The 72,089-nt window shown below is 41.4% G+C and overlaps 2 protein-coding genes across 2 annotated transcripts in view; one reads left to right on the top strand and one right to left on the bottom strand.

The window, feature by feature from the left end:
* prss12 (protease, serine 12) overlaps positions 1-9,931 on the top strand; it is a 19,260-nt gene extending 9,329 nt beyond the window's left edge. Inside the window, exons 9-13 of the mRNA XM_022758473.1 lie at positions 2,281-2,486; positions 3,156-3,234; positions 3,873-3,995; positions 7,150-7,445; positions 9,609-9,931. Coding sequence (XP_022614194.1) covers positions 2,281-2,486; positions 3,156-3,234; positions 3,873-3,995; positions 7,150-7,445; positions 9,609-9,931 — 1,027 coding nt within the window. The remainder of the gene's footprint in view (positions 1-2,280; positions 2,487-3,155; positions 3,235-3,872; positions 3,996-7,149; positions 7,446-9,608) is intronic.
* A 5,236-nt stretch (positions 9,932-15,167) lies between these two features.
* LOC111231419 (bifunctional heparan sulfate N-deacetylase/N-sulfotransferase 4-like) lies at positions 15,168-57,947 on the bottom strand. Its single transcript, XM_022758500.1, has 15 exons — positions 57,855-57,947; positions 54,690-55,985; positions 46,284-46,371; positions 44,546-44,700; positions 41,168-41,353; positions 35,974-36,102; positions 26,619-26,801; positions 25,196-25,292; positions 24,071-24,194; positions 23,318-23,492; positions 22,724-22,894; positions 21,774-21,883; positions 18,487-18,589; positions 17,320-17,430; positions 15,168-16,405 (listed from the first exon to the last, which is right to left on the bottom strand). Exons 2-15 carry the CDS (start codon positions 55,686-55,688, stop codon positions 16,376-16,378), a joined length of 2,661 nt encoding a protein of 886 aa, XP_022614221.1. The 5' UTR covers positions 55,689-55,985; positions 57,855-57,947; the 3' UTR covers positions 15,168-16,375.
* Positions 57,948-72,089: the final 14,142 nt, after the last annotated feature.

Below are 72,089 nucleotides of genomic sequence, written 5' to 3'. Positions count from 1 at the left end.
TCTATACATTATATTCACTTGAGTGAATCCAGACTGCCAACTCCATGTGCAAAATCAATCACCACTTCGACTTGGCATCCGTCTTACAATCCCCTCCGTCCTTCTCTGTCTGTCTTTCATCTGTCCATCTTTCAGTCCTTCTCTGTTTCCACTTTGCACTTCATCACACACGTCTTGAGTTTCGGGTTAATCTACAGTAAAATAGCAATGTTTCATTAATTAATCTTTAAAAATTGTTGAGCACAAGTTCTTGAGCACTTCTTATGAGCCTCTGGTGTACTGCCAACTACTTTTAATAGAGGGTTTAGCTGTGCCCTTTTCACAGAGCCAAGATAAACATCCAATTAAAGGGCAGGCCAATTGTGCAAAAGACACATTCACAGTGACAGACATGTCGAGGCGAAGCAAACTACCTCATCTCACCCTCTCTGTGTCCCATTATGTTTTCCCTCGGAGACATTGTCCCGTTTTCCAAAACAATGGCTATGAGATGGCGAGGGAAACTGTACCGTAACAAACTGCCTTCATTTTCTCGCTCATCACTCCTCGGCAAGGGATACTCATCCCATAGCCACCCAATTTCTCTGACACATCTGTTTGTAGATGAAAGCCACATCTGGAGCGCATAAGCGTGAGAGAGAGGCGAAGCGTGGTGGAGGCGTGTAAAAGCCATGTTAGGATCATCATTGTGTCTCGCACAGGGTGTGATGAGAGATCATTACATACACAGCAGGTCCCTAAGGGTTGGAGGTTGCTCTGGTGATGAGAAAATATATATACTGCATATATGTCTGCATACACACACACACACACTTTCACAGAAATTATATTCAGTGTCAGTGACAGTTAGACAGAAACAGAAGAACTCAAAACTCACACACAAACACGGACACACTCCTACACCTACACTGAGTGCAAAATATAACTGGGCAACAATTTAACGCTAATGGTCTCAATGAACATGTGAAGTGAAGGATGTACGACTATTTCATACTTCACCTCCAGGAAACCATTTATAATATCTTAAAAACAATAATAAGTCAAATTAAATTGAAGGTAGAGAGAACTTTTTTGTCCACCTCCAGTCGTTTGTTATGTTGTTTCCACAGTGCTGCACCATGAGCAAATGTATTCAGAACCTGTAATGTCAGCACACTTGTGTTCTCTGTTACAGAGCTGGCACAGCAAGACAGGGTTCTTAGCTCGAAGACATGTTGGAAATTCTTTTTTCCAAAAAGCACCTGTGCCTGCCCCTCTTCATTCAACCCCATTCACCTTGACTTTCCATTTCTCCGTTGCAATATTTAAAACTGATCCACCAACAAAAATATCTTCTGAAAAGTAGGTATCCAAAAAGTTACAGATTATTCACGGTAAATGGGCAGCACATGAAACATGATGCCTGCAAACATGCCTGGCTTAAATTTCTACCTGGAGCCGTTAGAATCCAAAGCAGACTGCTTTGCATTTGCACAAAGGTTGGAGGTTCACCCTCTGCATGCTAAGTACAGCTCAGGGAGCTATTGGAGACACAGATACAACACTAGATGTCTCAATAAGAGACATGAGATTCCCTATGGATGAGCGGGGATACAAGACCTGCTATCAACCAAACCTCAGGGACGCAACATGAGATCCTCGCTCTCTGTTATCTATCAATCTTAATTAAAATCACAGTTACAACATACACAACCAGCACCTACCGGCCTCTGTGTGTTAGCTGTGTGCTAATTAAAGTCAGAGGTGAGATGGTCATACAAATACGGTTGTTATCAGATGGTAACAGTGGTGTGACCTGGCTCGCGTCACAGCCTGAGAATGTCAAACCATAACATCTACACTCACATGTCATCACTGCCTATATGCTTGCGCACACACAAGATGAAACAGTCAAACATTCAACTCTTGAATATTTTTGGTTTGTGAAATGATTAAAGGCTATTTATCTCGCTTTCTAATACTTTATCATCAAAGTAGTTGAAAATTTAAGACAGAATGACACGTCGAAATCCAACAAAACAAAAAATATATAATTAAATCTGACCTACACATCCTACACATTCATAATCAGACTCTAAAAAAACAATGCACAGCGGGCAGATTACTCCACTCGGAAAATCTTGTTTTGAGAAGTGCTGTATCAAAAATAAATCGCAACACATACTTACATAATTACATGACCTTATTTTGAGACACTTCTTTTTCAGTTTAATGTCATTTAGAAGGCGATGGTAATAATGAAACGTCGGTGTCTGTCTCGTATCTGTCTGTCCTCTTCAGTGGCGCGGCGAAGGCCCGTGTGATGGCGTACTTCGGGGAAGGGACAGGACCCATCCATGTGGACAACGTGAAGTGCAGCGGTGAAGAGCGTTCGTTAGCTGACTGCATCAAACAGGCGCCCGGCACACATAACTGTCGCCACAGTGAGGATGCTGGGGTCATCTGTGACTATGGTGACTCACAGCCCAGCTACAAAGAGGTCAAAGGTCAGTCAGTTAGTCAGGACTGTTTTACTTCATGTTGCTTTCAAAACAAGTGGCGCTTCTGTGACTTATTGGGAGCATTAAGGTAATGTGTTTAGCAAACAGTTCCGATATGTCGTATACACAGAAGAAATAATGAGAAACAAATGACTAACTAAAAGTCAACAGGTGATATTCTGAAAGGAAAGCAAGGAGGACTTCAGTGAGTACGTGTGTGTGTGTGTATATATCCAGATGGTAAAATGGTAAGAGCTATGTTATTGCTTCACCCTGTCTGTCACACATCAGGGCAGACTCGCATGATGCTATCTGTTACCTGCACATGCACTATACTGTGGAAAGTCTACCCAGTGCAGGAAGGTGTTTTGCCTCTTCAGTGTGATAAATGACATCCTCTGAAAATGAACTTAAGCTATGTTTGTAGATTTTAACATACATACACACACATACACACACACACACACGCTATGCAAAATGATCTGTTTTCATTTTCTTTATTTCAGGTTCATATATAGTAGTAAAGGATGACTGTCAAACATTATTATGTTTTCAGTCAGTCTAAATATTTAATAAGAGCAACATCTGAGACTAAATGTATGGTTTAACAATCATCACCATCCCACATACTCACATATATACACATCCAAGTGGTTCCTCTTTTGTCTCTGTCAGATCCTGTCAACTCAATTTGCGGTCTGCGGCTCATACACACTCGCCAGCGCCGGATCATAGGAGGAGAAAACTCTCTGAGGTAAGCTGGAAGGGACAGGAGGGATTAATTACAGCACAGAGAAATCCTGCCAGAGACATATAGAGTAAAGAATTTTGGACACATTTTCCAGTCAACATGTCTTAGATAGAAAACAGCTGATCTGAAGCTATGAGCAAAGAAATGTCCAGCATGTCTGTACATGCTTGCAAATGTTTTTCATACTCGGTATTGTGTGTGTGTTTGTGTGTGTTTGTGTGTGTTTGTGTGTGTACAGTGTCTAGATGGCTTCCCATAAGTTTGCACTTCACATAACAGCAAGTAAACTAATTCTGCTAGATATGCTAATGATTAATGTCCTCTAAAAAATCTCATAAATCATATTCTGATAGAATATGCACATTGTTGCTATGTTGGCTGTTTAAGGCTCTTTTTTTTCCCAAATCAAGGTGCAATAACTACATGTGCTGACTTTACAGTTAAGTGTCATTCCTTTTTTAGCAATTTGCTCTTCTTAAAATGCTGTAGTGTGGATTCTATGTCTGTTTTTACATCTTAAGTTATTTGTGCCCTTTTCTAATTGCTTCTGTGTGTTTACGTGTGTGTGTGCGTGTGTGTGTGTGTGTGTGTGTGTGTGTGTGTGTGTGTATGCATGCTTGGCCGTATGTTCATGTCCATAGAGGTGGATGGCCATGGCAGGCCGCGATTCGTTTGCGAGGCTCTCGAGGAGATGGGAGATTGGTGTGTGGAGCGACTCTCATTGACTCCTGCTGGGTCCTTACCTCGGCACACTGCTTCAAGAGGTCAAACACACACACACACACACACACACATCCACTCACACTCATGCATATATATACAAGCACATCTGCTATTTAAATTGTGCGCTTGCGCTTATCTTTGTGGAAATGAGGTTGCGCGTATACATACCTTTGCAGACAGACTTAAAAATGTTGTTTGAACTCAACCCAAACTCAACTACACCCGCCACACAATTTCCTCATTTCCTCAATATATTCCTCAACAAAGTGAGCTGTAATCAATGGTGGTTTGGCTGTGTTTGTGGTGCAGGTGGTGGTGGTGGTGGTGGGGGGGGGGCAGAGTTACTTCATGTTCACTACATCTGGTCTGGGGGGCCTCCACATGGCGCCACAAACTTGAAATCCATCACCTAATGCATACAGCAGAGAGGGGCAGCGGAAAGACTGAAACAAGACAGAAAATGAATAGACCAGAGAGAGACTTCACACATTTGTGTAGGGCTGAGAAAGTTGAGGGTTGAGACGGCACTAACCATAGGGTCTGCATTTAATACTTTTACAGTACATGCAAGGTTGTCAGACTGAATTGTAAGGGCAATATCTTTTGGTTGTGTTACCAGGTTCCAGTGTTTGGGTTTGGTAGGAAAACCAGAACTCTGTGTTGGCCCCTACAGCTCCACCACTATAAATCCTGATGTTTCCACATTAAAGAGACAGACATTATTTGCAAAATCCTTTCCAGTTCCATTTCTTAAACCATTCCCAGGCCCAATTCCCTGTCAGAGTTCTACTCCTTATAAAGTTACCTCTACTCTGCCATGTCACTTTTCCATCCTCTACTTTAAAGTGGCACACACAGGAAGCACACAGCTGTGCTGCTGAAATCAAGACTTCTTGGCTTGATTAGTATAAACAGTTGACCACCAGTGTATTCACAGACTGAAATGATGATTTTGACTCTGACGATCTACGAACAGTGTCACTTAAAAATTGTACAGTATCAATCAATCAATCAATCAAACTTCATTTATATAGCACTTTCCATACAGTGCTTCACTGATGACTGATGCTCGGGATTATAGTTGCCAGAACTGTCTTTAACAGATAGACAAAAGAAAATAAATCATAGAGTAATATAAATAAAGTAATTATATGTTAGTGTGTTCTTGATGACAGAGGTGCATGCTCACCTACTGTCTCAGGCTGAAATCCTGATGATATGCCAGACAGTCCTACCATAGTAACACTCTGCTGTCTGCTGCACATTGGCACCGGACTTCTACCTAGTATAACAGTTACTTACTGTTGAACAAAAGTGCAAACCTAAAAACCACACATAGGAAACGACAGAACGTATTAAAGATATTTTTAGCTTTACTCTTGTTATCATAAACAGTGTAAGCTGACAAGAAAGGTCACACCCTACCAAGTACTTACCTCACCTGCATGATCACATATCCGTCCTCCGTGCTCCAAGATGTGAGCTTCAGCTATGGCAGCTTTGAAAAGTAATTTGCTGCATGCAAGTCAGAGACCAAGATAGGGACTTCCGACTTCACAGTGTCATTTTTCATGTATGGTAACGAAAATAGAGTGTGACACACGCACACACACATACACATACACATACACACGTACACACACAGTAAGAACAAACAAATACCCGTGCACGTATTGTATTATGCTAATACAATACACAAAAAATACATCAACCAGTCGGCTTCTGCACTACTGCCTGTACTAATTTGCATAGATAATTTTATAATGTCATGTCAAGGTACAATTACCAAATGTAACTAACACGGTCATATTACCTGATCCCTTACACTTCCATTACTGATTAGTGGGTTCATAAAAATTGACCTCAGGTCAGTGGTCACATGTCGTCAACATATTAAACCTATTTATACCTTGTAGCTGAACAGCTGGGGGCTTGCCAGCAGTAATATAACTCCACCACATTTTAACTGCTTTTAGCAACAACAATAATGTGTGAAAGGTAACTCAGGTGTCACATTCAAGATCTTTTCCATGGCTTAAGGACAGGATCAAGCCTGTTAGTTTTCTACCAATCCTCATTAGCTTTGTGTGGACATGGTGAGTTAGTGTAGATCAAAACGTGTGCCTGTGTGTGTGTGTGTGTGTGTGTGTGTACTGTACATAGATGGCTGGTCAGCACTGTCTCTGCTCTGCCAGGAACGCTGTGGCATTCCCACGTCAGGAGATCTTTCCGGAAACGCTCTACCAGTTGTAACTGGACACACAGACATGGCTCAGTGGCAGGGCCTCCCTCTCTCACTCTTCTCTTCTTCCTCCTATTCCATCCCTCCCTCTACCTTGCTCCTGTCTCTGTCCCTGCCTTACACTCCTCCATTTCATAAAGGCCAAACATCTCCAACGAGTAAACAGAAAGTGTAGAAAACACTTCATTATGTCAGCCTATGAGTCAGCTAAATGCATAAACACAGAGACAATGACAAATTTACTGTTATCATTCCTGCCTTCTCATTCTTGTGTCCAGGTTTTCATATGTTTAGCCCCTAGAAGTGTGAAATCCTTTCTTAGCTATAATTTATAGTGAATTGATAGAATGTAGAAAAGCATTAAAGAATGTTGTGGGGGGTGGATAGGAGGCACAGTGGAGAAAAAAAGACCACATGGCTGATCAGTTACTTGAGAAAAGCTTTCAGACTGACTAAGAACATAAAATATTCATAAGCATCAAGAGGAACACAGACACAAAAGGAAATACAAAATTGAGCAAAAATCAACAAGAAAACTCTGGATAAAATAGTCAAATGAAAATACCAACTGATTACCGAAGAAAGCCGGACGTAATAAGGCAACCCCATGAAACCCCTGCCCCATGCTGTGCTGTTTTCTAAGTAAGGGTTACGCTTCAAATATCAAAAATATTGCTGAGATAATAACACTATGAAGCCTTAAACATTTAGAAATAAAGTTTTTAATGTATTCTACTAATCATATGCATCTAGTGCAGATTTTATGTATGCTCAGCGTAACACACTTGCACTTTTTCCAGCTCTACATAATCTACTGCTGAGGTAACCACTGCCAGAGCTCGTAATTTTATTGTTCATGGTTTATGTATTAGCAGTGGGATTGCTTATATACACACACACACCCTCTTTCTCTAGAGGCCTCTCTCGATTCTTCCCTCCATTTCTCTCTGCAGGTATGGAAACAGCACCAAGCAATATAAAGTCAGAGTAGGTGACTACCACTCCCTCGTCCCTGAGGAATACGAAGAGGAGTATGGCGTTGATCAAATTGTGCTCCATCCAAGCTACCACTCCCATAGCAATGACTACGACCTGGCCCTGGTTCGTCTGTCACCGGGGGCAGTGGGCCAGGTGCCGGGAGAGTGTGTGTCATTCAGCCGTCATGTCCTTCCCGCCTGTCTGCCCATGAGGAAAGAGAGAGTGCTCAAACAAGCCAGCAACTGTCACATTACCGGCTGGGGTGACACAGGTGGGTGTGGGTGTGTGTGTGTGTGTGTGTGTGTGGAGAGAGGGGGGCTGTATACGGAGGCCCTGAGGTGTAAAACATAACATAATATCACAAAACAAAATGAATAAATGCAGAATGATTTTAACATGTCGGGCCTTCACACCTTTAAATTCCCTTAAATAAAGGGCAATACAGAAAAAAATGATGATTTAAAAGACAAATATATGATGATTTGTTGACTGGACTATTTACACCTTTTCCATCAGTTTAATGTTAATTAACAGTTTTTACCAATATGTTCCATGACCGGGGATATTTTTCATGATGTTCAATTTGTCCTGGGCCAGTCAGGCTTCGGTCAATGCAGACTGAATGAAGTCCATCAAATAAAATGAAAAATAAAGATTGTTTTTTAAAAATCATAATTATAATAAATAATGAGATAAAATCAGGTGTCTGAAAGTGTAAAAACACTTGACAATCAATAAACCTTGCAGTAGTGTAAATCAGTAGGGTAATGAAGTAAAAAAAAAAAAGTAAATAATACCACCCTGGGTCTATTTGTGGTGATGTTCACTGTACATTTTGACAGACAGTGAAACAGTCACATGCCATAACCACTATATAATTCCTGTCATATGTAACTCATTTTGTCGGTGAACTGAAAATCGCAGATAAAATAGAAGAGAATCCTCCACCCGTGATTACACTTGTTTGAGTTCATGCTCTGCATCTGTCCATAGACTCGCCTGCATTCACAGACACACATCTGTTAGTGATCTTTAAATTACATACTGATGTCATTAATCATAGCAACACAGTCACAAAGGGCTACGAAAGGTCACTGTACACACTTAATACAGAAACATGCGCTCCTTACTGAGGGCTAAGTGTGTCTTTTCCCCCGTAATATCAGTGGAATCCATGTGGGATGAAATCTGTTTTCGTGGGTGGGAGAGAGTGTTTTTATTAGTTTACTTAAGTGCGGTGACAACACAGACTGTTTACAGGGTCTGATGTTGGGTAAAGGCTGTTTGACTTGAGGATAAATGTCTGCTTTGCACAGCTGTTTGCACTTGGCTATCTGCCACTTTGATATCAAACACATGCACATGCAAGCAAATTTTACACATGCATGCCACTGCTAAGCTGCCATGGATAGTAAATAACACTGTGTGGTCATGGAGAGAGTCAGGGGAAGCAAAAAAAAAAAAAAAAAACACCACCGTGGAGGCTTGAGTTCAGTTTTCAGCAGCGGTTCTCTCCAGCTTGGTTGCGTGTTCCAGCAAACACAACTGGCAGTGCTCATGAGGGGAAAACCATGGAAGCATCATGTCCTTGTCACTACTGGTTAGTAGTTTGAATATTTTGGCCACAGGGTGAAGCTCCTTGCTTAAAAAAAGCAACCAGCTGCAGTGTGTATATCAGAGGACATAAACTGCTGTTTACAACCTCCTCAGGCCAAGTAAGCATACAGAGAAAGTATTTCTTTAAGAGACACAGAAAAAGATATGGAATGAGAAAATGATTTCTCTTATGCTCTGCCAGAAACCTTGAAATTGATTTATCTCTAAATTAGAGCCCATTAATGCCTGAAGAAAGTCAGAGAGCCTTTGGTAAGAATGTGATAAAAGAGCTCGAGTCAAGTGGAGTCTGCTGACCACTGGCAAGGCAGACTTTAGAACAAAACAGGTCATGCCCATGTGGAATGCTGCATGCTTCACATCCACTTATCTCACGACAATTTGAAAATGACATAAAAATTGAAACAAAATTTGGTGCCAGTTCAGGGAGTACTGTAGATGTCGAGATTTTTCACTGAATAATTGAACATTTTGATCAGATGGTGGCGCTATATGAAAAGTCAGAGGATCACTAAAATTATTACAATTTATGGACTCTAAATAGCTGCATAAAATTTTATTATGGCAATTCATCCAGCAGTTGTGGAGACATTTCAATCTGCTAGCATAGATAAAAGACAAATATTCAATGACTGAAAGGCAGCAGACACTATAAAGGTCAGCAGAAAAAAATAAGTTTTGAGGCTTCTGCCACTTGAACCATTGCCATTCCCTCTGGTCTTCACTTCCACTATCTGACCTTGACACTAATAAACACAGATGCTCACACACACTCTTCCAAACCTCTCACATTAAACTCTAACCTCTCCATTTCTCTCAGGTCGCTCATACTCCAAGACCCTTCAGCAGGCCCCCCTCTCCCTGCTGCCCCGCCGCCACTGCCAGCAGCATTTCCACGGCGCCTTCACGAGCCGCATGCTCTGCGCCGGCAGCATCCAGTCGGACAGGCGGGTGGACAGTTGCCGTGGTGACAGTGGAGGTCCGCTGGTGTGCGAGCGTCCGGGAGGGGGTTGGGTGGTTTATGGGGTCACGTCCTGGGGTCATGCCTGCAGGACACAACAGTCGCCTGGTGTCTACACCAAAGTCTCTGCCTTCAGCTCCTGGATACGCAAAGTGATCGGACATGATGAGAAAAAAAGGTGAAAGGAGAACATCAAACTGAAACAGCTGACCTCTCGATCAGAAAGAATGACTCTCGAGACTCACTCGATTGGTCAGGTGACAGCTGATACGACAATATCAGTCATGAATAATTGATGTCATGATGTTATGGCCTGATTATCCAGTGATGTAAGTTATAACTTGACTTTCAAATGGAGAGGACAAGAAGGCACCGCTGGGCTTTTTTTATTTTGGAGAGAGGAGGGCATATATTTTCTCTCATCTAAGTCATTAGCACTTATTTTAATGATTTAATATTCTCATGAGCTGCAAGATTTTGGATGGTATTAAATCTCAACTCAAGAATATGCCGTAACTTAAATATCTTTTTGTTATTACTTGCAACATTGCATACCACACTATAATGCTTTGTTCTGTTTTTTTCCCCCATGTTTTCTTTTCTTGCTTTTGTTACAAAGTTTTATTGTAATTTATGATATAAATTATGTGAGTAAAAATGTCGATAAGGGACCATGTACACACAATATACAAGCATGCCCTCATGCATACACAGTAAGTTATGGCATGGCATGAATTTGCAGACTTGCACGAAGAACACTCATTAGGTACTTAAAGCATGATATTCAGTGCTTTTGCGTTTAGCACACAAGTCATATTGGCCATATTTGCCAAAGTGAATTACGTCTTTAAACCTCACTTCCATCTTGATATTGTGCTCTTTGTTCTTCCTTTGTGTAAAAAGCAGATTTCAGGTCTTAGTAATGACTCGGGCATTTATCATTTGTATCCAATCAGTATTTGTCCTTGTCTCAGTGCTGCTTAATGTTTGCAGAGAAAGGAACAGACAAGTGTTTCTGAGTCAAAGCACAAAACAGTGTTTCTAAGCGTTGATGTGTTATATTGACAATTTCGTATTTCTTTTATCCTGGTGGGATAGTTGAGTGTTGTCATGGTTTTGACGACACTGACGGAAGACAATCTGGTACACTTGAAAAACAAAAACAGACACTACACTGCCTTCTCGTTTTGGGTGTTTACTGACTGTGTGTTATGTTTTAATGTACTGTAACATTTCTTCATAAACTAAGGTTTTGTAAAAAAAAAAAAAAAAAGAAAAGTCTGAGTGTATTGTGTGTTTAATCAGAAACTTTAAATACTTGAGTCACAGTGACAATAATCTGTTTAAGTCTGAGTGGTTGTGACAACGTTTTCTGTCATTCCCACGAACCCTGAAAGTTGAACATCAGTTGGAACAACAGAGTTCTTTCAGGGTTTTTTTTTTTTTTCTGACCGCAAACTGTCAAAGTGAGCACCACCATGTCAGACAATGTGTATGCACACACACCCACACACAGTGTCGCTGGTATGTCACACAGTGTCTACAGGAATGGCACCCATTTTCTGACTTGTCCTCATTTACAAGTTAAACACGTGTTGAGTTAATGTGCATTATTCAAGGACTGGGACCAACTGTTCCAGTGAGAAGCTGCATGGACTCTTGGCAACACAAATAAAAATATGTCCAGAACTTGGTACTTTTTGTTTGTTTTTAATCTTGAAGTGCTCCACAAATATGTTAAGTGGAATTATTAAATTTTTGAAATCTTATTTGTTATGTTATTGTGGTATAGTTTGGTTTCTCATAAGACAAATAGTCTTGTCAGTACATATATTGTGTTTTTGTATCTAACAGAAGAGCTGGTTTTCCCATGATGCAGGGCAGCTGGAGCCATCTCCAAATGTTCTTTTCCTTTGAATGATTATGATTAATTGTATTTACATCTACTTAAAAAGGTTAGGATTAAAAAAAAAACTTTTCTACTGAAATAATTTTTAAAGACACAATGAAAACAACTGTAAGTTCTTATTTGCTGTCAAATACATTTGAAAACTAAATCGCATTGTCCACAATATGTCAAGATTTAGTTTCAAAGGTTGCTGACATCCATCATATAAAAGAATGGAGTTGTCTGGCTCAGGACGCAGAGATTGATGTGATTCCTACCCTGGCTCTGCTTTTTAGAGGATCTTTTTCTCGATTTTTGAAATGTTTAATTTATGAGCAATTTATGGGACATGCTGAAAACAAAATGTCATCATACATTATCACTGAACCTGCCCTCTGCCTTTGCTAAAGCCTAATAGAGTTATACAATAGTTTTTGATCAATGATCTCATGTGTGTCAACCAGCCTCGACGGTTCCACAATGGTCGTTATGTAAAGGTATTTTGCACACAGATGAACACGGAGGCAGATAGTTTGTTGAAATAATGAGCCCAGAAGGCTCCACATGCTGCAGTTGGGTGTTTATGGGAGTAAATATGCAACACTATCATAATCTATTTTGTTTTACATTTGTTAAATGAAGAACTGCTCTCAGCTACAACATACTGTAGTTGTCCTTATTGTCTGAAAGCACCCCCCTGTGGTCATTATCACACATTACAAAACAGACATTGGAACTATTTTTTTCTATGGTAAATATAGAAAATCACAACTTTTCATATATTCAGTGTACAGACACTAAGCTAAAACATTATTAAACATTAAAAATGTTCACTAGTCATAGGGGTTTTCTTTTATTCCTAGGGCTAAGATAAATCATAAAAAATGAAACATAAAATATGAAAAAATAACGTGATAAACAATTAAAAGACAAACATAAATGAACATGAGGTTGAACTGAATGCAAGTTTTCATTGAATTTCTCTGTAGACTGAATATAGAAACCTTTTCCTTTTTTCTTTTTTTTTCGTTCCTGTCTTGGCTTTGATGTTACATGTCATCAATGTACACTGTTATAATGCCTGATGATTTTATTTTTCAAAACAATTTTTACTTTTATTTAAATAGTTCAGCGTAGGAAAATCATAATCAAAATATTGTGCATAACCATTCAAGTACCATTTTTTCCTTTCACTTTTTGTTATTCCCACTGAACCTCTAGCTATAGAGAAGCACTAATGAGTTTATATTAGATGTCACCAGGGGTGGTGCAGAAACAGAAGGTCTCATTATACATGGATAATTTCTTTCTACTCATATCTGTTTCCATTCCTTAAACCCTGGCAACACTTGGGAAAACCAGCAGGGAAAGATCTAAGGATAGTGATTAAACCTGAATAAGAGTGATCTCATGCACATCAAATTGGCTGCTAGAAACTCCCTGCTCAACCAGCTGCTTTTGAAAGTGGCTGAAAATACCTTCATAGATTTGGGATTTGTGTTATTTTTAGATTGATTATGTCTAGATCTGCAATGCTTGGGTGTACTTCTTTTATCTGTAGCATGGCTTTTCTTTTTTGCTTTTTTTTTAACAGGGCCATAATATAATCTGAAAACATTGTTTGGGACAACAGATCTACACATATATTGGAACAAACATGTCAACATTACAACCATATAATATCATCTCCAAAAAATATACTTTTTCAAATAATTGCACTATACACTTAAATAGGAAAAACACAGACTGCTTTGCTGCTGTTACCCGGCCCTCGAACCTAGTGTAAATGAGCCTTAACTGAGTTACCTGAAATTATTCATTTATTTTTCTCAGTCAGTTGTGGCTCCTTACAAACACAGTGGGCAGATACAGCTACTGTAGATACAGATAATGATATATGGGAACTGATATTGTATTCTGTATGCTTCAATTTTTGCCAAAAATGGGTTCTATGAGTGTAAAACTTGTTAGAGGGTCACCAGAAAGAGTGAACAAGCAATTGTTTTTTTCTCTCTCACATTCTGTGGATTCATCTTTCATTCCTGCCTTACTGACAATGTTTAGACTCACAAGACAAAAGTCTGATGGTGGCTTCCTTTTGTGACGTCATGGCTAAACATTTAATCTAATCGATTTGATCATCTCAAAGTCCTCCATCGTATTCAAGGTTTATTACAAATGTTCTGTGTCGTATGATGAGAATAAAAAATAGCTCAACAACAGATGGACAAATACGAACTGACTTGGCTGATATGATTACCATGTTGTGCCTCCAAGGACAGGTTCACATTTTTTTCTTTTAAGTCTGTCAACAATAGTCAGGTAACCATTTGAAATGTTTGTCTGAAGCTGATATGAGATTTCAGCAGTTAGTCAAGTGGATATCTTCCAAAGTTACAGCCCTTTTAGTGCAAAATACCCTGTTTGTGTTTCTCTGTTGTGCTGGAATGATCCAAGACAGACTTGGAAAACTGTGAACCTATCCATTAACATTAACACAATGTGGTAGATTTTTATTCTATTCTATTATCCAGCTTTTTTTCTGAATCATATGTTTGCATCCCGGTATAATGTATCATTTTTAACAAGCAGAAACAGTGTGGTTCCCAAAAGTTTAATCAATATATAAAGTAAATAGGATGCAGCTAATAACTGGAATTTACAAAAAATAAATAATGTCTACACGTTGCAGTCTGACATGATGGTGCCTGCTCTACTGTGGAGTAGAGAAGAAGGTAGAAGTACTCTTATTTAATTAAAAGCAGAAATACAAGCGTAAAAATATTGTTACAAATAGGCTAATAGTCATGCATTCAAAACTTTACTTAAGTAAAAGTACTATAGTGTTGGCATAACGGAGCATTTCAGTATCTTATATTAATGGATTATAATTACTGATCCATTAATGTGTAAATCACATTAATACTGCCGCTGGTGAGGGGCTACTTTAAGTCACTTTATATACTGCTGGGCAGCTTATGAATTTACCCCCTGATCAATCAAAGTTTTACCCTAGCTGATAATAATAGAATATTATATATCAATATAATTAACTTAATTATTGATTACATTTTGTATTATTAATGTGAATCTGCAAAATAACTTCTCACTGCAGTTTATCAAATAAATACAGAAATACAAAGTTCAATTCTTGCTTCTGAGTTGTAGTGGGGGAAAAATAGAACGTAGTAGAAAATGGAAATACTTAAGTAAAGTACCTCAAAGTTGTACTTATGTACAGTACTTGAGTTATTGCACTTAAGTTTCCACTACTGCAGCCCTGCATCATTGTGTTTTGAACCGAACATTATTGTATTGCAGGTGACTTAGCGGTGATTGAAACAGCAACTGACAGGCACAAATTCTTTGAACAGCAAACTGTAATGCATTTCATTTTCACTTACCTTAGAGGACAAACAGTCAACCGTTCAGACCAAAGACTGCGTGACTTCACAAACTTCACTGCTCAGTGCAGTTCATGTGTGTAACCTCATTTAAAAAAAAAAAACATCTTATACTGTCAGTCATATCCATTTCTTTAATTTTGGTTTTTGTGTTTGACATTTAGGGGGTTTTTGCATTCAAATTGAAGCTAAACAATTTAGGCCACAGGTATTAAAAAGGAAATAAAAGGAGGTTGAGACTTAAATGAGACATTGACAAAACAAAAGCAGTTACAGTAGCTACTTAAAGAGTCTTGGAATTAAGTGTCCCATCTATTAGGCTCAGTTTGGTCAGTTTTCTTCCCACAAACTCATGTCTCCTCGGTCCTTAGCGCTGAAATCATCAGCGCTCATGCTCTGCTAAATGGACACAGCATTCTTCTGCATGGCTTGTCACAGGAAAATAATGAGCAGGCAATGCATCTTGGTTCAGTGACTCATTTCCAGTCCACACTTTCCGGTGAAAGCCTCAAAATGACATCTCCAAGGGTGAACAAAGCTACCAGATCTACCAGAAACTAGCTTCTCTTAAAAAAAAAACAAAAAAACAAACAAAAAAAATTCACAAAAAACAATGAGAACCTATCATGGGAAGTAACAGGCTGTCACTCACCCTGAGTCTATGCACTCATCCTCCCTGCTTATTTTTTTCTCAGTGTGACAAAAAAAAACTATAAAAAGTAAAACCAAACCACATAGGGTGCATTTTTTTTTGTCTTGGAGATACAAGGAACAGAACTTAGTGCAAAGTCATCTCTATGGGAACCACGCACAGCTGACCAGCGCTGTTCTGGCATTATAAATTAAAAGGTGAAAATAAAACAAAAAGAAATAACCATCAAAGTCACTGCAGGTCTGCACGAGAGTTCACCACAGTTCAGGACAGGGTTTAGGCATCAAAGACTTGCCAAACATTCCTTGTCTCCTATAGTTCAGTCATAATGTGGATTTTCCTTTTTAGTCCCACTTTCCTCTGAGCTGTCTGAGTCCCCTGAAACTGTCTGTCCGTCCATCCGTCCGTCCATCCGTCCGTCCGTCCGTCCATCCATCCATCCATTCATTCATTCATTCATTCATTCATTCATGCATGCATCCATCCATCCATGAGTTCAGTTTCAGCCCACAGAGCTTCTAAGCACTTCATGACTTCTGCTCCCTTCAGCAGTGTCACAGTCCTTAGGAGAAACAAGGCACCCTGTCCTCGCCTTCACCTCAGGGTTTACTAAAAGGCCACAGACAGTGCATCTGAAGGTCAGGTGCTCCCGGTCGCTTCCTGGTCTTTGACCCCTTGACCTTTAACCCTGGCTCATGGATGCAAAGGTTATCTAACCTTAAGAAAGATGTGGAGAGAGGAAGGGGGTTGAGAGGGAAACACAGAGAGGAGGGAAAAGAGAGGGGAAAAAGTAATTTAATTACATTTTGTTTGTTTACTGATTCAAATGCCAACTGTGAAAATAAGGAAGAAAACATGGTGTGGCTGTGAATGGACTGGAAAACCTAAGCGGACTTGTCAAGTAACTCCCTCTGATTCATACACAGTGACACAGCAGCACAGACAAATCCACAGACAAGAAGACATTGTTGAGCACTGCAGAATAAAAAGATATCAGAGATCAAGGTGAGACTGATGCTAGAAAAAGCACTTACACTATGAAACGTCATAGTATGATGTGCATACTTTGAAAACCTTGACAAGATTTAATCAACTTCAGAAAGTATCTTCTTTTTTGTAAGCCATCAATATTTGTGTTTCTTTTGTGTGTTGCATCATCCATTGATGCACATTTCTGCTTCTGTTGGTTGCTTTGCGTAAAGTATCCATAAATTACATTTGCTGAAAAGGTTATGTCATATATTTCCAATCTCTAATCAGAACTTCAGAAATTTAATGATTTAAGGGGTTGTTTGCTTATGTTGCCCGCACAGCTAATCAAATCCAACCAAACCACACCCACCCAGTCCTGATGTAGCAGATTAGCTTCAGCTACAGAAACAGCTAGCTAGTCCTAATAAATAATAAGTACGTTTTTTTCCTTATACTTTAACTTTAATTGTTGTTTATTTAGGAATGGAAATTTAATGTTACAAAGAGCTACTTCCTGGGGCTTCAAGTACATTTTTTTTTAAAACTATTCAGTCCAACCCAATCCACTGGTGAAAATTGTTTTACAGATTTTAACTTGCAGTTCCATGCTACTGAGCTAGTGAGATGAGTGTCAGGGAGTTTAAAGCTGCTGACCTTCTGCAGCTCCTCTCTTAGCCAGGAGGGAAGGGGCTGTCCGAGGCGATGCAGCAGCTTTGACAGCTCCACGTTGTGCTCCCTATAGTACCTGGAGAGATATGCACGTGCCTGAGGAGAGAAGGAGGGAAGAAAGGATGGAAAGTGTAGAAGTGTGATGACCAGACATAGATGGGGGAGTGACGGAAATGGAATTAGGAGAGAAAAAAAAAACAAGTAGAGAGAGAATAAAAGGTAGTGAGTGAGAATTAGAGGTGGTAAACAGGGAAGTAAGGAAGTATATAAGGGCATGTGGGTAAAGGCCAGAAAGGGAGGAGAGGCATGATCAAGGAGCAAAAAGGGAAAGATAGAAATGCAAGGAGTGGGGGGAAAAAAAGGGATATTAAAAAGAGAAAATTAGAAAGACATCATGGGAGAAGGGGGGCAAACAAGAAATAGAGGGTATTAATGATGTGCCACCATCTTTAGATCGGTTTATTTCTCCTCAATAGGACTTTAGGGCCAATAGGTGCCGAGTGTTATGAACAGAGCTGAGAAAAGAGACGTTAGAGGGACGGGAAAAATTACATGAAGGATGCATGAGCTCCATTATCCCTCTCCCTCCCTGTGTGCATCCCTCTCTCTCCTCCCTGGTGCTCTCCACCCTCCTCGTCTGTCGTCTCCCTCTTTCCCCCTGGTGGAAACTCAAATGCAGTTTAATTACAGGTGACACTGCCATTAGCCATGTGTGAGCACATGAGGGAGGACAATTTGTAGATATGTGTGTTTGTCTTCATGTGAGAGCAAATGTGTGAATCATTGTCTGCACTTCTGCTATCTCCTCTGTGGAATCAGCAGCCAGGACAAAGATTTATGGACTGGATTTTCTCCTTCTACCCTTCCCCCTCCCTCCATCCTCTCTCTCATGGGTGTTCTGTCACTATTGAGTCCTCATAATTAGGTTGTAACTTTCTGGCTGGATCTGATTGGCTGACAGTTTCCACCCCTATGCTGGGTCCTGTGGGAAATTTTGCCACTGCGATGGAAGGGACTGTGGGGCTGTCACTGTCAGTCAGGCTGCTGTGTTTTCTTTTTTGTTTGTCTCCTTCTCAAAATTTTCATTCAATGCATATATCAATATTTTTTCCCTGAGCATAAAGCTGTTTTAATTAAAATGTGTAAGTTTACCTCTGGCTCCATAGGAGGGTACTTCCTCCCTTTGCTCTTTCCCAAACATTTTGTCTTTCCTCCCTCAAGGAGCTGGCACCAAAAGCCCTTCTGAGGGTCAAACCTGACAGAAGAGAAAAGAAGAAAATATAGTCAGAAAGACAGAGACAGGGGGAGAGCATTAATAAAAAAAAAGAAAAGAAAAAAGAAAATTTAATAGCTGGCTTTGAAAATAAACCTCAGCGCTGCCACATTGGCCATAATATTTGGAAGCATTTCTTCTTTTGGAAAATAGGCCTGAAAAAGTGGGCCATCTTAAACCAGACATAAATGTCACTACGCATTCAACACTCTCTGTTTGTCTCTTACTCTTTTGCTATCGGTGTCTCTCTGACTGTCGCGCTGTCCTGGTTCATCTCTCTCTGTCTCTATCTCTCGCCCTCCCTCTCCGTGTCCCTCCCCTCTGTTGTGCTGCCTCTCTCTCTCTCTTTATTTCAATGCAGACCCACAATGAGTGCACACATGAGTATAGTTTATTTCTGTGTTAGTACAGTTAACCACTCGCACTGGTAGTTCTTGAGATGGGATGAAATATGCATAGACTATAGTTTGTTTTGTTTACTCCACTCTATGCAAATCTAATTTAAAAATGTGCCTACTTTTCTTTTATTGGTTTGGGTTCATTGTGTATAAAGACACCCTGAGGAAGGCAACTGTCCGTCCAGTCGAGTGCCTGGAATTGGATTCTTTATATCAATGAATGAAAGCATATTTTGTCCTTTTTTTTTTTAAATGTCATTTTCCCTCTCTAAGAGCAGCAGTGGGTGCAGGGGAAACCAGAAGCACTTATTCACTGGCCTTTTTCTGTGTCTACACTACATTACATTTTTATACATACATGTTTTCATTTTTATTCATGTACTGTATTCTATTTTTATCTAGACATGAAAAAAATACAATGTATGCAGTATGTTTCATAATCAAGACTTTCTATGGTGTTTGGGAAAGACAAAAAAAGTGAAAGGGACTGCACATGACCAGTTAATGAGAATGATGACAACCTCCCCATTAGAGAGAGCAGATATCAGAAAATGTGGCCCTGAAAAGAAGTATGATTACAGGGGAGTAATTGTACCTGAGGATGAGTTTAAATTCATGACTAACTGTAAAAAATAGCAGCATGTTATGTGTGTATACAGTATGCATGCATAATCTATATTTAACTGAGTGTACATTTATGTTTATCTACTTCATATATAATGATTTTTTTTTAAATAATATAATTGTATGTACACATTTATGCCCCTTCCTTTTGCAGTATTAGCAAAGATATACAAAGATATCCATTAAATGCCATTTGTGTTAATGTGGATGTGACTGAAAGATGCAAATATTGTTCTTTATCTGCATGCATCAGTGGGTGAATAAAAGTGAAAAAAAGAGTTAAGTGGTTCTCCTTCAGTTTTTCTCTGACAGGACAGGAGGACGAAAGGAGAGGGGGGGATTAAATAAATAGGCTCCAGTGTTGAGGATCTGTCAGACTGCTGCGACGTCAAAAGAATGAGAAGGAGAAGGAGAAAAGAAAGATTAGGCTTTTGTATAACTCGTTCTTCACTCAAAAACACACACTCACAACCACACACCACTAGCGCGCACACACACACACACACACACACACACACACACACACACACACACACACACACACAGCCTCCTTATTATTCTGTCAAAATGCATCTCTTTACAAATTATTTGTATGCAAGTGGGCTCGTGATTCAAGACAGAGGCGCTCTCTGTCCCAATCGGAGCTACAAATTCTAGATGTCCCTGTCTGGAGATTTGAGGGCTCGCAGGCAGATTGCATTCTGATGAGTGGTGCTTGAGAAATAAACACTATACCACTTCTCCCAAACTTAAAGGTCACATGCAACATCTCTAATGGAGAATGAGTTGAAACAGACCGTCACAAGGCGAAAGCTGATTCTCTTGAGTTGTACTTTTTAAAAAAAAAAAAGAATTTGGTTGATATGCATATTTTAGGAATCCCTTTCAACATTTAACAAATATTAATATCTGAATTACACACTAAGCATATAATCTTGTTTTTGAGTTGTATTAATCACTATTGAGGACAATGGTCAATAAGTATTGGTCAATGCCATTTTCTTTAAGTGACATAAGAATGTTTAAAGCAACTGTATTTCCACATTACTTCTTAAGGTAAATTTGGAGTTCACTAACAGCACATGCTCCATTTGTGGTTGCAAACAAGGAATATGGCTTACACTCTATGCCCTTTTGTCTACTGTGAACAAACGGCAAAGAATAAGTTTAGTTCATAAAAGTTGCATTAGTGACTTTTCTTCTGGCACTGATGTCTTTGCAGTTTTACTTCTTCTGGATTGACACTGTGCAGTGCACTAACCTTTTCTTATTTTTTGTTTTAGACAGCTGTGACACCGACAGGCAGGATGTGTAAGCGAGAGGACAGTCCAAGCTCTGTTGGGATTTGATCCCAGGCCAGCAGCTCAGGAGGCTGAGACTTTGTGTCTTTATGTGTCTCTATGTCCTCATTACATAATACAAATATCATTTGTGAAAATGATACATATTCATGAAGCATTTGGTTGTGATGACTAAAATGTGAGTGTGAGGCAAATGTAATTGCAATCAGAATAAATAAGACTCATCAAGTCATTCCTCAACTAAATAATGCATTACAAACATTACCTTGACACTGCCTTTTTTTCGTTAATTTGCCATTATACCCAAGAATTTATGCCACGACGTCTTTACTTATATGTGGTAAATTGCAAGTGAAACAATTGCCTATACTTTCTTTCTTCTTTGCTGTTAATTTTGGCTTTTTCTGTCTCATCATTTTTTGGCCATCCTGCACAGACATCCTTTTTTCCTATCCTAAAAAGTACTGACAAAACCTCAAAGCTAAATCTGTGTAAAGCTGGACATTTCATGGCTCAAAGCAAGTAGCGAACTGACCATCTGCTATTGGCTGATCTTTGGTGCCAGGTGATGTCACTGTCTGTTGTGTTATTCAGAGAGTGACACCACCTGGCACCACAGACTGGGAAACAGGAGATGGCCAGTTTAGTTCCCTGCTGTTCACCAGTAGATGTCAGGCTTCACACAGATTTGGGTTTTGGGGTCCTGTTACTACTTGAATCTGTACAATCATTTCTGTTACAGTGTGCACCAGGTGAAAGGTCCCCGTACCCCAGGACGCCAGGTATCAAAGACAGAAAGCAAGAGAGAGAAGCAGAGATCGTCATTCTGCGTGAGAGACTTACGTCAGGGCCTGGGAGTAGTTGAAATGAGGAGTGACGCCCAGGAACTTCTGCACTTCATCCATCACTGCTGCAGGGTCAGTTCTCAGCTGATGGCCATCTATGATCATCACCTACACACAGATACATTCACACTGTAACACTGGCTCCCACTGTTTACCTAACTGGTTAGTGCATTACAACCTGTTCAGGTGTTGGGTAAAAATAAAAGCACAGAGACAGCTTCTTCAGTGCAACTTGATCCACTTTAACGGCTGCCACAAAAGCTGGAAATCAGAACTCTGACAGCAGATGTAATATATCACTTCACTCTGGTTCCTTTTATGGTGTAGTGCCCTGCCAGGCTGAACAGTTAGCAGTTCCTGCAGGCAATGTGCAGGGAGGTGTCACTGTATGTAGTTTAAACAATCCAAAATACACTCAGTGACCACTCGATTAGGGTCACCTATACAATCTTTAGCAATTCAGTTCTGCTGTGAATTTAACCTTCTCTGAGTTCTTAATGTTCAGTTTTTGTTGAGTATAAATTCAATTAGATCTTAATTATTGAAGTCATGGTTAAAGGTGGTTTTATACTGCACTACATTATACTCAAAGGTATGTTCTCCCTATTTACATATATGAGGGGAGCAGAATATAAGAAACATCTCTGAATATAATACAATAGACTTTATGGCATAACAGTTGTATTGGATTACATTAGACTGCACAGGAGTACCTAATAAAGTGGGCACTGAGAGTATACATAGTCACCATTCCTTCAGTTGTGTCCCTTATCGCAGTTAACAATAAAATAAAAGAAGTTAATCTCAGCAATAAATCTTCAAACATCTTCAAAAGCTGTGAGCATACTGACCATTACTGGTCTGTGCGTGTGTTTGGTATTACAGTGCAATATATTGCAATTATCTGTGTACATGTACCTATAAGCCTGTATCTGTGCCTGTGCATACCTGGTTAGCAGGGTAGTAGGTGAGCCATCTCTCTAGGTGTGTGGAATAGAGACCGGGGATGAGACAGCGGCTCTGTAGGGAGCGCAGCTCGGCTGGTGCTCCCGGTTTTGCACTGATGACATCATAAAAGGTGAACCGCAGGGCAGCGTGGTCCTCATGAGCTCTTTGATGCTGGGGAGGTTAACAGATACAGCCAGATGAGCTTCAAAGAACTCGCTCTGATGGTACAATTGCTCTCATTCAATCTCTTAAACATCAAGCGATATTATTCACAACCTCGCATGAGATAGACTTTATACTATGGACGACGACATAACATTTAAGCTGGCATGTTGCAATGTCTCATTAATCAAACAGGCTTAAGCAGAAGATTTGAAGCTTGTGTCACATTTCACATACTGAGATGTATAGATAAATCATGCTCATTAACTTCCCACGCACACAGAGAAATAAGACTCCAAACACAATCTTGTAAAAGAACTCAATTCTAATCAATACAGAGATGAAGCACGTCATATAATGAAGTAGGCCGCTGTAGAGAGTTAAATACATACGCTGGCATCTAATATATTCTGCGTGTGTTTGTGCTCGTACCTGATACCAGCTGTAGGCCCTGTCAGAGGGGTTGATGAGCAGGGTGATGATCTTGGCCTTGGGCAGCAGGGCAGCAGCTCGCCTCGGGGACTCCTCTGAGGGGAAATAGTTAGCGCTCTTCTCAAACAGGAAGTCCGTGCTAACATTAGAGGGCACAGGGAAAAACTCCATGTACCTGAGGCAAAAGACACACAGAAAAGTGAGAGAAAATATAAATACACATGGGTACACTCACGATGTACGCCTCATACACAAGACACACAACAGCTTTACTGCAGACTAAGTCAAAAATTTACTCCATTCTTACACATTTTTTTCAAAGTCACACACAACTTCTAAAGTCAGAAAGTTATAGCCTCTTATCTGTGCCTTCACAATGACCCCAAAATAAACTTGATGACATAATTTGAACAGTGTTTAATGAAGAATTTCAGTGACAAGTCTTTTCTGGATGACTTCGGAGAATGCACCAGCTGTGTATCTGTCAGCTAAGTAACCCATTTATGGGTCAATTTAGGCAGCCATATGTCTGTTGGCTTACATTCCCGGGCTTAAAAGATCATTTAAAAGACATTGTTGAACTGTTTTGAACTGCTTAATGTATCATTGATGTCTGCAGGACACATGACAGCCTGTAAGAACCTCACAATATAAATTAGGGTTTTTTATAATCTGTCATTTCACTTTACGTTCTAACTAATAAAAGGCATGGAGAAGAACGAAAGACACAGGTAAGTGTGTGTGTGTGTTCACCAGTCAATTCCTTTGTGGTAGTTGTTGGTGTTGAAGAACTGGACCTCCTCATAAGTCTTTGGACTGGGGAAGTTACTGGAGATGGAGGGATGCATGAGTAGGAAAAGATAAAGTGCTGTCGTTCCTGGAAGAAAGGGCATAATTCATAACTGGCTCGTTAATTCAGCTCAGCAGAGAGTAGTAGAGTGGTGTGTGTATGTGTGTGTAAGTGTGTGTGTGTGTGTCAGTATGTGCTTGTGTGTGTCAGTATGTGCGAGAGCTGTCACCCACTGATCCATTCTGGATGACTTTTCCCTCCACAAGATTTATATCTTGTTGAGAATACAATGTGTGTGTGTGTGTGTGTGTGTGTATGTGTGTGTGTGTGTGTGTGTGTGTGTGTGTGTGGGGGGGGGGGGGGGGGGGGGGGGGGGGAGTTGTGGTGTGCAATGATCACAGTCCTCCCTGTCGAATGATTGAAAACCGTTTGACACCAATCAGCACTGGGGCTTTGGTTGTGCCCTCTGTTTCACCCTCAGCAGCTGTCTTGTTGCCCTGTTCCCCGAACACTTACTCCCACACATCCTACATGTTACATCTCCCCTTACCATATCGCCTATTTGCTTCAATATCTCTGACATGCGAGGCACACCCTTCAATAAAATGAGAAATTATTTTACTGTAATTGTTGTTGGGCTGCTAATGTTACTATAATGACCCTTCCTCCCATTTAGAAAATGATCACCTGGTTAATTAGCAGCATTACCGACTCTCCTCACCTCTCACACCAAACACCAGTAATTAGAATTCCTGAAATCACACAAGGCAACACTCGGGAGCCATATACATATACAGATTGTTAATAATCTCCCCTTTTTTTGTCCCTCTAACAGAGACACAGTAAGAAAAAGAAAGAGGGAAAGGGTTGGTAGCTCAGTACTGTATATCTGTGCATTTAAAGTAGATTGTATGTGGGTGGAAGAAAGTAAGTGAGAGCCTCCTCCTTTGTCTCCCTCTGACGGGACCAAAGGAATGAGGGGGATTAAATGAATGGGCTCTGATGTGGAGTATCTAGGCACCTGGGCACACAGAAGGAGTCTCTTTGTTGCATGTGGATGTGCATGTGTGTGTTTGTTTGTAGCTTACCTGTTTTCTGTGGTCCTATGACCATGAACTTGGGTAACCTGTCACAGGTTTTCTCTTTAGACCAGATGTCTTTATGTCGTTTGTCATCACATGGGTTCTGCAGGAGCAGAGGCAAAGAATTAGAGGTTAAAGTAATGATGCAAAGTAAAGCATACAAAGACATTAAGTGCACATAAGATTTACTACATAGAATGACTGAACTAAGGTTTTGTTATTGTGTCATGCATACCAGCATTCCCAGCCTGCATGGGCTAACAAGACACAACAAAGCCTTAAAAGCCAGCATACACATTTTCAAACAATAAAAAAGGTAAAAAATATAAAAACCAACTTCAAATCTATCACGGTCAAATCTTCATTTCAATGAACAACCCTGCACTGTCACATATATATTATACTGGCCTATCATCACTGCTGTGCCTCCTATTATTTATTTATTTATTTATGCTATGTATAATTACCATTGGCTACATATTCTTAGGCACTTTTTTTATCTATATCATTATTACTTTTATAGTATCACTATTGTTATATTATACTATTATAATATATACTTGTATTATGTATTACTACTACTACTAATAATAATAATAATAATAATAATAATAATAATAATAATAATAATAATATACAATTATTTTTATTCATATACTCTTACAGTTTTTATATAGTGGCATAGTAACAACCACGGTGGCAAAGCATTATTTGTAAATTATATATTTTATTTATATTCTATAATTATTCAATATAACCATATCGGGATAACTACATTGCGAGCAACTGTTTTATTTTGCTTCTGCCACTTTTAATCTGCTTAATATCTATTATTTATTATGTCAATCATGGCTACTTTTTACTGTGGTAACATTTGGGTGTTCACACAACAGCTTAAACCAGTAGTCATATGCAACACAGCTGCCTTCGTAGTTCTGTTCTGTGTTTATGCTGTATGTTGTGTTGCATTGTTTTTAGCACTTTGATCTGCGAGGAATGACATTTTGTTCAGCTGTATACTTTGTATGTGGATGAGTGACAATAGAGCTGACTTGACTTCATATTTTTGTTGTCTATGACAAAATTCACAAATCCCAACCAAAAACAATTTCTTTAACAATTCAGAGTAAATGCTGGTTACATAATCCATCTGCTCTTCCAGGTTTTTGAAACAAAGTTGGCAAACTAAGTACCAATCCAATTTTTGATCATCTGTGCATCAATATATATTTCAGGGTTTTGCTGAGTCATTTCATGGAAAATGAATTATTTTTTCTCCTCCTCACCTAAATCCGACATGTCTGTTTATCGCCTTAATATTTTACAGTGAGAAATAAATGATCTTACTGCATACAAGTGCACAGTAAAATGTGTACAGACATGAAACACACAAGCCCATACATGTGGGTAAATATCCACACAAACACACCTGCCAGAGAGGGTTCCTTTGTTCAGGGAAAAGCTGGAAGTACTTGTGTGCGAGCTGCAGGGGAGGGAGTGTGTGGAGTCTCAGGTTTGTCCACGAGCGAAGAAAAGAGGCCAGGTGGACGAACGTGTACAGACCTAGTCGATCATTGCCGTAGTTAGACAGGTGGGTCATGAATATACTGATCTGGAGTGGAGAACAGAGAAGGAGTGGGGGATGGAAGGGGAAAGGAATGGGGAGAAGGAAATACATACTTATTGTATTGTGCAAAATTGTGATAAAGTCAAAATCTCATTTCCCAAGTTCCAATGTTTGTGAAAAACGGAGGCAGCGCAGTAAATCTAATTACTGTTGTTGTGGCTGCAGTGGAAAGCAAACAGATTATTTCTCAGTGTGTGATGGTTTTAAAGTCACTAACAGAGCAGCTGTCCACCGGGTATCAATATTTGCTATCACTTTGCAAAGTGACACACTCACTTTTGTTATGTAAGATTGTAAATTAACTTTCAGGGCATTACAGCTTCAAGTATAAAGAGGAAAACAGATAAACTGAAACCGATGTATTCACCACTCCTAACAGATAAAGTTGAGGAGGCAGCACAATACTCCTCATAGCCACTGGGTGATGGGAGAGATGCAGCTTACACACAAGGGGGGGGGGTTTCAGAGTGTGTCGGAGTGTGTTCATGATGGTTAATGTGTGTGAGGGAGAAGGAGAGACTCGGAAGGAGTGAAGGAGCGATAGAGTGTTGGTCCAGGCTATCTGTCTACGCCTCAGTGCTTTTATAGGCTGATCAAAGAGACAAGCCAAGATAGCTGCTACAACCAAATGCGCACACACACACCACACACACATATACGCACATGCTTCTTTTGTGATTGGAGGGAGCTTGGGAACGTGAAGAGTCTGGATGAAAGGGTAACACCAGCCATTAAGATATGAATTATTTGGTGGATGTGAGCATGTGTGTGTCTGTATGTGCATGAATGATTGTGTGTCAGTATATTTGGTAGAATGCCCATGAATGTACGAACACAGACAAACACAGTGAATTTCCTGGTGACAGAGGACTGTCGGTGCTCCTCTTTAACGCTGAAGGTTGCCGTAGATACAAAGCGACACAGTGTCGGGGTTTGATGGATCAGCGTCCGGCCGACCTGGAAAGCTGTTCAGAATACTGATCACCTCCGAATACTGATGGGAAGAATGTGTGTGTGTGTGTGTGTCTGTGTGTGTGAGAGAGACACTGTGGGAGGGAGAAAGAGGAACAGACATGTGTGTCGCCACTTGTGTGTGTCTTTGTCACAAAGAAAGCAACAGTGAAAGAGGAGAGGGGAGCAGGGGTATGCATGTCTGAGTGATTTTTTATGTGTGTGCGAGTGTCTGTGCATGTCAGTGTAATTGTTTATGCATTTGTGCGTTTGTGTATGCCAGCGCAATTGCGTGCATCTGCCACTGCCTTCTTATCTTGTGCTCACTCTAAGCAAACCAGCAGCGTACCATCCAGCCTTGCCTGCTTCATATCAATCTAGCTGATGTTAGAGCAACAATGTGGAACCACTGTCGAGGCATCAACAAGCACTCAACCAGGAGCAACAGAAATACATGGCAGTGAAAACTGTTGGCGTGCTCCTCCTGTCCAATGAATCGTAATGTCAAAAAACCCAAAAGCTCCCTCTTCGAAGCATGAATGGAAAACTTGAAGCACTACTCTTAGAGAAGTGTCAAATTAAATTTGACAGCGTTTTACTGGAAACAACTATTCACATTTGGGACTGAGGAGAGAGGGTCTGATGTGAATATTACAAAATTAAAAGCTCTTGTAGTGAAATACAGTGAATGCAGACAAATCTGACCTGAGTAAATAAGATGCTATAAACTACGTTGAAGTCTCCCACCTCTCCCTTTTTGTGTTGTTTTGTGCTTTCTTTGAAAGCAGGCAAAGTGATCAAAAAGTGATTTATGTTCCCTTCAAACCACTCAATACCCTATGATGTCTGACTGTGAGGCTGTGAGGAGACAGGGTATACTGTAGGTATGTGCGTGGTGTATTTTTTCAGATGTGTGTGCAGGAAAGACAGAGAGAAAGGGAGAGAGAGCGAGAGAGATTGAGAGAGAAAATCTGAGTGTTATTGAACATGGAAACATTCATTATGGAGCTTAAGCACTGGCTGCCAAATTAAACAAAGGCAGAGTGGGAAGATGATTTGTGTTTGTAATTGGAGAACTGCAGAAAAGAAAGGGAAAAAAATCACAGAGAGTGGGTTAACAAAGGGGAAGATGAGAGAGTAACCTTGGCAGGTGAGTCTGAATGAAAAAACAAAAAGAGAGAGTGTTAATCTCCAGACTATGTGCAAGCCCCAAACACTTTTGGTGGCTAAGGATTCAATTAACTGAACCATATAAACCTTTTCTCAGCATCTAGTGCCACGTCTCATTCCCTGAATATTGGATTGCTTTGAGTCCCCTATGTGCCTTTAATAAAGAATACTGCGCTAATAATTTAACACCAGAATTGGGCTCAAATCATACTTGGAACTGGACTGGGAGAGAAATGTAGAAATAAGAGAAATAAATCCAACCCCACAGCCTCCCTCTTCTAATCTTTGTCCCTTGTCTTTCTCTCTTTGCTCCTATGCAGCTTCATTTCCCCCTTCTTATTCTTTGCTTTTAATGTCTTGCTCTCACTCTCTCGTCTGCTTCAAAAAGTCACTTCATGTTTTTTTTTCCTCCTCTCTCCAATCTCATGCTGACCTAGATGCTCTGATGAAGCATGTCAGTCCAACATGGAGTGATGTTCTTCAAAATACATACACACATGAACACACAGGCACACAAACACTCACATAAAAACACAAATGCCATGTCTTGGAAGATTAAGAGAACATCAGTCATGTATTTGAGTTTGTGACATGTTCCAATCCCCTTGAACATGATTTAATTTTTAAAGAAATTACTTGTTTTACTGGCTTTTGGTTGAGGATGTTTTTTTTCCACTTGTCTGTCTGTCTCTCTCTCGGTCTGTCGGTCTAATACTAAATACAAAGAGTAATTTCAAAGAGTTATTTTCTAAAAGCAATTTGAAATGATTGCATTGCTATTAGTGTTATATTATATAGTTTTTTTTCCAGTACATATTAATTGTGGCAGTACCTTTGCCATTGGGGAATCAAAAGTCTCAGAAGACAATATACATACTAAATATGGTCAATGATTTTTCTGCCACAATGCAGTGCACAAACAATATGGAGGAGCTGGTCACAGCTGGAAAAAAATAAAACTAATTGTGGGTGTTGAGGAAGACATTTTTCTTTTACTATGTGAAATTTAATTGACTGTTGCACTCCAGAGTCGTAGTTTGATCGATGTCTGATGTTGCACATATGGCATAATTTCCTGTCAGAATAACAGTTGAGTGTGTTGACTTTTTGTACGCCAACTGCTAAAACAGAAAATGCAGAAGCTGCTCACAGCTGGAAATTAAAACTAACTGTGGATGGTGGTGAAACAGCTACAGAAACTCTCTTAAATAAACCACATTTTGCTCTGTTTATATTAAGTATAAAGTGGGAGTATGTTAATTGCTATCTATCTATTTATCTATCTATCTATAGCCCCCCTTCTTCTACCTCACCCTGTCTGTCCCTGCCTTCTCTGCTGCTTCCTCTCATTGAATGTGTAGCCGTAGCTGCCTGTTTCCCATTACAGACCACTTAGTTCCACATACATTTCTCCTGATTGTTATTACTACTAAAGAGAAGCCTACACACACCCCCCCACTCTCCATTTTCATTCTTCATCCTCCCTCCTACCTTCATTGTGCTCTCCCCTCGTCTCGGCTCCCTTCTCTCTTTCTTTCTTACAGTCCATCTCGCTGTCTCTGTCTCATCAGTGGATAATTGAAAGCTGAACGTCAATAAAGCAAATGATTTCGATTCAATTTATTTTGCCAGCTCCAGTCAGCATCCACTAGCCCTGTCCTTTCTGCTGTCTTTCATTGCTTTACTCTCACTTTCTAATTTCTCCTCCTGTTTGGATTGTAGCTTATTGTGTGCGAGTATGTGTATGTGTGTGTGTGTGTGTGTGTGTGTGTGTGTGACTGAGAGTGTGTGTGTATGCGTGTGTGTGTGTGTTTGAGAATCTGTACGTGTTGATGAGCTGCCAAAGCCTTCAGTAGCAATCAGCAGGACTACCGAGAAAGGGAAGGAAGGAGTGGAAATGAGACAAAAAGAAGTGTTGAAAGATTCACGTGCGAGCACAGTCAACATGCACAAGTTGAAAAGTATAAAAAAAAACAAAAAACAGAAAAGATGACAGAGAAAGATAGAACCCACGGAAAGGAGAGGAAGGGTGAGGGATGTGAGGGTGCGCACTGGATAAAACAGAAGGCTGTGAAGGAGGGAGATTGTGCTGATATTTGGTGTTTGGCTAATAAGCTTAGTGGCAGAGCTAAGCGCTAAATGTCAGCCCTGATATATGTCTACAGCTCTGCTTATGTCAGCTGGACACACATTTATACAAACATGCACATGCACACCTATGCAGATACTTGGATTCTGACACACAATCACACGCCAGTGCATGTGTTTGTGTATTTGTGTATCACTGTGCGCGGGTCCGTATGTGCATCACTTCCTCTCTGAATGTGTCTGGATTCTCAAGTGACACAAGATGCCGTGACCTGAAAATTAAATCTCAATCTGTCTGCCACCTTCTCACCCAGCACCCCCTCCCCCTCTCCCCCTCTCTCACCATCTCCCTGGCCGTTTATTGGGGAATGACTTGTGCCCTATTGGCTGTTTGCAGAGTCTAGGTCGTCCAATCGATTGTCGAGCTTATGTGTGAGTTGGGGAGCTCAGTGACTGCTGATGCAGCCCAGAATGCTGTGAAAGTATCCAAATGCACATAGACACATGCACACATGCATGCACACACACATATAGCACATGCACCACACACATCTAGTATGTTGGTTGCTGTCAATGGTAAACTGCCCCCACAGGCCAAATGTGATTTAAAGTCACTGAATGGGAAGTGACAATGTTACCAATGTGCAGATCATCAAACAATAGGAAATCCCCAGGGGACTAAAGCAGTGAGCTACAGAGCACTATTGATTACACACACAAAGTGCACACACTAATGAAAGCTTGTGTGTCTGCAAATGGAAACAGCAGGCAGAAGTGAAAATGAATCATCCGCCTGTATGAATGCGTAAGCATGTGTGTTTGTGTGTGTGTGTGGACGCACGTCATGGCAGCTCTCATTTAGTGTTTAAATTGCTTTTATGTTTAATAGGTCTCTTCATTAAGAGATACAACAAGAGGAGAGTTTCATCTTTTGTTAAACTGATTAAGAAAGGGATGGAGTGAGAGAGAAAGACAAAAGATTGCAGAAAAAGTGGGAAAATGTAATTAGCCTCCGTGTGTTTCTGGCTCTCAAGAAGAATGTCAAACCTTTATGTAATATATATGTACCGGTATGCCTGTGTGTGTGTATGTGTCTGTGTATATATCCAACAGTGGATCTTCCAGTTGTTGTACATCAGAGGATAATTTAGAGGTCCACTGTTGGTCATGCCATAAATCATGCTAAAATTAAGTCTAAAACTCCATTTTGAATTTATTTTAATCATAGCAAAGAATTGACCTGCAGGTGTTTGAGTGTTAAAGTTCACACTCAGCACTGCGTCTTCAGGCTGAAGCAGGGATTTTAACGACTCATTCACACACACCTCCACAGTGTGAATGGTTTGTAGCCCCAGGCAGGCTTTCAGAAGACAGGCTGGCTGTTTAACAGACTGCATACTGAAAGAATAAGTCTCCTTCAACACTATTTTTTGGTATCTTTCTGTAAAAAAAAAAAAAAGAAAAAAAGTTTCAAGCTTCAGTGTATTAAAATGAAGAAGGCAGGGGAATAAAATTATTTTTAGAATCTAATAATAAGAAAAACAATGAGGATAAAGTTGGAATTAAAAGGGTCATATGAAGATAAAGGTAGTTTTCATTTAAAGCCCCCCACCCACCTTTTCCAGCAGGATTGGATCTGATGGTCCAGGTACTGACAACAGTCAGGATTCAAACCAGACACATGGTCACGAACAAACCCATCACGCCACTGAATCCCCTTCACACTGGGAGCTTTTCTCCAAGTGCTTTTCAGCCTTTACTTTGGGTGGTGCACTTCAAAATTCATAAGTCTCGTAAGGATTGAACTCACAACCTCAAACCTTCCATGCAGTCCTCCAACAGCATGAGCTTTCTGGTCAGACGTTTGACCTTTGTTTCCCAGAGCCTTTGGATGTCTCCTCAGACAAGTGTTGGACTGCTTGGAAGTTCTGAAGTTCAGTTTTTATGAGATTATAAGTCCAACACCCAAAGTGAAGAAGCAAAGGCTCTAAGAAATACAGTTCATAAGTGTTGGACCAAAGAGTTCAGGGTGTTACTGAAATCTGACTGAAATTTTGAGGCTATGGGTTCAATTCTCCGGTAACTTATTGAATTTTGATGTCCGACTTCCAAAGAACAGACACAAAAGCTTTAAGAAACACTGCTGAAATGGCCCCCACCAACTGGCTCAAGGACTCAGAGGCCTACTGAGAGGTTTTGAGGTCAAAGATTCAATTATTGAGATGCTCACTAAATTCGGAAGTCAAATGTCCAATGTGGAGAGTGTGAACTTCACAATTCCAATACCTGCAGGTCAACTCTTGGCTATGATTAAATTCAAAATAGAGTTGTAGCATGATTTACAGCACAATCAACAGTGGTCTGTCCCCTGATGGCTAACAGGTCCCCTGTTGCATAGGTACACAAGCACACACACACACACACACATTAAATTATCTGTAGAAATGTTTCCGGCACTAATCGCCACCTGAGGAACACACAGCTAAGTCACACCAGAAACATAATGATAACAAAAAAACATCATGAGATTTTTCAAAGAAAATGAACACCACACAAAAAAACAGACTCTTTCTACCGAAGCCCAGATAACAGTTAGGAAACTGAGCATTAATATTATTATTACAAAGCAATGTTTTCCAATTAATTTAATTCACTCTAATTTTTCTAAAGCCGCTTTGTTGTTGTTTTAATTGCATTTTATAACCCAGTTACGAAAACTGTGTTTATATTGTTATACTGTATAATGCTATTATAGCATTACACTATTATAATTATAATTGTCTTTCTTTACATTACAGTAGCTGCACTGAAAAACACAGCATGTCAGATAATTGTTAACACTGCCAGGATAGATTAGTACATCATCAGTCATGCATTCCTGTCTGCTGGGGCTTTATGTGAGAAAGTACCACATCATAATTAAGGTCTATATATGTTTTGCAATAACACTTTTTATTCTCAAGTGGTACTTCCTTGGTCAGATATTGGGATATATTTATACATCTCCAAACTGAAATGAAAAAACTTGACTTTTAGAAACATCAGAATAAAAGCCAAATAAATAGGCTGGAGTTACCTCGAGTTTATGGGCAAGGAATGTTTACTCAGTCCAGCCATCTTCTGGGTCCATTCAGGTGATTTGAGGAACCAAAAGGCAGCCTTTGTGTACTGTGTTATTATAGAGGAAAAGTTTTAAAGTTCGAGGTGCGTTAATGTAAATTTTGTAAGAGCAAGCTTGATAATACCATTCAAACTGGCCATGTCAGTCATTTTTACAGACTGCTTGCTTGCATACCTGTAAAGACTCATTTACCTCCTTTTAAATCTGAAGTTAAAATAAAAAAAATTAAAAAAAACTCAGGTTATAGGGCCCTATTGGAAATGAAACCCTTGCTCAAATATAAAACTGCTGGTCTTCCTAAAAGTATGCTGGCTTGTGCTGCTCATGCTAAGTGCAACAGACATTTAATTGCTAAGGGCCACATAATTATCAGTCCCTACTAATATTCATTCAATGGAGCATGGTCAAATTGGCTGCGAATAGGACTTTATATGAACAGGTGACTGTTTGTTTGCAAAAATCTCCCTGCTGACTCCTTGTATTCATACAATTTGTCTCACTTAGTGTAACAATACATAACAAGCAATTCAGCCCGCAAAATCACTCCACCCGTTAGACAGGAAACGGTAAATTAAACTCGCTCTAATTTTTACTCTATACCAACCACCTAGTTCTTTGCCTATTATTAGAAAACAATTACTGCTGTTAGGGGAAATGTAAAAACACTTTTTGTGTTACCTAATTCAGAGAAGTTAGGAACAGCGCAATTAGGCAATTTTAGAGTTATTTTGAACTGAATATAAACTGATTCCTAATTTGTGATATCAACTGTCATTTGAGAGGAGTACAAGCGTATACTGTGTTTCTATGCAAATGTTATATATTATTACCATTTTGAAAGAGTAAACACAGGGATACAGGCAGAGACACAGAAACAGACAGAATGAAAAAAAGAAAAAAAAAATCTAAATAAATCAAATGAACAGAAACAAAAGAATGGAAGACAAAATAAACACAGAAAGAAAAACACAACGAAAAAAGCAAAGAAAGAATGAATCAAAGAAAGAAACAAAAGAAAGGCATCAGGAAAAAGAGCCAAAATAAGAAAGAAATAAAACGTAGTAACAAAAAGAAAGACAGACAGAGACAAAGTGGTGCAGAGAGAGAAGAAAGGGTTGGATTGGGTTGTTGTGCGAAGCTGCACGACTCTATGATGTTCCCTGAGTTCTGACAGCTCCTCTAGTTCAGCACTCCCCTACCTGACACTTCAATACAGCCTACTGCTGCTCCATGAGCATTTTTGTGTGTGTTTGTGCATGTGCATGGAACGAGTGTGGTTCAACTCAGAGAGAGATTGTTTGGGGATAATGCGCTTGTGAGCACGTGCGCGTGGACGAGCATCTTAACCGCCACCAAACCCTAATTCTGTTCCTTAATTCAAAGCAGAATCAAGTTGAGCTGACATACACAGCGGGGGTAAGCACGAGCGGAAGGGTGTGTGTCAGTGTTTGTGTGTGTGTGTGCATGTGTGTGTGACAGCAACCCCCCTGTGGTGAGACCTAATTTAAAGTGGGGAGATGAACACAGCTCCACAGTGAGAAGCAGCCCCTGACAGGAAAAGAGACAGATGCGCACACACACGCACGCACATACACACACATACACACACACACACACACACACACACACACACACAAAGTAAAAATGAAAAAGAATGAACCAGACAGGGAGGAAGTTACCTTTACAGAGGGAGAGAGCGGGAAACCCAGTTGGTGCCTCTTTAAGGTGCAAAAATCAAAATAGAAAGCAACAGTCCTCCCTCTCTGTATATCCGCTTGCATGTGTAAGAGTGTGTGTTTGACTGTGTATGTGGTTTCTGTGACTCACTGGGTTGAGCAGCACGGTGAGAAATAGTTCTCCCCCATGGATGCTTTTGTCCAGTTCCTTAGGTCCACCAGGGTATTCCTTATAGTAGATGGTGTGAGTAAACAAGCCGCATGTCTGGCGAGGCAGCACCTACACACACACACATACACACACACCAAAGGGAGGAGTTGTTAATATCTTTCACATCTTCAGTTTACAGGTGCTGACAAACAAATAGCTTATGATAACAGCAGGTACTAATTTCTAGGACAAAATGAGAATCTGTTGTTTTCAATGACCCATCAAAGAGTACTCCACTGATTTTGTATTGCACTCCTATAACACTATAACACCGGCATTTTAATCAGATTTCACTCAGCTCCCTCTGGAGCCACAAAAGACTTCATACAGCTTTTCCCAGTTATGCATGACTACTGCAAAGACCTGTAAGCAGACTTTAATATGTAAAATCAGTGGTATTTCCCTTTAAGTAGCATATGAAATCACTATGAAACAACGATTTTAGATTAAAAAGGTAACTAAAGCAGGTGGTTCCTGATCAATCACCTATTTCAAGGCCAAAGTACAAACAAACCAGCTACAAAGATGTAAAACAACAAAAGTAATTTAGCTAGCCGCTTAAAATATGACAGATGTATGGCTGAAGCATACAGCTGTAGAGTTAAGCTCTTCTACACAGCAGTTAATAAATATGAGAAGCGGGCAGCAGAGCAGGTCAGGGGTACTGTGATGTGTCATGTCATACAGCATATGGTAATGTTAATTATCACAGTGAAGAAGCACAGGTGTCAGTTCTGCAGATGGTTCAAGTCACATTCTTGCAGTGTGTAACAGACCTTTTTCACAGCTGGCATTTGGACTTGTCATAGGATAAAAAGCATGAGTGTAATTAATAACACAATTGATGGCTCTGTTCCATTTAGGTGTTCCAGTTCTAGGACTCTTCTATTGTGCATGTGGCTCACTGACACAGCTTACTGGGACACTTAAATAGAAAGGAGCTGTCATTAAATGTCATTAGTTCCACCTGTGCTTTTCCTATTATGACAAGTCAACATGTCTGCTGTGAAAAAGGCCTGTAAGTGTCAAATTAGGGTTGTCAAAGGACGCACCATTTCCTGCCTCCAGTGTGCTTGAGCTATATAGCATTAGTCCTGAAGAGCTGCCCAGCTGAGATTACTTCACTACAGCAGCAGAGACCCTATTTTCATGCAGGTGCATAGCACAACGCATTGATTTGCACTGGTGAAGTTCAATCTTCCTAGGGCACTGTTAATTTTTTTTTTTCCTCACCTACATCTGTTTGGTATTTTAGTGACTCACTGTTTACCGAAGCAGGAGGAGATGATAATGGATTACTTCTAATCCCTCCTCGAACAGGTGCACTGCGCACCCTTGGCCATGAAAATACTTAAAGTACACTGGCACGCCTTCTCTGTGAGTTGCATACTCTGTGTCTTGATTGACGAAAGCAGGTTCCCAGATGTCAATTTCTCAGATTCTCTTTATCGCTACAAGTGAATCTAACAATGTTATGGTTGGATAAGCGACAGCAACAACTGAGTCAACAGTAGTATCATTGTTTTTGGCTTTAACTCTAAGATCTAATGTTGAATGAACTATCAGGGAGACTTTATAGCTTACTTCAACTGTAATATAGCATGCTCCAAACAAGTCAAGGCCAATATAAATATATAAATATTTAATTATTTTATGCTTATACTTTAAAAACCCACAAATGATATATAAACAACCATAAAAGACCAGTAGGGTGCAGGATCAAGTGTCCAATAGCTGATGAATGAATTGCTTTTTCATTGGATCATTAAGAGAAGAGAAGAGAAGAGAAGAGAAGAGAAGAGAAGGGAAGAGAAGAGAAGAGAAGGGAAGAGAAGAGAAGGGAAGAGAAGTCTTTATTGTGAACTCCTTGTGGAGCACTTCTCTGTGTGAAATAGAGAGTAAAGGCTGGAAGCGTAGATATTGGTTTATCTATAAAACACCCCAGACTCGTTCACACTCACACACACACGAGGGAGAAGGACAGAGAGAGAGGGGAGAGAGGGAGAGAGGGAGGGAGGGAGGGGGAGAGAGAGAGAGAGAGAGAGAGAGAAGGCCACCAGAGCCACAGACACTCAGCACTATTTCACCAAACCAATTATCCACAGAGCTATAGCTCAAACTGATATAGTACATTTTAAAAAGAAATACACACACACAAGTATGCATGTTTGCGCAAGTGCATGCACACACGCGCGTGCATGCACGCACACACATGGCACAATCCCATATCTCAGTCTGATTTGTTCTGATACTGTGGGTCCAGTGGGTGGCTCTCAATCTGCTGACAGAGACACACAAACACCAATTTTACAGCCTTAAGACAACGTCCTGTCCTCCTTGGAGCAAACAAAGATGGAGTGAGAGGCAGAGGAGAAAGAGATTAATAGACAGAAATTGCAAGAAAAATTGGAAGTGAAAAAACGGGAAAGCCAGAGAAAACAGGGAGGATGTGAATGAATGTTTCAGAGTAACTTTACGAGAGGTCAGGAGGCTAGATGAATTATCAGAACCTGAAAGCTCCCCAGCCGGTTTATGATGAAGTCATTTAAAATTTAAATTCAGCATGGACTGAGGTGCACATACAGACACATGAACAAATCATCACACAAAAACTGCCTCTCAGAAAAATGTTCCGCCTCCATGAGCTAAGCTTCGAGTTTGTTTTTCCTTTTTCCTAGCCTCCCTTTGCTATTTAGTCAGTGCAGCATGCAATGTCTTGGAGCAAGAGATGGGCCTTTCTCTATATTGCTGCGCTGCTTTCACATTGCTCCTCAGTTTTAAATATTTAATAATGGCTACTAATACATATTTTTGCATAAATACAGTTTTGTAAATAGCATTAGACAGAACAATGTGATCTGAAGGTCTATTTAGTAACTGTATCTTTTCATCAGATCACATGATCTTTGTTTGCAGATGGATGATTGCTTAGTTTTTACAGAATTGCAGATGTTTTCATTTCTGTTACTTTAGTCTGAAGACTAAGGACTCTTCCATCATGTCATTCTCAACCTTAGAAACAGCTGTTGACAACATAATGTCACCTCAACTTCTGGTCACTTCACATGATCTTAATTTGAGGACTCCACATGCTGTTGAAGATTATGTGATATAATCAAAACCTCCACTAATTTCATAACACGTTACATGTGACTCCTTTAGCAGACCTCTGACCTAAATATCTGACACAAGTGCAGGATGGCCCCAGACTGGAGAGTCTGAGACTCTGGAGTCTTTATAGTAAATTGACATGATCAACAAGCCATTACTTCCTTTCGTGACAGACCTGAGACATGAGGACAGTTCAGCTCATGCTAAGTGATCACCAGCTTTCAACAATGAATCTGATTTGCATGTATTCTTGCTCTCCTATCAGTGTGATTTCAATTCATGAGCAAAATTCCCAACAGGAAAAAGAGAAAAGAAGTTTATTCCAGCCAAAAGAAAATGTATTGATAGCTCTTTTTGAAAGATGATAGGAAAAGAGGCTTCATAGAACAAGCTGCATCCATCGCTGAGGTTGATGGTAACTTGACAGTAATTATTGTTGGGGATTTCATTTCAGTCTCTACTTCCTCTCTACTTCCACTTCCTCTATTCTCCTGGTGGAAAATAAGTTGTTTTCTGAAAGTTTTTCTTTGTTGTTTTTTTTCTGTCTATCTCTGTGATATATCGTGTACTAAAATGTTAGATGTGTATTTTTGTTTAGTGGCTTGTTACTTAATCCAGTGATTCACTGATGCTTCTCAATACCTTTGTATTGATAATGTATAATATTACATTATAGCCTGTCAAACTGTAAGCTTGGCATTGTATTAGAAGGAAGTGGCTGTCTTTTATGACTCTGTGACAAGATGACAAGAAATAAAAGCAGACTTCTAGGACTGATTAGGAAATTGACGTAGCTGTCTGTGCAAATTGTTTGCTCAAGACCCAAATACAGCAGAACAATGTGGACTGGTAATTTTGGTGTCAGATGTGATTGGTTCTTTTGTCAATAAGGGAGCAGTTGTGCACACTGACAAAGAGCCTGACTGACAAGTGAATGAAGAGGAGGAGGAGGACAGAAAGAGGGAGGGATGAAGACAACTTACTTAAGTGAAATGGGCATTCTGTTATACACATCCTGCACATATACAAATGCACACTCGCATACACACAGAAGAGAAAAAAAAAATAAGTTCACCCCTTCAGCCACATAGGGAAGCCATTAAATATTGAATCAACGTGGAGCTGAGCATGCCGTGGTGAGATGAGGTCATAGAATTCATATCACACTTATACGCAGAGGTTACACACCACGAACAGCATCATTGATTTTTTTGTTTAAGACTGCAAGAAACAATCAGCATGCAATTTACTATTCAACAAACACCTATTTGCACAAAGAGACAGCAGATAAAAACTGTTTTTCAAAGTAAGATAAGAGAACAGAGCAGTGAAGCAACATATCCAAACCGACTCTTGTGACTAAATGACTCTGCATTGATTTATAACAATTTATAATTCATTGTTTTAATTTCAGTCAGATGAATTACGCAAACAATTTTTCCCCCTGGCGGGCAAGGACACTACGTAATGTGCATTGAGTGTTAGGTTTGATTCATGACCCGTGCACAATCAATGGTGTTATGTTATGAAACACACATGATAACTTAAAAAAAAAACAAAAAAAAAACACTTGGCTGTGATATCTATCATGTTTATCTGACCAACCCGACTCACCTCTTTTTTTTTTCCAAACACACACATCTGTCCTCCGTCTGCCAGGCCAAGATATTTTATAAAATGTGTCTACACACAGCAACATCACTGGCTTGTATCTAGTGACAACGACAACCAACAGCTGTGGAACAACAAGCTTAATGAAAATTACCTCTGAACCTTTAAAAGATGAACTTAGCCTCACAGTAGAGAAAATACAAAATAATCATAAAGATATTTGCCAATTAAATAAAATCCAACAAACAGGTAGTTATTAAGGTTCATGTATGTGCAGAAACATGTCAGTTGATCAAAGTGTATACATGGATGTGAATATGGATGAGCACATTTGCGTGTGTGAGCATGCGGCGATGCGGGTGCACTCCTGAGGCTTTTCACAGACGTGTAATTAACAGCGATGTCTCCTCACCATGATGTTGCTGTGGATGAAGCCCTTGCGATAGCGAGCAGGCTTGAGGTGGGGGTACTCTTCGGTGCTGGTTACCCGGATGTTCCACACACGTCTCCATGCCTCATACAGCTGCAAGTGCACCGGGTATACACCTGAGTGGTGAGGGGCCACAGCGTAACCCATGTCCACTGGGATGTTGTCTACCTGGGGGGGGGGGATATACACACACATACAAGGACACATACATGAAGGTTATTTACATAAACACAAAAGTTACACTACATTTACAACTACGGCAAAAGACATGACAGCACATAAACACACAGAGCCCGACAGCCTGACCTTCTAGAAGAAGCACTTGGTTTGTGTTTTGTTTGTTACGATGCTGGCCTTCAGGTTAGAAATTTTAAAAAAATACATAGTTTGTGTGAGCATGTGTATCTGTGTGAGTGTGAGGGTGGATGGTTGCTGGGTGCATCTCACAGACTGATGGTGTTGTCCTTGGCTCTGACACACACCTACACACACTGTCAAAGCTAAGCATCAGTGGCCAGGGGATGAGGGAGTGGCATATGTATGTGTGTCTACAATAGAGGTTAGGGATCACACTTTATGATCACATTCACCTTCAACAACATGAACCGACCCCTCCACACTTCACTGTATTGTACGTGCGACACAGCACGGTCATACAAATCATTGCCACCCACTCACACACACATACCAGCAATGCAGAGGAAAACCAAGCAGAGCAGAGCAACAAAAGCACTCGACCTTGTGGACTTCAGATTAAAAAGGGCTCAGATGTGCCCATCAAAATAAAGTGCATCATTCCCAACTGGGATATTTTTCTTTGTTTGTTTTGTTATAGAAAATGAGTACATGACACTACAATTTGTAAAAGCATTCTCACTGTGCTGACAGAAGTGTGAATGTTGTTTTTTGTTTCATTAGTCAAATGTCAAACACCTGAACACCTGCCCAGCCCACATGAGCTTACAAGACCATACTTACATTACCTACAGACCCAAGACAAAGCAAGCCAATATATGGTACTGTATACATATGTCAAAACAGTTATATTAGCTATAAACAACAGATTAAACTTGCAACTCTCTCATGCGCATTAAATGAACAGTACACTATGAAATGCATTTCAAGTAAAATTATTTTCCTACTGTATTCTGGCTCAGGGGATAATTTTAAGTTTTCTCTGCCGCCGGACTTAGTTTCAAGGCCGGAGTAGGTGGTGGTGATTGTCACTTGACAAGAGCTTCAGCCATCGTTGTCTTTATAATAGCCTACGAGTGGTTACAATACTACACGCTCTGAGCAGCGCTACTTCTTCTGGGCAGACTGGAGGCTACAGTGAGCCGCTACCGGAAAGCGGCGAGATTGGCTGGGGTTAGCAGATAAGCATGCTAACTTCAGTAAAAGAAAAGACGTGATAGAGACAAGAGTTAACATGACGTTGCTTTCCATTGCTGGAAACAGCTCTTAGGGAGTAAAGGAATGAAGTTTGATGCTGAACTCACTACGTTTCGTCTAGACCGGTAAGTAAACAACTGTTCGTCCTGACGTTGGCTATGTAGCATTACACAACAACTAGTTCCGACAAAGTACTTTGGTTGGACGTATGTATCACTCCGCTTCACAGGTGTTCTGTTCACGATTAATCAGCGTTAACGGTTGTTATCTATCTTAGATTGTAACAAACTTTGCAAAGATCTATATATTTCCAGAAATAACATGAATTAAATGATGTATGATCGTCAAAGGAGGATGAAGGGAAGGAAAGAAGCCTGGATACTTCAGCGCACAACTGAGGTAACGTGTAGACAAAGTAGAAAGTTAGAGTGCACTGTGTAGGTCAGGAAAATGTTTGTGTTACTTAGCAACAGTCCAGCAACAGTCGAGTTGCGAAACTATTTGTATTCGGGTTGCCAAATAAATGATGAAATAAACAAACAAATCATAATCTGTTGTTGCTTATTTAACTAATATGGCGCTCGTAGAACTGTTGTATAAAAGCAATATCACACTCCAGGTCGTGATGGTATACTGAATATCAGCACAGCGCTGATTCGGTCTTAGGTACGAAGCCGCAAGCTAAAATTAAAAATAGCTCCTAGCCCCAGATCTAGGTCAAAACCATGGTCAAAACACAGTATATATTGGCATTGGTCCAATCCTAATTTTATTACCGCAACGGCGTCTGACAAAATTACCAAACACATAAATTAAAGACAAAGACTGCTGTGATTTCAGCAATATTTATAACAAACATAACAGACATAACATAACAGACTCCTGCCTGTTGTGTTAAATTTACTGCTCAATGTTCATAATACAAACTCAACACTTCCTGTAATCGTTTCAGATTAAAAGCCCTCTGGTGTTTGAGTGGACATAAACCCTTTATTTCTTAACAGGGCTTTTATTGCTGTGCTGCAGTAAGCATATTGTCTCATTTGTGGTTGCTGGTGTTTTTTACATGCTATTCAATCTGCTAGTTTCTTCAGCAGTTACAGATGAGCTCTCTCCATCTCTCTCTCTGCTTGATGTGTCTTATGTTTAGTTATTCCTCTGCCTCCCATACTAATAATGATACATGTAATGGAGGCAATTAGTTTGCTGTAATAGAGGTTATGCTCAGTGTGCAACTTTCCAGCAGCCGGGAAACCAGAGTGGCTCCATAGACTGGCCTTAACAACCCCTGGTTGACATCCATACATGGTCCAGCCATTTACCAGGTTCATACCTAGTCTTTTTTTAAAATACAAAGTCTCAGAATCTAGTGACAGTGCGTAGTTGGCAACACTCTAGACTGTAAACACCCCCCAAAAAGAACCTGTTTGCACCAGAAACTCCAAGTCAGTGACGAGGCACTCAGCTGGCCAGTGGTGGAATTATGATCACTCAGTCAGCCAATCAGTCAGGGACATTCCAGATTATAGGGTTGGCCCTGCTGTTGTGTTCCATCCAAAAGAATTGCATACAGTATATGCAGCTGATTTCAATTTGCAATATATGCCCAGAAGGAAGTGTAATGCATCCCTCATTTTGTTTTTTTAATCAACATACTATTTACATTGAACACAACTGCAAAACATGTAAATTAAAACATTTCAAACAAAAACCTAACAACACTTAAGACATAGGATGTGAATTCCCAGTCTCAGAGTTCACATGTGCATCATGTCTGTAATGTGCCGTGGCAAATAAATAGTTATATTTACTAAACAGCAACAGACAACCTTGAAGAAAATGCAATCATGAGGAGCAAGCATGATTAAAAGGACACGCAAGAAGAAAGCAACAACAAAATAGACAGCTGCAGGAAATGTGTGTGCGTGCGTGTGTGCGTGTGTTAGTGCGCGCACACATCCATCTCACCAGAGCGAACTCCTTGTTGAGGACCATCTGCTCCAGCAGCGAGGACTCGTTGTGGAAGAGGTGAGGCTGCATGTGGCTCCACATGTGGGGGAACCACCAGAACTCATCCACATACTTCAACAGTAAGTCGTCTCCCTCATCCTCCTCTGCTGTGCCTGCACACACACAAAAACACACACGTGAACAAGGACAAAAGGACAGAGAAGTAGACATGCATCATGGAGATTAAGAGCATATTAAAAATGTTTGTCATACACAGCTCCTCACTGGTATAAGGTTAGAGTATACAGTATATCATCAAGCGACTGGGTTGTCTTAAAGCACAGTCTGATACCATGGTGATGAAAAGTGATGCCATAGCAATAACAGATGCTATGATAATATCTCCCATTCAATATCATATTTCTTCTAATTATAATCATGTTCAGTCTCAACTCTATTTTCCTTTTGCAGTGTATCCTGCTTCTTTGTTCTCTTGCGGCAGATTTAGACACTTTAACTAGGAAATCAATAAAATCCGTCCTTGGAACCACAAGAGAGCTTAGAATGTGCAGCAGTATGTCACAGCCTCACAAATATGCCTGTATAAATATTACTCTGTACCTCAAAATCTAGAGGTGGTGATTAAAAAATAGCATAATTTACACACTATAAGCTTTATAACTGAGTGGGACTGATTATTCCCACTAAGACCACTGTGCTGCATATTCATCTTTTCTTTAGTCAATCATATTTGGCAATTACTGTACTGCTGCCTTAAAGTCTAATACCCCATACGTGGTTTATCTTATCTAAATGTATTTTTCTACTTTAAAAGAATTCATTAAATTTACTACAATGATCAGAATTAAATAACTGTTTATTAATAAATGTTTTTTTATACATGCATTGCCTCTCTACCTTATTTTGTATTTAATATCAAAGTGTAAATAGTCAGTTAACAATTGCTTGTGTGCTATGTACTGTATGTTTGGATGCACAACAGAAATCATCACTGTAAACATAATTGGTTTATATCAAACTGAAATGATAGGTTTGATCCAACTGCTTATAGTGCGTGCTACCACTTGTCAAACCGCAAGTATATAAGGCACACAAGTTCTATCACAACTACTCAAAGTTATAAGAATAGTGTTATTCAGACCTAATAACTGCTCTTACTGACTCAGATCAATGCTGAGTGGCATCTTACAGTAATATAATTTATAAAAATCAGTTAATACCATGTAATTGGCCATTCCATTTTTCAATTGATGGATTGTGATGGGTGCCAACAAATGTTACTGTAATGTGAAAATTTCCATTTAGAAAAATTCCATCCTTGCATTTCTTCATGAGACCAAATAACAGTTGAAGATGTTTAGCTCCACAAGGTCCTTGCATGACCTTTGAGATAAAATGTTTTCGTGAAAGTAGAAGTGAAAGTAAAAAGTGAAAACAGGCACATTTTAACATGAAACTGCCATAAATGGTATGCTTAGTTTGAAACACATGGATAGCTCTTATTTACAGTAACAAAGCAAAGTACTTTATCCAAAACCTTTTGAGTGTCTACAAAAAAAAACCCACGTAGTAAATTAATGCTATACGGTAGGAATCATTCAGTCTAAATGATAAAACACTTCTTTTTTTTTTCTTTTTTTTACAGTTTTATTGTGTCAGTCATCATATTATATTTATTATAGTGAGTTATCACTTATATATTATGTAAAATGGAGAGCATATAAACAAAACACACCTGTGTGATAAAACTTCCCAGAGAAGCCAAGATTGAAGGTAAAGTTGGAGATCTGAGAACGCAGTTGTTTCTGAATGTCAAGGAGAGCCTATAGATAGATAGATAGATAGATAGACAGAACATAAGAATGAACATTAGTGACAGAATCACAGTCAACACATTCACTGTATATCAGGTTCATCTCCCCCCAGCCTGCACTCATACAGATAAACACCCGACCTGTCTGACACAGGTCTTAATGTCTCTCTGTTGTATATTTAAGTGAACCCTCTGAGAACCATCATGATGGCTGTGTGTACTCATCAGTGTTTATCCAATGGCAGCAGTCACCAACATGCTAGTACAACAGTGTGCTTGATTGTACTGTCTGCTGTTATGCTGCTCTCTGCTTTGCTCCAGAGGCTATTCCTGTCCTTAAAGTTACCTCAGTCTCTGGTTTCAATACTTGAATCGGGATTTTCTCTACTTATTTGATGACTTCATTAGTTTACTGGCCTTTAAACAAAGACTCAGTAATGAGTGTTAACTAAAGAGAGTTGCACAGTCGCACACACAGTCACACACACCGACAGTAATGCGAGTTAATGAAGGTCAGTGCATTAGTAGCCTCTGGAGGGTGGACTAATAACCACCCCTACCCCAGCCCCCTCCCACACACGTACACACACACACACACACAATCCTCCCTCCTCATCATTCCCTCCATCCATCCCTAACACTACCCCGTGAAACCTTGTAACCCCCCCTCCACCAACACCACCACCACCACCACCACCTCACCCTTCTCTCTCCCTTCTCTGCTAAATCTGATTCGCTCTCTACACTTCCATCTTCCCGCTTCTGAGAACCTGCAGTCGCCTCTCTGCCCCCCTTCCCCATTTGTCTACCACCCCGTCCGCCCACCCACCCCCCCACCCCTTCTCTGAACCTCCATCTCTCCCTCGCTCGTTCCGTGAAAATGTCACATTCTCAGGAGACGGGGCTGTTCTAATTTGAAAGGAAGGCTGAAGCAGCATGGAGGAAAGATCGCTCTCTCTTTTTACAACTCCCTCCCCTTGCTCTTTACCTCACGCTCTCCCACCCCATCTTATTGCTATCATTGCAAGTCCCTCTGTTTGCTCCCACACAGATATTTTATTTATTTATGAAATTCGAATATTCTCTGTATATTTCAATCTGCTGGGCCTTTCTGTTGAGCTACGAGCCACATCTCTATTACTGGTCTTTGTCATGCTGCTTTTAATCGATCCCCAGGAACCTTCCCTGATTTACAAGACCTGAGCAGCTGATGTCAGAGCAAGGAATTGGTTCCAGGCAGTCTCATTCTCTCCCTCTCTCTCTCTCTCTCTCTTTCTTCACCCTTTTCCTCCCGTGTGTCTCCCAAACTAACAAATATACAGACACATGCACAGTGTCTTCATTATCGCTAATCTAATGGTGTTGAAGACGGCTGCATGCTGACAGATGTGCACAGCCCCCTAATCTGATCCCCTGTCTCCTCTGTTATGACATCCTCTACATCTTATATACACACACACATACACACAAGTAAATGTGTGGATACAAAGACTTAAGAATTAAATTAAGTTTGTAGCTGAGTGCTTTGCATTTATAACTCAATATACACTCCCCGATGCACTTGGTCGAAATGCATTATTAACGTGTGTTGCTATCTGTGGGAGTCGGCGTAGGTGTGTGTCCAAGTGTGCAGTATATTAGCTTAAACACCTCATTTGTATTCTGCTACCTAACATCCATAGCAGAAAACAGAAGAGCAAGCAGTATCTTGTGAGACCAAACAGCTGTATTTGTAACTTTTCGCCCTTTAACTATCACACTCATCATTTTTATCTCTATTTCTGACTGGTAGTTATGAGCAAAGAACCATTTAAAAAACTTTCTTCAATGATGAATTCATAGATGCTCCTGAAGAGGATCTCACTGATAAGCCATGTTTTTTGAGAAATTAAAAAAACAACCCAACAAAAAGCAAAAAAAAGTTTCTTGCCACTTAAATTACTTTACAATTTCAAACTAGTACACTAATATAATGTTCATGAGATTTGACTTAAATAATGACCTTACTTTGAAGCATTTCAAAATATTTCAAATGTAGCTTATCATTTCTGTCACCAATTTTGGTTGACTTCGACATAGCCTACCATATCCATGTTTTCTTTATCATACTGTATCTTTTCTTAGAGTAACACACCTTTGCCTTTGTTTGCAAGAGTGTGTTTATGAGTGCATTTCCTCCCAAGCCTCATTGTACTATGATGAAGGTCAGATTATGCTCAAGCAGACCTAGTTTGTACGATGTGTTTGGAAATCAAAACGTATCCAAACAAGCAGTTTGAGTATAAAAACGACGTCAGCCACAGAAATGGTAACAGGCTGTTTTGTTAACACCTAAGTCAACCACAGAGTAAACACTGTGTCAAGCAAATTGTGGTGTAGTCATCAAACTGGAGGCCTGAGAGCACAACTGTATATCATCATGAGAAGGAAGAACTGTGGATAAAAACTGTGCCCAGCAATATAAAGGAGCAGACATCTAGGACAGAAACATATGGCAAAACTCTAACTCTGGCTCTGTGATACAATGAAGTCCCCTCCTGCTGTTTTTCTGAGGGTAACGGCAGCAGATCCGGGAGAACGGGCGAGGGTGGGGGTGTGGGGGGGCTTTAAGCAATATGGAGCCAATCTGTCCACTGGATACCGAGCTCAAAGCTGAAGATGGTTTTAAAACGGGCCATAAGAGATACTTCATAAGAAAGACGGGGGGATTTGGATTAGCGGGAGGTGGGACTATGTAGCATGTGAGAGATCTTGACAATCCTAGTGATGAAGGTAAACACACGCTGGGATTAGCCGTTAGCGATAGCCCTCATTTCTGTGCCCAATCCCACAGCTGCCTAACACTGCTAGTGTCAGAAGCACTGCCAGTTTGTTTCTGTGTATGTGAAAGCGACAGTGTGTGTGTTTGCCTGTATGCGTGTGTTTGTGTGTACTTGCATGTGTATGTGGTAAGAACTGGAAGAGGTGCCAGCTAGATGTTGGGGTTCAAACAGATGGGAGACAGGCATCTGGACAGCTGGCATTCACTGCCTTTCACAAACCCTTTACACCAACCACCTCTCCTCCATATCCCCATTCTGTCATTCTTGCGTTTGCACTGTTTGTTTTCTTTTCTTTTCACAGCCTTAAGCCTGGCTGGGAGATCTAAAATAACAAAAGTAGTTATAAAAGAACTTATTTGCGCGTGGGATTTTATGCGCAAACAGATTGGAAGGCGGGTTGAAAGGAACAAGAAAATTAGGCACATTTTACGGGTTTTAAGTCTCGCACAAAAGCAGGTCAAAGTTCTCGATTCATCTACATCAGTGCATGTGTTTGTGTCTGTGTGTGTATCAGTGCATGTAATATGAACACTAGACCAGCAAATTTAACTGGGTCAGGCATCTCTATTTGATGAGCAGGAAGAGCACTTTTCCAGTTAATGCCAGTCTTCCTTTTGCTTACTCTTCCCCTCTCTGTCTCACTTCCAGTCTCGCTTGTCAGATTCGAGTCAGTGTAGCATTTTATATTGGAGCATTTTACAAAATCATCTATTCACTTGCATTTATGGATCCAAGGTACTTGTGATTGCTTTGGCATTGCTATACTTACACTAAATTCTACTTGGCAGCCCCTCAAGGATTTTGAGTTTCAGTGATTGCTGTGACCGCAAAACCTGCCTCATTTTGTGAAAGAAAATGCATGGCGCGCTGCCACGTTCTCAGAGTTAATTTGAAGTAAAAACAAGAGCGCTGACAAAATTAGTTAATTAAACTAACAAAAAAAAAGTTATTAAGACAATTTTGTTGTTGACAGATGCTTTCTTCAGAGTATTCATGACAATGGCACAGCGATGAATGTGTGTTTTTTCTACCATATGTTAAAAAAAAAAACATTAAAATGAAAACCTCTGATACATAAATATGTAACAGCCTTTTTTTCCCCTTCTAATAGCGTAACTGTAAAACTTCTCCTTCCCTGCAGGGCTGACTGTGATAATTCTACTTGTCCAGATCAGGGGGGCGAATGAGAGCAGATGTCAGGAAGCATCATGCTGGAAGCAATATCCTGTCCTCCTCTGCCATCCTATATGTCATCTCTTTTTTTCCCTTCCCACCTGCAACTTTGTCATTTTAAAAACCATCAAGATCTAATACCTAAGATTCCTTATCAAAGGTGCCAGCCTTTGATGTCGTCTGACCGATTTAAAAAAGAAAAAGAATCGTGTATGCCCCTCCCTTTCTCCTATTTCTTTGTGTCTCTTCATTGGTTTTTAAATCTTTTCTCCACTGTTTGTCTTTTCTTCATTACTTTTGTAATAGCATTTGGCAAAGTAATAAACGGATATGGAATGAGCTCAGTTCCATTGACTTAAGTGGCAAATATGGATCATACTTAATTAGGTCTAAAGATTAACTCTAAGTAGGACTGCACAGTAAATTGCAGGCTGCTGAGCCAAAAACCCTCAGTGAAGTCTAAATTTTGCTCATTTTGTGTAATTCCTTTTTTTGTTTTGTTTTCAATTTTAGGTCATTGCCAGACCAAAGTGATCATCAGCACATGAAGAGAAACACTTTAGCCTTGACATTTACACTCTTCATTTCAAACGTATCATACTATTATCCATTATAGTACATTCTGCGGTGCAGTGAAGTAATGCATAAAATAACTACCTTCTGGCTGGATAAGATGTTAAAACATGCTTCCTGTTCTGTCCTAAAGGCGAAATAGCACTTTATGGTTTATAAGACCACATGAAAGTTGTAATTATTTGACTTCCCAAATCAAACAAAGTTACGAAATTCAAAAAATTGCCCTGTTATTAATTTCCGGGAGTACAAGGGATGGATTGTTGTAATATAAAATAGGCTAAATGCAGGGGATCTCCTCCGACAATTTGCACATAACACAGAAAGGTTCTGAGTTGATATGAGGTAACTGTACTTTTTACTGAGCCACTATACACTTGCTCTAGATACATAAAAATGTTAAATATGTGCAAAGAGATTTTTGTCTTGGCTTCTAAGTTCACGTGTTCACATGAATGTGTGCCCTCTCAACTTAGATGGCACCGCTTTAGAAAGCACCATGGGAAGGAAAAGAGTGAGAATGAGTTGAACAAGAGGTTTAGGGAGGAATACAAATAGGCCAGAGATAGTGATCAATGACTCGGCCGAGGAGGGGGTGAGGAGGAAGGTGAGTGGAGGGGGAGGAAAGGGAGAGAGGGGGGTGATAAAGAGGGATCTGAAGATGAGAATCGGACACCTCCCTAACGACCACTCTCCCAAGGCAGAAGAGAGGAGAAACCCGACACGCATGAATTAAAAAACACAAGCACCGGCACGAGCGGATCATTGATGGGAGTTTTTGACTGGCATCATCCCTCATTTTGAGAAATGTCAGCCACGGGGTGCCTCCCTGTGAATCATTTTAATAGAGGAAATACAGCTGTGTGTGTGAGTGTGTGTGCAGACAAGAGGGGGTGTAGGTATTGTTTGTCACCAGATGAACTCGTGGGGTGAGTCTAATGAAGAGTGCAGAGAGAAGGAGGGTGGCATTTTAATTGGCCTCCCTCTCTCTCTCTGTCTTCCTCCTCTCTCCTCTTCTCTCGGGGAGAGCAGGAGACTGAATGTTGGCTTTACAGAGGTAAGGAGGGATTTCTAACATTGGAACTGCAAATGCCTTGTCCTACTAATTGGTCAATAACACATCCTGTTACACACTTTGATGCGGTGTTACACATAAGCTTTTCTTGATTTACAGGATTTACATTTTCACATAGTTTGTGCGTCGTTCATAATTATTCGTTGGGATATGCTATTTAAATGTAAGAAAAATATTTTTGCGGTGCCAGAACACTTAGAATAATATTTAGAACATTTACGATAGCAGATTTAGAGATGTCTCGATGAACCTATCAAACGCTCCAGATGTCGATTTTCAGGATAAACCTTGTCTGTAATGTCATCGTCATGTCATGTCAGTCTGGTCTGACCAGAATTTAACCCATGACAGTTTACCTGTTCTACTCCATAAAGCTATCGTCAGAGCCAAACAGTTTTGCACAGGTTCAATTGTACCTTGAGGAAACATCTCTCTTTCCTGATTTAATAATTCCTTGAATTCCACAAGCATTCTTCTTTTTAATGACATGAGGAGACATCCTTTCAGCGGACACCTTCACCTCAGATGTATGTTAGATTTATATTTGCCATACGGTCATCTAATATGAGTCATCCTTTCAGCAGCTTTTCACTGACATTTTGCTGGAAGGGAAAGACTCCTGAAAACTAAACTTTACTAATCAAACAACCCCTGCATCACAACAAAGATGAGAGACGTTAAGAAAAGGTAACAGTAAAATAAACTGGTTGATGCACATGATTATGAATATACATGGCTTACCCGTGCATACACACTCGTCACTTAAAATAAGCCTTGTTCCAACTGGAATTTGACAACTCTACCTGAGGCTCTTCATCTCTAAGAGGAGGGCTGCTACAAATCACCATATTCCTGCTCCTGCACCTCCCCTCCTCCGCTTCCTCATTTCCCTTCAGCATTTTGTTTCTCAGAAATCGCTAAGTTAGCTGCTAGCTCTTCCCCTCGGCGCCACACTTCACCTTCCCCTCCCTTCCTCTCTCTCTCCAACTCTTTTTCTTCTTGTTTTTTTTATTATTCTAGTTCTTCCTCTCTGTGATTACCAACCATCCTGAAGGAGAAAGTAGAGTAGAAATATGGAAAGAGTGTGGGCCTTTCAAGTGGCATCACCCTCTCTTTTTCCTGCCCCTCTCTCTATCTATCTCTCCATCTCTCTCTCTCCACTGCTTCCTCCATCCACATCTCCCTGCCCCTCTGTTATGGCACTGGTTCATCCTCATGTATATTTATGCTACAAAGCTGAAGAGTCAGGCAGACTTGAAATGAAAACTCCAACGAGAGAGCGCTTGTGTGCTCATTTTGGGAATCTGTACGTGCACGGGTGTGTGCGCAAAGTGTGTGTGACTGTGTGTGAATATGCACTCCTTTATCCTTTTTGGATACAAGCTTCTTTTTTATATTCAAGGGTGGAATTCCTCTCCACTTGACCACCCACTGCACTTCTGTTTTCTCAGCCTCCCCCCATTCCTCTCATCTCCCCGAGTTTCAGCCACAGACAGGTGGCTCCTCTTTTTCTTTTTTCTCTTTTTTTTCCCATTGTCTGATGAGACAGGTGTCAGCCACTGGCAGAAAGTGACATTCTAATCTAAAGTACTGATTCAGAAAAACACACACAGACGCACAGTTTCCCGTCATGTGTATCCTGTGACTGCAGTGAGACAGGCAGACACCTCTGGTCTTAGCTCGTGCACATCACCGCAGAGCAGCATAAATCTCACCTGTCTTGCAGACACGCTCCCACACATGGAAACCCACCAAACACAATTTGTTTCCCTTGAATGGCCCTTTACTGGTGAGGTCGCAGTGGGAGAATGTGACCACAGATTTCAAACAAAATTCCTTGTGCGGTACCATTTTATTCCTCCCTCCAGCAAACCTGAGATGTTTCTTTTCATCTCATAGAAATACTATAATACCACATAAATTAGTGGTTTATATACATACGAGTGTGTGCACATACTGTATTTCTGTATGTATTACATAAATACATGCATGGAGGTGCACGTCGGTCTTTATGTGGGGGGGTGTGTGTGTGTCTGTGTGTGTGTGTGGGTGTGTGTGTGTGTGTGTGTGTGTGTGTGTGTGTGTGTGTTTGCTCATGCAAGCGTGTGTGTTGAAACAATAGATGTCTTGAGAGGCGGGCTGCACGGCTGACTCTCCTTTAGTTTCCCTAAGAGGAGGAACGTGGGAAAAGAGGAATAAGTGCCATTCATCTTTTCACTGGCTCATTCACTACCTCTCTTTCTCTCTCTCACCCCTCCTCTTTCTCTCTTTCACTTCACTTCTTTGTTCACTTAAATGGCCTCTTTACTTCTGGCTAAACCTCTATTTGAGATAAATACCCTCTCGCTATACCCCAACACATATGCACTTGGTACACAACACACAGAGACATTGCACACAGACACGCATGAGCTTTCCCAAGTACCCCCTCGATGCACCCGTGCCTGAGCTAACAACCTTTGAAACACACTCCTGGTAAAATCTTTTGCTGCAGACTTACAGTGCAATAAGTACACACCCCTTATCTCTTCACCACTGCACTGCCATCAGTTACTGTTTTTTTTAGAAGTTGATAAGAGAATGAAAAATCTAATCCAACACCACTGACCCAACATGAATTCATTCCCTCTATTGCACTCTGTCTCTCTCTAATGCACATTATCACACACCCATCGCCTCCAATACCTTCACATCCTTGGCATTCATGCGTGTCCCTTCCTTCCCGACGAAAATGTCATCTATATCCACCAGTATGTGCCGGTCCAGGCCCAACGTAAGCTTCCTGTCCGTGAGGTAGGATATGGCATCCACCAGGATGAGTCTGTGGAGCCAGTAGCCCAGCCCCTGGCCAAACAGTACCCTCCTCACTCCATCGTACAGTCCCATATCCTGTACCACAGTGGCTTGGAGGCCTGAACTGAAGCCAGGCCCTGGATTATCACCACTACCTGCCCCTGCTCCATCCTTGGCCCGTGCATGCAGCACAGCCTGGTACGTGGAGTGATTGGAGGAGAAGGAGGTCCAGTCCTCCCCAGGTAAAGCCCCTCGATCTGTGCCGGGCTTGGTAAGGTGGAGAAGGGGAGAGCTAGATACCACGCAGCAGTCCCAAAGGGCCTGGTTGGTCCTTAACACCAGCGGGAGGCCTCTGAGTTTGAGAAGAGGTGGGGAGTTCTCGGTGGAGCGGTAGAAACCTATGATGCCCACTCTGTACTCAGTACAGTATTGATGCAACAGCTGTCTGTTCCATGTGTCTGCATGTGCATACTTTAACAGATTCTCATAAATGATTAGAGAGTATCGTCCACGGCCCTTTTCTGTCAGCGGTGGAAGGTCGCCCTTCCCTGAGGCAATCTCCATGCGGAACTGGAAGTGTGCTGACTCCAATATAGCCACAATGTCCTGACCCAGCTGCGAGTATTGGGACTCCACCAGCACCAGCACCACTGGATCAGTGTGGACATGTGTGTGAGGGGGGTTCGGTGGGTACGGGTATGGGAGTTGGCGGTACGGAGACATGGAGAGCGGCTGGGAGCAGGCAGGTTCAGGAGATTGTCCAAGCTGCATGGAAGGGGAGGAGTTGGTAAAGAGGAAGTATGCAGAGAGAAGGAGGGAGAGGAGACAGCAGGAGGCCAGCAGGAGCAGGAGCCTACGTAAGTGGCGACGGAATCGCACCGCCACCGTCATTGCAAGCCGGGGAGGTGTTGTGCGTAGCAGGAGGAGATGTCTTTTTTTGTTTGCTGGGGGCTTGAGAGTGTCTGCACGAGCTTTGGTGTTTGACAAGCCCAAGAGATTGTCTGTGTGTGTGGGAGAAAGGAGCGAAGCCACTCAGGGGTGCGTCATGTCACCATGGCAGATGGAGAGGGGAGCTGCGCCGGATGATGGGGAACAAAGGTCTTCATTGAGGAAATGCAGTCAACGTACTCTTCTTCCAAACCTCATGGAGGTATCACGCGCAGATATGGGGCGAGTGATGATTAATGTCTGCAGAGAAAGGGGACAAGGAGAAAAAGAAGGAAGAGTGAATCTGTTGGGCAAGGTTGAATAGTATGCATTAGTTCTCTAGCTGCATGCTCACGGGTGTGTGTGTATGTGTGTGTGTACCTAGGTTGTGCCACCCTGGGGAATGTGAGGGCACAGCTGGTAACTACAGAGCTGATTGAAAACAACTTACATCCTTAGGGCTTATCCAACCTCTGGCACACACACACACACAAAGTGACATCACAGTTAAAAGCACAAACACAGCTCAAAAGTCAATCCTCACAAATAAACAACAGCTGGTTGTGCGTTAATATGGCAGTGAGGAGAGGTGGATGGGACCTCAACTAATCAGTCCTATAAAGCTCTACAGAGAATTCCTCTAATTGCGCCATACTCTGTGCACTTCTGTCCTATTTCTGAACCTAATCATCTGAAATACCACAAAATTAGAGTTGGAATCCTTTTGCCAGGAGCACTAATCTGGGGGGAGCCCATGACAGAACAGAGGAAATGGCGAGCGAGAGAAAAGTCAGAGAGAAAGAGCAGAGAGAGGAACAAAATGCAATGAATTATAGAAAGAGACAAAAAAGACCAGGATTAGCATCTTAATGTATGTGCCGGGAGCCAGGGAGAAGAAAAGATCCCACAGCATCTTTTTCTCTCTCTTTTCTCTCTCCGCCTCACTCTCCCCTTCTCTCTCTCTCTCTCTCTTTCTTTCTCTGTCTATCTACACCCCCTCTTTCTCTGCTTCTGTCTGTTTGAATATCAATAGTCTTTCCTCACGTTCCTTCTCTCCTTGTTCCTTGCCTTTAGAGAACACACGCGAAGAGAAGGTCATGGAGAAGAGACTCCAGTCACATTCTTTAAATATGATACCAGAAAATGAAAAAGAGGAGGACGATAACTCTGAACTAACTTTCTACCTATTCCAATGCAGTTGTATTCATTGCTTTTATGAAATGTGTGTCATCCTAATTGGGAATTCTGGAAGAATACTGACTGTTAAATAGCTTAGTTGGGGTTTTATTAGTTTTATTAGACACCATAAAGATGTGGAGGAAATTGTCTCATGTGCCACTTACTCAGTCATAAAAAGGGGTTTTTCAAACTAGTGTTTTGATATTCAAAGTATAGGGAAAGCACTAAATCTGTGTCTCAACTGTAGGTGAGAGCTGGTTGAACCTCTTACTATAGGTATGCATGTGTCTCACTAGGAGCCACAGGAGGGCGCTGGAATTGGATTGACACAAGAGACTTCACATGGAAGTTTTAGCCTGTTATTTGAATAACTATAATTCCCAATGGTATTATAAATCATGTGATATGAAGAAAAAAAAACCTCAAGATGCATTTCCTCCAAGTCCTGTCTCATGCAGTAGGCTATTTTGTGAAATGCTACATGAAAAAGTTACTGAAACATTTTAAAATTCACATTTAAACTGAAAAGTAGGCCTAAATATGTAAAACCAGTATATTGTCATTTTAATGTTTCATCATAATAACCTAAATGTTATTTATAATTGCAACAGTTTCTGGGAGCCACAGAAAGCATGCAATTTTAAATAGCCTATATTAGATTAACAATGAAGTCCAGTGTGTTAAACAGGATAAACCGTGAAAACTGGAGGAAAACTCAAAAGCGGTAGGCTAATAAATCCAGTCTGCTATTCTGTTTGTGTCGTTAAATCTCCGGTGAAAATGTAATTAAAAAGAAAGCAACCCGCAGCATAAACATCCCTGGCTGACTCCAAACAGGCAGAGAGATGAGCTCAAACTAACAGCAGATAAATCCGGAGAGTTTCCCCAATCCTGCCTCCTGCCGCTGAAGTTTACCTTAAGAATTAAAAGCACACCGACTCGCCCACTTACCTCTAGCCGAGGCTGAGGCGCTGCCGAGCGGGGAGGAGGCGTGACGGGAGAGCGGCGAATATGATGCTGCTTCGGGTGGGTCCGGGGCTGAGGTCTCGGTGGCGCACCACTCCCGTGTGTTTTGGATGCTGAAGCGTTGTGCCATCTCCCCTCTCCCTCTCCCTCTCCCCCTCTCTCTCTCTCTCTCTCTCTCTCTCTCTCTCTCTCCCCCTTCACTAGATCAGCAGGGGCGGCCAGGCGGAATGATCCGCTCTCCTCCCCCCTTTCATCATTCTTCTATTTCTCTTACTCTCGTCTCCCCCACTGTCTTCTCCTCTCTCCCGCTATGCCCACTTGTCCCTTTATCTGTGCTCTTTAAAGGTGGAGATTAGGCGGCGGAGTGGACGACGGAGCGCCGATATCGGGGTGCCCGTTAACGACTGACTGCCGTGCGTAAATGCTCCGGTTTAAGAGTGCCTACACAAGTGGAGGCGATCGAGGGAGAGAGAAAGAAAGAGAGAGAGAGAGAGAGAGATAGAGAGAGGGAGGGTGTGTGTGTGTGTGTGTGTCTGAGAGAGAGAGAGAGAGAGAGAGAGAGAGAGAGAGAGAGAGAGAGGAGAAAGAAGGGGAGGGGTCTCGGTTTGATTGACACAAACAGCCTTTTTCTCGGGCATCAGCGATCACGGGCCCGTTAAAAGCTCACGGCCCGTTAGTTGGTGTTAGTCGGATAAGGGATGTCACAGACGGATACGCACCGATGCAAGTTAATGGCGCGCCTTGCTGATTCTCTCTTGCTCCTTGCACAAGTTGTTGTACTCAAGGATAAAAAGAGGGAAAGGAAGGAAAAGAAGGTGGACTATCTGATCTGTAGCTTGTGTAAAAACAAAACAAAAAAAAACACATTTTCATACAATCAGGGATGGCATCAGCCTTGAGAATGACTAGAGCACATTTTTTGACATTCACTATTGAAAACACACTGGTGCATGCATGTTGATCAGGCACACACATATATGAGTCAGCCCCATTATGCCCACTTGTGTAGAGTGTCAGTCAAGCAGGCACAGCATGTCAATCATAGAGTGCTTTTAACTTGATTAGGTGTTCCTTTTCCCCTTCCTACTAGTTCATCAATCTCCCTAACCTATTTGCACTGACACACACTCACTCACACACATCTCAATGGAGCTGGTGGGCCCCTCATTCACATTGTAATGGCCTTACAATAGAGCTTATTTAGTGTGTGTGCATGTGGTGCGTGTGGTTGTGTTTGAGAGAGAACGCAAGCCAGAAGTGTGAGGAAAATGTATGAACCCGAGAGAAAAGACAGACACGCAGTTGTGCTCTCAGTTCACAGAGGGTGTTGTCGAGACCGTGTGCAACTTTAAGCTCACATAGGCCCCGAGCAAAAACACACACAAAATGTATGCACACAGACACACAATGGAGAAAGAACTCATTTTCATACTGGTACTTTCGTTTTAGTTACTTAGTTTGAGAAATTTCGACATTCTTTGGTCATATTCTCACTGGAAACGTCCCCATTTGTGACTCTCAGTTAGTGTAATGACTAAGCAGTGGTGCCGAGAAACAGAGCTTGAATGAAATATAACAGCCAGAATATCATGCCCTACAGAATGGAATCCAGAGATAATGAAGGTTTGGATTGGAGTGCGATTGTGTTTGTATGTAAATTAGTGTCAGTGGGTGAAGTGTAATTAGAGAGGCTGTTCACCCATTTCCTCCACATTACAAGCTAAGAACCTCTTCTGCTATGGTGCTAGTTGGAGACAATAACCCAGAAATGAAAACTAGACAGCCGTGCATAGGCTACAGTGTAGGCTACAATGTGTAATGTGTGTGTGTGTGTGTGTTTCCATGCATGCGTGTGTGTTAAAGCTAAAGATAATTACTGAGACGCTCATCGCCGCAAACAGAACAACAGCTCCTGAGAAAGCGGAGAAAGTGTACACACACACACACACACACACACACATGTCAGTGTACACTCACTCTGACACACACACATACAGCATGTACTGACACACAGGCTGTGGTGCAAGTACACAAAGCACAAACATTGGCAAGCAAGTGCAGAGACACATGCAATCCTGTGGTACACACAACAAGGATGCAGTCACTCACACACACATGTGAGAGCACACTCAACAAAGGACTGGAGATGTGAAAAGTGTCAGAGCTGCCATGTTCAACTAGCACTCTGACTGTTAAACAGAGGAGAGCAAGAGACAAATGAGAGAGAGTAAGAGAGAGACAGAGAGCGGGAGAGGGAGAATGCTTGTTGTCTTCATCAGAGGCTTTTGTTAAGTGAGAGATAAGAGAGGAGGAGCGACCGATTCCCCCTCTTCTCTCTCCCTGCTGAGAGCTAAATGGTGGCTGTGTGAGTCTCTAGTCCTGTGCGAGGCCTGAAGAGAGCAAATGGAGCTCGAGTGTAAAAACAGGAAAAGACATTATCATCACGATGCATCACATCATCCCAGGAGTCAGGGCAGGCAGTGCAACATTCACACTATACCCTCCTCTTAATTAAAAACAAAACAAAACACTGGGCAGATTGTTGCACACTCACACTGAACACATACTAGACCCTGAGCCCTGGCACTAATAATGATACTCTCCTTTTCCTGGCTGTTTCCACAAAGCACAGGATCTACTGCTCAAACTAGCAGCTCTCTGAGATGTATCAGCTCATTGCCTCCCACAGTGTAAACAACAACATGCTCGAGCTTTGCTAAGGTGTGTTGGCTGCTTGATGCTGTTGCTATTTTAATGATTCCTGCTCTTTCTTCTGTGCACGTGCACGCGCGTGTGAGATCGAACCACCTACCCGCTTCTGAACCCCATGCCTGGAAATGTTGATAGATAGATGTTCTCTTAAGAGCTTGGAGGCTAAGTGAAAGCTGCCCCCCCTCCTCCCACCTCCCCTCCACGCCACCCTCGTGACCCCTCCCACTCTCATCCCCAAGCACATTAGAGGAAATATCTTTTGGCCAATCAATACAGCGCTTACAGATTGATAAGGCAAAGATACACATGCATGACAGCACACACACACGCGCACACACACACGCACGCACACACACACACACACACACACACACAAACACAGGCAGAGATTTTCTTCTTCCATCTTTGAGTCTAGTGTATAGAATAACCAGACCAAAATCAATCTATTACTGGAATGCTGCCAGTTGCAGGATTACCATAGCAACATACACCAGAAAACTATACTCTGCAATGAATAATATCAAATGTAGAATATTCTTTATTTAACAGTCCCAGATAAACTGCTAATTTTACTCTGATCCATCCCTCAGCATAACATGATACTCCTATGGCCGACTCATATACATTGCTTTGATATAAGAAAAAGGGCAACCGAAAAAAAATAGTATGTATCTGTGTGTGTATGCGTGTGTATGACTGTGTAAATACAGTATATAGAACTCCATGAGAAACAATTTCCAAACAAACATTCTTATTGCCTCTAAAATCTCCACTTTCATACAAAATGTTCTTACACAACGTGTGAAGCATCAGGAGTATTTAGGCCAGAATTGCAACTGTATTACAAAACAGTTAGTGGTCAGGAAAAAAAAAAAGTATCTACAGTTCAAACATACGTGAGTAGGATCGTAGCGTAGTGGTGTGTTTTGGTACGTGTGTGTTGTTCTGTGTGACTCATTGAAAGACAGGATGTGGTTCGCCAGTAAGAACATAGTTTTTGACATATTCAGGAACAATATTGCCTCCACACAAACAGAAACACACATAAATGCGCACACATACCCACAAGATCATGCTTAACGCCCACACATCTCTGTAAACAACCCAACACTCCCACACTTTTACAAGCCACAAACACTAGCAGGCTTGTTAGAGTGACAGAGTGCACCTTCATTTCATATCATATTAACACTATATCTCAGCACTGATTGCAAGTGATGCTTCTGACAGGCGAAAATGCACCATGCATGGAGAGGCTAAATGTATGCAAGAGTGTTTAAGCAAACAAACATGAGCCCGCTTGTGCTGGGTGCTATCAGCATCGTGTGGTCATATGAGGATTTAGAAAATAGAAAATAGGAATGAGTGGGGAGAGAGAGGACGGGGGAGGATGTCAGAAAGCACAACAGTGATCAGATCGCACAGCACTCAAGGGAGGGAGGGGTAAAGTGATCTGTCTCTGTCTCTCTCTGACCTTGTTCACTCTCGCCAAAAACCTGACTTACAACCCCAAACTAAATATGATACCTTCTCACTCTGTCCCCCCCACCCCCCCACCCCCTCTCTCTGGTAATAAATCGCGCTGTAATTACCAGGCAGGATCGATAACAGTCACATCACTCCTCTCCTCTGCTCGTCTCCCTCGTCTGCAACTGACACTAACGTGTTCATCCCTCGCTGTGTGCAACTGTTATAGATCTGTGAGTGATAGATCACATCCCGTTGCATCTGTACACAAACTAACACACATGCAAAACACAGGCGCACCCTCAAAAACTGCACACACAGAGGGATGAACCCATGCAAACACAGGGTAGGATAGGAAAACGGACACTCACGGCCACAAGTATGAGAGCTGGATGCCACGCGGGGGGGAAGAGGCCATAGGTCTCAGTTGCTATTGGAGACGTCTCTTCAGCTGAGCAACCAACAAAGAGTTACCGTTCTCTCCCAGAATAGCTCACTCGGCCCCCTGTCTAATGAAATGGAGGACAAGGATGAGCATCACATGGGCAGTCACGCAGTGTGAACTTGGTGAGTTTGCCTTTGACAGAGAGAGACGGTGCATAGGCTGTGTGTGTGTGTGTGTGTGTGTGTGTGTGTGTGTGTGTGTGTGTGCGTGTGCATAGTGTGTGTTTGAGCAGGTGTGTCTGCGCACGTGCATGGGTGTGGTTTCCGAGCCTAATCATGCGAGAGTAGTGATGTTTAATAGGAAATTAAAAATATTCTGGAGAGCAAGGGCAATTTGAAAACCCCGGAATTGCTGACTTGTAATATTCACTTACAGCCGCACTTCCATGGACATTTGATGGGTGTGAGTGTGTGTGTGTCTGTGTGTGTGTGAGAGAGAGAGGAGTGCGTTCATCAGCATACAACATAATAATAGCATGAAGATTTGACTTGATTTATCTGTAGCCTTCCGTGTAACGTGTAACATGAGTATGTGAACAGAAGTTTTTGAAAAAGTTCAGTGTTGTGGTCATTCCAAACCCTCTTCCATTAATACATTTTCCTCCATATGACCAAAAATAATTCACAAATCTAAAGAAAAAAAAACCTATTTAAACTTTTAAACATTGCAACAGCTAATGTATTTATTTATTTATTTTTTTTAAATCGGCTGGAGACGTATGTACCTTGATAACTGACCAAGAAAATCATTTATTCCCAGTCCAGCTTCAGTCAGATCTTTTTGTTTGTGTTGGACTGATTCTACACAGGTTTTTGCAAGATTTAAGGTTTAAAATTTCTCTAATGCCAATGAGACTATGCTCTGATTTTACAAGAAAGACATAAGAACAAAAAGTTGTTAACAAAAAGTCAAACAAAAAAGTATAAAAGTATTTGTTAACTATCTAAATGTTTTCATGTGCAGTACTTAAATGAGGTCAGAGAATGTAAAACAAACACGATAGCTTATTATCGCATTTTCATTTTTAAATCACACATGTAATATTGTAATGTAAAACACATCAGCAATGAAGAGAATATTAAGCTTGAGTCCAGCACTGTGTGCGTGGAGTGTGTAGTGCTTTGACTGCTGGTCTGGCTGTGAGGCAGATGTGGTGAGAGAGTCAGCGGTGGTGGGCAGTGTTCAGACAGGTGGCGGCTCCAGGGACAAAACTCTTCCTGAATCTCAATCTGCAAACAAAGATGAGGAAGCAGGAGTGGGCTGGGTCTGTAGAGATGTTTATGGCTACCAAAGTGCTGTTACTGTCCTTGATGTCTGGAGGTTGTGATCTCGTGATACTCTGGGCATTTTGTATCTTGTATTTCATCTGATAAATATATGCACCCAGTCAAGGCAATTTAATAAAGGCACTATCCAATCTAAACTAACGTATCAAGGGAATTATGTTCATATGGGACGACTATTCGACGATTCTGCACCTCACAATTTACATTCAATGCCAACGTTCAATGCCAAAGCACAACAAAGGAGTGCCCTTTGAGGGAGAAAGGGTGTGGAAGTCAGGGTGGTGGATGGGCATGCAGTGTATCCAACTCTCATTTGGGTAAAGAGACTAGCAACGACTGTATATTGTTGTTTTTTTGTTTTTTTTTAAAGCTTCTAGCTTAAAGCTGGGCTCCTAGTCTTCTAGTTTCCCAACTAATCTTACCTTACTGTAGTTGTCAGGCACAATTATTATAGGGAAAAATGATCATCATCATCAGTATGAATATTACTGCACAAAACAGCAACATGTAGCAACACTTTAGTCTCTTAAGGAAGCAAGAGAGAGTTTAGATCTGTTCTCTTTCAACTTGGATATATGTGTTTTGGCCCTTGTTCCACTTTCTTGAATTGTTTGTTGCAGCTCTGCATAGACCACTGATGCCTGTATAGTCTTTCTTAAATATCTGTCAATCGAATATATATACATATATATATATATATATATATATATATATAAATTTATATATATATTTAACCATGGTTGCAGACTGTGTACTGAGTTGATTAGTTAGTTGTGACTTGTCAGGTTGCTTCTGTCCTGGCTGACAGTGCCAATGAAGTCCACTTAAAACTGAGCCAGCATAATGGAAGCGACACATTTCGCACCACATTTGTAGTTTCACGCATCAAACTAAAGCATAAGCCCAGTAGGTTCACACTTCACTAGCTGAGATATTTTCCAAGTCTTGTAATGGCTGATTCAAATAAACTGCTGGCTTCCTCACAACCTTCCTCAGCTACTTGGTCATCTTTGCTGGAGACGTCTCATCACAGACAAAGGCGAACGTTACAGACTTCAGTTTCAAACAGGGATTCTTTCTGGACTCGCAATAACCATAGAAGGAGAAATCCACCATAGCGGACAGAGAGTGAGAAGCTCCTTCACCAACACCAGCCTCAATGGACCAGAGTTCAAGACATTTTACTTAAGAGGCACTCCACCGATTTTGCACATTTGGATCAGTTTACTCATCGTGGGGAGTAGAACTCAGTCTGTGAAAAACAGCTGTATAATGCCCTCTGTAGCTTATCTCAGCTTGGGCTCGGAGACTTCTTATCAAAAAGCCCGTGTTGCAAACTGTGGGCAGGAACTCGAAAGATGTGGGAGTTTTCTCAGCAGGGAGAGTGAAATAAATGGTGTTAACAAGTTGCATTTTGGGAAGTGTGGTATCTGGCTTATCCTATCCTTGCAACTAAATGGGAACCACTGCTCCACTGATTTTGACCATTCATTATCTATACAACTCTTGCAAGTGTCCCAACTTTTTCAAAGTGCAATATTAAATTGCTGGAGTACTTCTTTAGGGTGTGTCACTTTAAACATGGCTCTAAAATAGTTTAGGGCTACAACTGTCTTTGGGTTCACTAGCTAGTTATATCTGTGCTACTGTTACAGTCAAAATAGGAAGATATTTACCAAAGTAGTAGAAGAAGTAGAATAGGCAGGTTATATCTACAACCAAAAATTACAAATTACTATACCATAACAAGCTACACCAATCACACACTAGGGCTTAAACACAGAAAACAGTCTTTTCTTTTATGTACTTGTTTGTGTTTTTAATGCTCACATGGGTAAGATATGAGAGATGAAGGGCAAGCAAAGCAGAGTTGAAAAAAGTGGGGGAAAAAAAGAGTGAAAAATGGAGGTGAGAAAGATAGATCCTCCGTCTTGCTGAAAATGAAGGTGTACATCTGGACACTCGCGTGCACACACAGACACACATGCGCACAAATATCCGCATGCACACGCGCACGCGCACGTGCACACACACACACATAGGATGAGACCTGCAGAGAGCGTATGATTAACTGTTCTGTCAGAAGTGAGAACTCTCTGGGGCGGGAAGGGCAGAGGAGGGGGAGGAACGGAACAGGGGAGAGGATGAATTGGAAAGGGCTGGAGGAGCATTAGGAGGGAGGCTGAGGTCTCTGGGGTCTCTGAAAGGAGGTCTCATGGGTTAGGGGAGGCAAAGCTGGAGCCAACTGTTGCTCCCGGGGCACTTGTGTGTGTGTGTTGCTTTTCAGAGTGCGTGTGCAAGAGTGTGTGTGTTTTTTGTGTGTCTGTCCCTCTCCCGTGACACTTCCAGAGAACCCACCTTGTGGACTATCTTCCTCACAATCTATATGCAGAGCAGAATAGGCACTGCAGTATGGAATGCAGTTGCTGATTAGGTGAATGATTGGCGTGTGTGTGTGTGTGTGTGTGTGTGTGTGTGTGTGTGGCCCTTATCACAATTCTGCAGTGCAATAGATTCACAATGGTCGACTGAATCTCCCTCTTTCCCAACAAATCAGGATGGCAAACGTGTAGCAGCGGACACACACACACACACGCACACACAAACGGCGCGACTCCTCTATTTTCTCCCATTCGTCACAGGGCTTGTTGTTCTAATGCCATGGTTAGGTCTGAGTTCAGGGTCCCCATGCTTGGCGACTCCGCTCGTAATGACAGGCGTCTCAAGATTTCTCACTAAGTGTGGGGTGTGGGGCTGAGACAGGAAGTGAGAGGTTGACAGAAAAAAAGAATGGTAGAAACATTTTTAGAAAAAAACAGACTTCAACATTTCTGGCTGATGCAGCTTCATGTTATCAGAGTAGTAGTGGTAGCGGAGTCACCGTGTGTCTTCACATCCGGAGAGGGGAGGGAAGCACTTTAAGGTGCTGAACATAGCTCCGAGCTCAGCAGGAGAAGGGAAGCTAATCTCTGGGACCCTGCAAACCTGCAACCAGCAGAGAGAGCCTGGAGATTATTTACAATACCACCCCAACCCCCAAACACACACACACACACACACACACACATACACACACACACACACACACACACACACACACAAAATACCAAACACAGCTTGGTGATAAATTTGAACATGCCACAAAGGATCATGTAACGGACTTTCTGACAGAAACAGTTCAAGATTAAATGAACACATTGGTTAAGAACAACATTGCATTAGAGCTAAAATGAGACAAACATCTCCCCACTAGTTCCATTTTCACCCTCTCTTTCTTGCCGTCACTGCCCCACATCAGCTTTTCCTCTATCTCCCTTTCTCGTCTCCTGTTGAAGTGCCTTCTCACACGTAACCACCGACTTCCAAAACACTTCACTCCACTTTAGGCCCAGAATAGCTCAGTGCTACATGGTTCTTCTAGTTGTTGAATGTTGCTTATGAAAGGCTATTGTTTGCCCACTTCAGCTGATATAGCCTCGGAGCTGTAAATCATCAGTTACTACTTAGCTTACTAACACTCCATTCAGGAGCTGGACACAATAGATCCACAACACATTCATTCATCCCCTCTCCCACTCCCGCCCTCCTGCTATTCAACTTTACTCTCCTCCCGCGTTCTCCCTCTTTCTCTCTCCTCCCTCCTGCTACGCTAAGCTGTTCTCGCTCCTTCCCCTTCTTTCTTCTGTATTTCTCCCCCCATCAATTCCACCATTCCAGTTCCTGATGTGGTTTTGTCTGTTGTAGGGGGCCAACAGTTTCCCATGCACCTGCCGGGTCGTAGATATGTCAAAATGAACTCACAGGCATGAACACACACACACACACACACACACACACACGCATGCATGCATGCAAAAAGTCAGCTCTAATTTATCCCCTGAAAGTTCAAGGAATTTGTTCGTCTTATGAATGAATTTTCAGCCAGAAGATTCCATCTGTTACGAGTGTGTCTGTGCTATTGTTGTGTCCAAGACACACACGCACACACACACACAGAGATCCAAACTGCACCACAGAGAGGAGCATCTCTTCTGATTGGTCTTGACGTTTCAACAATCTTTTCTTATTGGCTCTGGCACTTCCAGAGTATGCAGTTTCACTCCCTATCTGTTGGGTGTTAAAGCAGTGATAACCACACACAAACTCACACATGCGCACACAAACACGCATGCAAAGAACACCAGCATTGACTGTCAGGCGCAATCAGCTCAAAGTAGGCTCTACATCCATGCAGCAGGTAAGAGCAAAGAAGGAAGACAGAGAAAAGAAAGAAGGAGAGAGACAGAAAGAGGGAGAGAGAGATGCCAAGCAGTGATTTATGACCTGAAAAGACAGATTAACTCCACTGGCTGCCTAACTGGCCCTGAAACAAGCTGAATTACAGCCCAGACCAGGAGGAGAGGAGAGGTAGAGAAACGCAGGATGAATGAAACTGAAAGGTCAGTAGTATGGCAAGATTGAGAGAAAGTGTAGACGACAAGATGGAAGAGCAGATTGGTATGGAGGAACTGAAAAATGAAAAGGTCAGAGGTAAAGAGGAAAAGATAGATTGAAGACTGCAGGGGGAAATAGAGATCGAGAGGGCTGGGTACTGTCCAAAAAAGAGACACTATAGTAGATGTGGATTTTGTATTTGGCTCTGAAGTTTGTGTGAGTTGATGAGCCCTATCAAGCCATGTGAATCATATCAGATTCCATTTCCTTTGCATGCCGTGAAAAGGCAGGGTCAGGGTCAACCGCATTTCACCTGCCTCGCAGCATGGGGTGAAAAGCCAACATGCGATCCGTAAGCAATTCACAACTCCCCCACCACCACCACCACCACCACCACCATTCCCCAATTCTATCCCAGCCCTGCAATGAAGTAATTTTCTGTTCTGAGACAAGAAAACAAGTTTGTAGATCTCAATATAGAGACTAGCTATGGTGCTTTACTTGACAACCAGTCTTGATCTGACTCATATCAGGGGCCTAAGCTTTAGCTCTCTCTGCAAATGAAAAGGTGTCACTGGCGGACAAGTGGGATTTGTTACCAATCATGGCACTTTGGTCTGAGGTGCTCCGGTCTTGTATTATTTTAGTCTAACTAAATCATAGTCTTAAGGCTCGCTCACACCAGCATTTAAGATGGCAAAGGCGAACTGTAGCTCTCCAGTTAGCCCCATGAGTAGTCAATACACCACTCAGCTTCTCTAACCAAATGTTTTGTGAAGACATTGCGCATGAATTTCGCCCAGCCACTGTCTTTTGCAACCAGGCCTTTACTCTCTATTTCTCATTGTTCTAAGATGCTGGAAATGGAGAAAGCAGCGGATCTGAGAGACATTCACATTCAGTCAATGCTTCACTGGGAGAAAAAGTAAGAAACGGAGGGGAGAAGAGCAGGAGGAAAAGACAAAGGTGAGCATTCAAAATACTCAAATTAATCGCATGCTGGCAAATTCATCTGACACTTTCTTTGCAAGCGTTCAAAACATAATCAGGGACTATTCTTGTAAGACTGGCATACACACACATACACAGACACATACTTTACCCAAGGCAATACAGAGTGGTAATGGATGTCCAGATGTCCAATCACTTATTCATCTGAGTGACCACGTCTGCACAGTACACCACTACACTAGTGCACACCAATAAATGTCTACATCTATACTGTATGAATGTAAGCATTCAACTGGGTTGTTATGGAACTGGTTATTCTGTCACATGAGACAACCACAGGCAATCATGTTAAGGATTAAGAAAAGTATAAGCTTAAGCTCAGACAACTAGTAATCCTGTGATACACGGGGTTTTCAATTAGACAGAGGGAGAGAAATGTGAGAGCAGCTTGTTAGCTACTGAGAAAGGACCAGTGAAGATCTTTGCAGTCTTGCTACACTTTCAGCGCTGACATTGGGTGTTAGCTGTGTGACACCCCTGCTGAGGTAAACAGTACTTGCTACAATACACTGATGAATTACACTGGCGACATTCAGAAAATGTCCAGAATGAAATTCAGCTCCAAACAGCGCTCTGAGACTCAGATAACCACTCTTTGTGTCGTTTCCAATGCAGAAAAAGCGGAGACATTGACACACTGCCGTTCTATTGAGTGCATTGAGTGCACTGGGTCAAATACAAACCTCAGATTTCATCCTTGCCAAGGTGACGAGGTATGTTCCTTTATGTTTGATCATGGAACATCACAAAGGTCACGGCAGTGGCTTTGGTACTACACTGAATATACTGGCTTAGATACAACATACTATAAATACCAAGTAAGCAGAAATATTTTCTTTCTCCTGCTTGGCATTTTCTGTCCCTCCTCAGCCCCCGCCCTCTCTCCTTCTCACGTTAGCTAAACTAGCACAAACAAATGACAGACACAAGGCCATAAATATAAGCAGCTACCTCTCAGAAAGCGTTCAATAAGAGCTGTTGACAAATGAAGTAGCTGCTCACCAATTGCCCTAGGTCCTGTTAATGTCTTTCAAGTTTATTAACTTACTGTTTTTATGGTTATCCTCTGCTGTATTTCTGCATACACACACAAATACACACCCAGCGACACGTCTTGTTCCATTAAGCGTGAATGTGTTTATGTGTGCCTGTGTGTGAATTATGCGACCGGTCGCTAATTGCAGACAAATCGCTTTGCCGCACACAATCATTCCTGTTTTTTTGATGTTTAATTTCACCAGTTGATTACCGGTGGAGTTTAGCGCCGCCATTCCTCTTCCTCCGCCACCGGGACAACTCATCCGTCTTCTCACACTCTCACTGTTGTGCATACATAATGAGCTCGCTCTGACGAACAGAGGGATGGATTTCATAAATCATGCTCTTGTTTGTAACAGCTTTTCTCTCTCTTTCGCTGTCTCTCTTTCCCTTTCAATTAAAGTAGCAGAGCCCATTCTAAATGTTGAGTGCCTAGAGACATACAGTCCAAGTAAATTATTTCCTGCATAGTTTTTCGATTTGAGGCAATTTTGCTGCCCCTCTCCCAATATCCTCCTCACTACACCTGCCAAACGACACTCCAAAACACTGGCTGGGCTTTTCTACTCAGAATGTGTCTTTTATGTCTTTCCAATAATAAGTGTCATAAAGAGAGTGAAGTATCGACACAGCATAAGGACAGCAGTGGGCCTGGGCTATAACATTGTTTATATCTGTGCGCATACCATAGTAGATATTTCTGTGTTGTTAAATGGAACCCAGTGGGCTTTTATTGTGTATTGGTTATGACACCGTACATCTGCTAGGTGAATAGAAACTCACATTTTTGCCATATAAGCGCACACACACAAAAACATTGCTGTCGCTGACGAAGGCAACTGTCTTGCACAAATATATATTCACACACACGCGCGCGCACAACTGCTATGCACGTAAATGAAAGATGCAAGCGAAGCTTAGCATTGGTGTAATACAGTTTTTATTACTCACTGCTCTCTGTGATCGGAAAATAAATCCAGCAACTAAATTGATTTATTTGTTTTTATCACTTCCTCTGTTGCTCACCCCCTCCTTGTTGCAGATTGGATCCTCATATAAACCCGAGAGATACACGTTTTTACAAACCAATTTAAAGACATGTTCAGAAAAATGGCAGGGGGTGTGGGTGGGTCCGTGTATGAGTGTGTTCCATTTAGGCTCAATTTTCTTCTGTAGCAACGCCGTCTTCGCTCTTCACCCTCTGTGACCTCCTGAAAAGAGCCTTCCTGGGTTAAGGGAAAGAGCCAGTTCTCTGGGGGTGTTAGCGCCTCTCCCTCACAGCCCCTCTACCAACAGGTCCACTCTCATCAGCTAAATAAATAGCACCTTTCACTGTTCCTATTCAACGCACCCCCAGGCCACATAGGTTCACTAACACAGTGTGTTTGTGCCCATGTGTGCATGACACTGTGTGTTGCAGCAGGAAATATAAAGACCGAGTGGATTGCGTTTGTGTGCAGGCATGCACCTTTCCGCTAGTGTTCCAAATGATGTGGTAAGCTTGCCCTTGGCACGGAGGAAATTGGTGTTCGATCCTTAGCAAGGCTGGCGTGCCTTCAGGCTAGCTATTAGCCATGTGCTAAGCTAAAAACAATGCAAATACAGGCCCAGGGTCAAGCAGAGGATCATTAACAGGCACTCAGCCTCTTCAATTATACAACAGGTGATGCATGGCAACATTGAGGGGATACTTACATCAATTGTTCCTCAATAAAGCTCTAGTGACACACTCACTTACCTAGCAAGGGGTCAGGGGAAGTGCACTACTCGGAGGGTGTTTTGAGATGGCAAACTGACACCGCAGGCGATGTTATTATAAGCCTGAAT

The sequence above is a fragment of the Seriola dumerili genome, unplaced genomic scaffold, assembly GCF_002260705.1.
Source record: "Seriola dumerili isolate Sdu_G_001 unplaced genomic scaffold, Sdu_1.0 BDQW01000301.1, whole genome shotgun sequence".
NCBI classification, from domain to species: domain Eukaryota; kingdom Metazoa; phylum Chordata; class Actinopteri; order Carangiformes; family Carangidae; genus Seriola; species Seriola dumerili.
Note: the sequence above shows the minus strand (reverse complement) of the source record. Positions and strands in the feature narration are given on the sequence as shown.

Bases quoted from the DNA above. Each gene is read 5' to 3' on its own strand.
- LOC111231419 (XM_022758500.1), bottom strand. From the start codon at position 55,688: ATGACGGTGGCGGTGCGATTCCGTCGCCACTTACGTAGGCTCCTGCTC. The intron at 41,354-44,545 runs GTGAGATGGATG...CCCCCCCCCCAG, and splicing joins TCAACAAGGAGTTCGCTCTG to GTAGACAACATCCCAGTGGA. The intron at 16,406-17,319 runs GTCAGCAGCTTT...TCTTAAGGTTAG, and splicing joins TAAGAGAGGAGCTGCAGAAG to ATAACCTTTGCATCCATGAG.